The sequence below is a fragment of the Photinus pyralis genome, unplaced genomic scaffold (assembly GCF_008802855.1).
Source record: "Photinus pyralis isolate 1611_PpyrPB1 unplaced genomic scaffold, Ppyr1.3 Ppyr1.4_LG3a, whole genome shotgun sequence".
NCBI classification, from domain to species: domain Eukaryota; kingdom Metazoa; phylum Arthropoda; class Insecta; order Coleoptera; family Lampyridae; genus Photinus; species Photinus pyralis.
The window spans coordinates 2,815,206-2,876,153 of NW_022170509.1; the positions used below are offsets into that span (position 1 = coordinate 2,815,206).

The following is a 60,948-nucleotide window of genomic DNA, read 5'->3' on the forward strand; positions in this document are numbered from 1 at the left end:
ATTACACCATGTTTCCTCAAGGAATTTCGGGTAATATGTATATGCAAAATTACACGTGTAGAAAAACTTTTGATGGTTTACAAGTGAAGCAAACTTAGTTAATAGATACCGCATGCGCGTAGATCAAATTCGTAAAAATATTGATTTTCTTATAAGGTTCATTCAACACGTTTCCAAATTTGTGGATTCAATTCTGATCCTCTTTTTTGTCTTGTGGGCATCACCGACAGTCTGAAGCCATGGGAAGGTTCAACTCTCCGAGCTGTCGAAGGCAATGATATCTCGAAGGCGACCATACGTCCCAGACAGCAAGAATGAAACCCCAAAGTGCATCCCGAAGCACTTATGCAAGCAAAACACATGCGATTGATGCGTTCTAGGAAGAAAACAAGAGACTTCAACCGCCCATCTGACGTCGACGGTCAAAGCTAGCTACAAGTTTGTGCGGATAACCATCCAGGAAAAAGGCTTCACGAAGCCTGCGGTTGAAGGAACGTTCCAAAATAAGCCAAAGCAAAGAGCTCCCTCGTTCTTCGAAGCCTGCCAGCAGTGGTACTCAAAGAAAGCGGGATAAGTACGGGCCAAGAACTAAAGAGACAATATGTGTTTACGATAGGCGACAAATGCACCTTTTTACAGGTGAACCTACGGCACGGTGATGCACCCTCTGCCAAAGGTGTACTTCATCTAATGAGACGTATAAACCGACAAACAAATTGCACGAACTCAAGTTGCAGCGCAAAGTTGTGCAAATAAGGTAGCTCCTTCTTGGCTTATATTTGGAAACACTCCTCCTGACGATACAGATTGTATAGCTGTAATACTTGCTCTTTAATCAGATGGCGATGTGAGAAAAAGGAAAGGAAAGAAGAGAATCTGTATGAAAAGTGGTTAAAGAAAAGTCATCGTTTAGCCACAAAAAACTTCTCAAAGGAGACATCAGTTTACAATTCAGATTGTGCTCATCGAGGAACCGTATGTCTATAGAGGGAAAATGAAACGATTGGCTACCAGATACGGTAACTTGCTTTATTGCAAGGGAAATGGTGTGCTCAGAACGACAACTAATAAAAAACCAGCAATGGGCTGCAATAGTCTCAACATTTTATTTTTACTCTAAAAGCGTTGCTCCAGAGTATTTTTTTAGTGTTGCGGTATCTATAAAATTACATCGACACTAACCTGCTACTCTTCATTAATGGCTTCAGTAAAAGATAAGTCATTATGCAAACATAAATGACGAGAGCGTGTTTTCCTCCTAATAATATTAATGCTAGGACTGAGAAAAAATAGCGGTAGGCACGAGATCCTTACCCCATTCTCTTTCAAATGAGCCGCCTATCGTCGAAGTCTCTACAATTTAATGAAAAATAGTGGAGCGTATACAAATACATACAAATTTTGAAATGGGCATTAGTTTTACTTTTATTCGAAGTGTCTATACATATGAAACTTTTTTAAATGCTTTCGTAAATAGCATTGCGCATTGTCTACATTAGAAATTTCATTGAATACCTTCATAAATAAAGCATACAGCATGCTTACACAGTGATTTCGAAACCGGTATGCATGCGCAAAACCAAATTTTAAAACTGGTGTTAGAGTCGCTTGTATTCCACGTGCCTATATATTAAATTTCATTTACATGCTTCCGTTAATAAAGAAATTGACACTGCGCATGCGCAAAACCAAAAAATTATTCATCCAATCCTCAAACAAACAAGAACTTCGAACCCGTAGACACAATACTGCAACAGTGTTGGGTAAGGTTTTTTAATTCTGGATCTTGATACAAATCCAGATAGGTACATTTAAAAATCATGATCTAGATCCAGATGAAAGATTCACAATTAAGAAAGGATCTACATCAAGATCCAAGAACCTCCTAAAATGACCTAGATCCTTTATAGATCCTACACAGGTAAATCTGATTTACATGGGTGGATTTGTGTTTTATTGTGTTTTTATTATTCGGAAAACGCTTAGTCATCTCATTTCGTGTAACATGCCCTGCCCAGGTTTTACTTTTATCTATGCAAAATTCGCAAAACATCCCTTTTTTCTTCTAATGCTTAGTACTGACTAATCCTCTACCTGTATCCGCCGTAAAATACACAGACTGAGAAATTTCAGGAAAAGGTGGGTATCCCTAATACCTACTTTTTCCTGAAATTCTATTAATCTAGGTGCATAAGTGAATTTGCATAAATACCAAGAAACTGTTGGATTTCACGGTTACCCAAAATGTCGCCTGTCGCAGAGCTGAATTTTTTGTCGCAAAAATGACATTACAAATCTCCCAACTTGCGACATACCTGCCAATCTGATTCTAAATCTGCTTAGGGAATTACTACTTAAGTGGTTGCTTACCTACAAAACAAGCATGCTCATGAATTAGTTGTACTGTAAACAATTACCGCTAGATAATACCCTCTAAGCATATAAGCTAAACTACCCGTAATGCTAATGATTTCCTGCTTAAAGCTGTCTACGCTTAAAAGGCTGGAAAAGGCAAAAAAATGGAACTCATTTATTCTTTAAATAGAAACGATTTACTCCCTTATCCTTATTTTGAAGAAACACATTCCCAAACCATAATTGGAATTTTGAACCCTTTGAAGCGGATCCCTAGTGATATTTGGTGGTTTTTCGAGTCATTTATTGTTTCTGGATTTGTTTCAAACCCCCACCACAAGAAAAAAAATTGAATGGTGTAAGATCGGGAATGTGTTTCTGGTTAAAAAGTTTGGGGGTTATCATCCCCCAACAAAACTCCCCAGTGTATGAAAGTTCTAAAGCTAAACCATCTAAAATGGAATTTTTATGACCCGTTATCTTGATCCCGAAATTTTTAGATTTTTTCTTTACTCGTTTGAAACTTTTATAAACCCTGTATAACTATACGTACTTATATATTATATAGGTACTCTCTGAACTGTGAGTAGCGAATATTTTCGAAATCCCAATACACATAGAGGTGCCATAAAAGATTAGTCATCGACGATAAGAAACGAAAGCGGATGTGACCGTTTATATTTATCGTGGTAATGACGTGACGCATTCTTACCGAGAAATATGACGTGTTTTGTTCGAGAACATTCTAGAATACTGGTTTGGAAGCGTTCGAAAACTTTTGAGAAACAGGGGTGTATGCAAATCGAATTGTGTTTTAGTCAGTTCCAATTTCAACACCGAAGTACCTAGTAAATAGTTCGCGCGCTGTAAATTGTGTATATTTAAGTAATAAATAATATTTTCACTGTTATAACTCAATTCATTTCAAGACTGTCATAAATTTATTATTAATTAATTGTAAATAAATAAATCACGTAATTAAATTGACGTTACAGTACGCTTTGTTTTCTGTATAAATGTACTTATTTTATTTTGTCTTGATAATTTCGTAAAAATTGGTTTATTATTGACTATTAAAAAGCTTATTTAGACGCAAAATCCGTTACGGCTTAGGTTTATTTTTGGGGATAGCTCCCTTGTTTTTATCGGAGTTAAGATTTGAAGAAGCGGCATCAGCATTGGAATACGTATTTGGGTATTTTAGTTTATTAATGATATCCTTGAGATTGTTTATCTCAACTTTGAGGTTCGAATATTGACTCGCAAGTGATGTTTTATTGTTTTTCAAATTTATTAAATTGGGGTAGAAGCAGTTTAACATTTAATTGATCAGCACTATTACCGATACAATTTATATGAAAGCTACTTGCATATAGAGCAATATATAAAATCATTACAACGATTAATAGATTTTTCATACTTGTCGCACTTTAGATGTTATAGCTTGAGGAGCTGGCGCATGTGAGAAAAAAGTAGGTACCTTATTTTCATTGTATTAACAATGTACCAAAAATATGGCAATGAATTTCTCCGACGTCACTGATAATATTTCTGACTTTATACTGTCTATTCTGGGCAAATTTCTGAGCTAAATTTAAAGTTAATCTACCCAATATACTTTAACTTGGACAGGGCCGTTTTCTGTGCCGTTGAAATTAGGTTTGACTAGAAACTATCGTAAAATATAAATTGCACACTTTTGGAGGCTAAAAATCAATTTGCCTAAAATGATGTCCAGTTTTGTTTAAATTATTTGAGACCAAGGCTCTTGCTTAGCTACACGTGCAATAATTTTACTTAAATAGGAAAAAGTTGCTTTCACTGATTCACAAAAGAATGTTTTCCGCGATACGTTACGGTCGATTCGTCAAAATTGTTTCAAATTTGTGCAAAATAATAGCGTTTTTCGATAAACGAGATTCACGATACTATAACAGTTAGTATTATTCACCATATACAAATCTAAGGAAAAGTTGAAAGATAATCGAAGAATGAGAAAGAAATGGGAATCTGACCCAATAAATTATGTAACGAGTTATTTTTGGAAAAAATGGCCAGTAATCCATGAATATATGAATTTTATTGTACATACTATGTTTCAGATTACCATCAAATGGTTTAGCAGTTATTTTTTATCGTTTAGAAAGAAATTGAATTTTGAAAAAACCGATCAAGCGTATTTTTTGATTTATTAATTGAAATTATACTGGTCAGTTCATTGCACTTATTAGATAATTAATTGATTAAGTAAATTGTACCTTTTAAGTTTTTGTAGTGGTCAGTTCTCTGCGTCAACGAGATAGTCAAATCTTCGCACAAGTGGCACGCACTGTACACTGTTCTGCGCTTCAAAAACAACTAATTTTGAGTAAATATTCAATGCTACGTAAGATAACGACCGGCCGTTACCTGAATGATAGCGCATTCTTTCATTAGTCATACCTTTAAATCAGGCTTTAAATTAAGAGAGCGGTCATTTTATAGAAATTGCTTATTCGTTTAGGTTTTTGGAATAGATAAACTGCTCCTTCTTATCTGTCTCGATTACTTTTTTTTTATTAGTATATTAAAAAATATCTCCACACTCCCTCCATTATACTTAGAGTTAATTTTGATTCCCGATCAACCACTTATAATTTTTGCTCTTTATCTGTCGATACTAAACACCAATTTCACCAATTTTTTAACAATTTTGAGTGAAAGGGAAACGGTTGGTGGTAGGTGCAAAACAGCCCACGAGTTTTCGTTCGTGTTTGTCTCCCTAATGCAAACTATAGGTGGGTTACTTATACCCCCTAGACCTAGAGACCATATATCAATATCGGACTTTCGAGCAATGGTAAAGATACTTCCAGAAGCGAGTCACCGATGTCGGGTTAAGGATAAGGGATGAATCAAGAATGAAGTACCAATAAACTAGATAGTAACTATTTCTTGAAAAATACAGTTGCTCGTTGCTTAAATGTTACCTACCTACGAGTTCAGGACTTTTTCCTCTTGCGAGTAGCCATGTCCGAGTTTGTGTCACTTGGAAAATGTAGTTTGTGTCAAAAATGTCTAATGCATATAAAAAGCGGTCAGATAATGATTTTCATATAATAATAATAATAATAGTGATTTATTCTTAAAATTGTGAATTTACAATTATCGAAACGTCAAGGGATAAACAAACGACATAAAAACTGTATACATACTATTATAGACTATACTATAAAATATCAAGCGAACCTAGAATAGCAATATGTTCTTTGAATTCCTGTACGGAATAAATGAGTTGCTTTGTAATATTTTTTTGAGATTTGTTTTAAATTCATGATGGTTGAGATTTCTTAAATGTTTTGGGAGGAGATTAAACAGTACCGAGGCTGTATGAAATGGAGAGGTTTTATAGTAGGTATGGTTGTGTTTGCGAATTGCAATGTTGTGTTTCCCTCTTGTGTTGTGTTCATGCATTTTACCTACTGTAACAAATTTCTTAATGTTTTTATGCACATAATGAAGAATTTTTTGGATATAAATACAGGGCAATGGTAAGATTTTAAATTTTACGAAGGTGTATTTGCACGTTTCTAAATATGTGAGGTTGCATATCAGACGAATTATGCGTTTTTGAAGAATGAAGAGTCTGTATGCTTGCCTGCTCGATCCCCAACAAGCAATGTTGTAGCTCAAGTGTGACCACTGCGTAATAAGCTCTAATTAGCATATTGGAATCAAATTTTTGCTTTAATTGAAACAACAAATAATAGGCAGAATTCAACTTGGCGATAACGTGTTCAACGTGGTAGTTCCATGATAAATTGCAATCTATTTTGACACCCAGATAGGTTGTATGAGGAGCACAAGAAATCATCACGTTCTCAATGAGTATCTGATGATCCTGACTTGCAGTTCGAGCGAACTTAGCCATACGCATGATCACAGTTTTATCTGAGTTTATGTCCAGTCTGTTTGCACCACACCAAGAAATAAATTCCTTAATGACCAACTTTAGTTTCTCTAAAGCGTGGTCGGTGTTGTCAGCACTCACCACTACTGCAGTGTCGTCAGCGTACATAAACGTAATTCCATTGTCAATGAATTGATGTAAGTCATTTATATACAGGAGAAAAAGTATCGGACCAAGGTTGCTGCCTTGGGGGGTTCCTGTAGTGGTAGTGTATTCTGTGGATATCGCGTTATTGTATCTAACACGATAATTCCTATTAGATAGAAACGATAGGAGAAAATCGTGAGTCTCATTCCTGATTCCTACATCCATTAGTTTTTGTGACATTATATCAAAATTAATACTGTCGAATGCCTTTTTAATGTCAAAATAAGCTACGAAACAGGCTTTATTTAAGTCGATTTCGTTAGTTATATGTTGCACTAGTTCTATTGTAGCTTCGGTAGACAACGTTGGGCGAAATCCGAACTGCCTTAAAGACAATATTTTAAATTTTTCGAGAAATGTAATTATTCTATTATAAATGCATTTTTCAAGAATTTTAGAAAAACCACTTGAAGCGAAATAGGTCTGTAATTGGAAACTTCAGAAAGATTGCCTTTTTTATGGATTGGCACAACACATGAGGATTTCAAGGCGTCAGGAAAGACGCCGTTAGTGACGCAGTGATTAATGATGTTTGATAAATCCGAGGAAATTGAAGTGGAGCTGGATTTTAGTAGGGTATTGGGAATTTCGTCAAGTCCTGGAGAGCTATGGCTTTTTAGGGAATGGATAACGTCTAAAACTTCACTTGGAGTACATGGATAGAAAAAGAACGACGATTTTGCCAAAGGAGACGAAAAACACTTCTTAGGAGTGGTGCAAACTCTGGAGCGTGGCAGTATAGACTGGTAGTACACTGCGAACTCATTTACATCGATTTCACTGCATTGTGACCTATTGGATGTGGAAGACTTTGTGTTTATAAGATTCCAAAAAACTTTAGGGTTATTTTTTGACGAATCAATAATCTTAGTGTAAAATTTTTGTTTCTCTGCAATTATTTCCTTAGACAGCGATCTATATATGTTTTTAACCAGTAAATTGAGATCAACATTTTTTGTAACTTTACTTATTATTGCTTATTATTGCAAGGGTTTTGTAAAAATTATATAAAAAGCACATAGATGTGTCACATTCCGTAGATGATTTTTTAAATTATCGTAACCACAAACGACAAGTAAATTATCTATTTAAAAAGGTCGTTTTCAGTTACATTAGGAACGTAGGTAACAAGCAAATTGTTGAAGTGTTGAAAAGGATCCCTCAAAGTGCTCATCATATATAGTCCTAAGAATATATTGCTTGTAAATATTTGTACCAGAGTGTGTAAAGAAAGACAACAGGAAGCAAAACCAATTAAAGTATCCTCCTTGATTTAACGATGACATAATTACAGTGACAAAGAATCATTCGAAATAGCATGGTGGGAATTCAAACGAATGATTAATATTAAAGTATTTGAATACTAAATACTTTTACGTCCGGCACAAGCGAATACTAGATACAGATACATTGAAAAGTATTCAAATACTTAAAAAAATAAGTATTCAAATACTTTAGAATGTATTCGAATACTTTCAAAAGTATTCGAATACTATAAAAAGTATTCGAATACTTTGAAAAGTATTTCATTAACTTACTTAGAAAAGTATTCGAATACCTACAGTAAAAAGTATTCAAATACTTGTCACTCAAATACATTAAAAATTTAAAATAGTACCTATACTAGATAAAAGGCTTAATACTACTTAAAAAATCAAGTTATACTTTGAATGGGGTTAGCTTTTTTTATATTTCTATTGTTATATAATGTCACACAGTAGAAAATCAATGATTGAATTTCTACTGTGTGACAGTATATAACAATAGAAATATAAAAAAAACTAACCCCATTCAAAGTATAACTTGATTTTTTAAGTCGTGACAATACAAATTTAAGGGGAGTAAAAGCGTATTATTATTATTATATTATTATATAGGAGGTACCTACCAGGCCCTTTCTTATACCAGTTATATCCTTAAGAATACGTGTACCAGTTTTTAAAGCGATCGTACGTCGTGCACATGATACGTACGCCTTTCTGAAATTAATCCTAGCGATTTTGGAACAGATCCATTTTTGACCATCCGTTTGTCCGTGTGCATAATAACTTGTTTAGAAACGTGCGATCGCTTTGAAAATTGGTACACATGGTCTTAAGGATATAAGAAAGGTCCCTATTGTTTTTAAGTTACGTAGACTATCGAGTCAAAAGGGATCGTTCGGTATTCAGTTGTATCGGATTTTTATATTTGATTTTGTGAGAATGGAAACTTTCCCTAAACATTTCTAAATTGTTCTCAAATATTTGAATAACTTCAAAGTTCTGCCTTTTTTTGAGGCCGGAAAAAAAATTGTCTGAGATCGATCGAGAAAAAACATTTTCTTATAGAATTTAGCCCGTAGAATCCATAATTTCAAACAGTTTGAAGATTGGGCTACTAGATCAAAAGTTACAGCCCTTTGAATTTTTTTTCGAAATTTGTTTTTGGTCCATAACTTTATATTGAGAGGTCTAATCGAAAAAGTACGATTGTTTTGGATTCTACGCACCAACATTAATAAGAAAAAGTGTTTTCCCGAGAAATTTTGGTGCAGTTGATTTTTGGTAAAAAAGGAAGGACTGCCTTTTTTTGAACCCCGAAAAAAAAATTGTCGCAGATCGACCCGGAAAAAAAATTTTCTTATAGAATGTGGCCTGTAGAATCCCTAATTTGAAACAGTTACAAGATTGGGCTACTAGTTTAAAAGTTACAGCCCTTTTAATTTTCTTTCGAAATTGGTCTACAACTTTTGATCGAAAAAGTACGAATTGTTTTGGATTCTACGCACCAAAATTAATAAGAAGAAGTGTTTTCCCGAGAAATTTTGGTGCAGTCCATTTTTGGTAAAAAAGGAAGGTTGTACACTGCCTTTTTTTGAGGCCCTCAAAAAAAATTGTCTCAGATCGACCCGGAAAAAAATTTTCTTATAGAATGTGGCCTGTAGAATCCATACTTTCAAACAGTTCCAAGATTGGGCTACTAGTTCAAAAGTTACAGCCCTTTGAATTTTCTTTCGAAATTGGTTTCTAGTCTATAACTTCTTATTGAGAGGGCTAATCGAAAAAGTACGAATCGTTTTGGATTCTACGTACCAATTAAAATTAGTAAGAAAAAGTGTTTTCTCCAGAAATTTTGCAGGAGTCGATTTTTGATAAAAAGGGAAGGGAATACTATGCGAAGTATTCGAGTACTTCTCAAAGTATTCAAATACCTTACGAAGTATCCAAATACTTTGCGAAGTATTCGAATACTAAATATTTGTGAAAGTATTTGAGTTACTACAAATACTGCTTCCATAAAAGTATTTAATTACAAAGTATTTGAATACTTTAAAGGATTTGAATACTAAAAAGTATTTACAAAATCGAATACTGCCCAGCTCTGAAAGGAAGGAACTAGAAGTTGCAAAATGTTTACATCTAATTACGTAGGTATTGCGGAAATTATATAATGCGTTTATGGACTTAAGTTAATGTAGTGTGCGGTGTGTTGGTCTCCAGCTAAAGTCTGCACCTACATGAAAATGATTGAATATGTAGGTACACAAACGTTTATTTAAGTGCCTTTACTTTAAACAATTTAGCGTTTATCCGATTCAAGGAATCAACCAGGATACACATTTCAAATATGCACCATATCGCATTTTTATACAATTTGTTTAAATTTTAAAGCCATTAACGTTACGTACGGCATTTTATTAAATTTAAAATGATGTAAATAAGTAATAGAGAGTTTCTATGATATGAAAATATGAATTTAGTTAAATTCATTCCTTCCCCGCGTAAACAATCAAATCTTGGGAACATTAAACAATTGTAAATGAACAAAAAATGATGAAACGGTAATGAAGTATACAGCTGAAGTGTATGTGTTTTGTAAATTTGTTATCTTGTACTGCCTAAATGTAACATTATAAAGCAAAACTACGGTTGACACCAAATTTCATAAAATGAATGGGTATGACATCTGTCGTAAATCTAGGAGACTGCATTGGATCATGTTCGTACAGGAGTCGCCGTCCCATGATAAAAAACTGCACCTAACGGTAAACATATAATTTCCTGTACTGATTCGATTCCGCAAACTAACGTTAGATGTCATAACCATATATTTTTTAAAATTTCAGAGCCCGCCATAAAAAAAACAGATTGCTTATAATTTTGCTACATTTAGGCAGTAGAATTAAAAAAATTACAAAACACATGAACTTTAGCGTTTATGGTTGGTTGCTGTGTACTTTATTAACTTTTCATGTACCCAACGTTGCTGTGTTTACGCGCGGAAAAACTGAATGCTTAATACATATTTTCGTATTATAAAACCTCTCTTTTACTTATTTGAATCATTTGAAATTTAATGAAATGCCGTACGTAGAGTGAATGACTTGAAAATTTGAATATGTGCTTTAAAAACCTATAAAAATGTGATATGGTGCACGTTTGGAATGTGTAATTTGCGATTCATTTGCGATAAGTATTTAAACATGGCTGGAAGTTCGCAAAGTAAAATATTAATTCAGAATAAAAAATGTCATTCTGGTTCACCTTATAAATGTATCTGGCCAAAGTCATATGCAAATGGAATTGAATTGAAAGCACTTCATTCCTTAAGCTTAATTCATGTGTAATTAAGCAATTGACTCCTTACTTGAAGCTCAATCTGCAGTCGTTAAAACATTCAGAAGAAGTTGCGGAGCACATACTCTTCCTTCACGCCTTCAGTTGGTGCGACACAACCTCAGCATTTTTTAAGCAGTAAAACCAGCATAGATTCTTCCATTTAGTGGCCTCCCTCCCACTAACTATTAAAAACTGTAAAGACTGTTGATAGCTAGTAGGATAGTGCATTAAATAATAGTTTATAGAGAATCTTTTTAATTTGGTTAAACTTTAAAAATATGACACTTTGCAGCGAAACAATAGCTAAACTTAAATTTGACATATATACATAGATTTTCATTAAACTATATACAATATATTTATATATTATATTCCAAAATAAAGATCTTAGAAGAATGACACAAGATGTTCTGATTCGTTGTTGACTAATGGGTGTATGGAATAAATAAATAAATTAGTGTCGCAAATTAACATACTGAAACAAGTTGATTACAAATTTATCCGCTATTATTGCTGTAAGACTCAGTTCTGGTTAAATTTACATTTTGGAAATGTTAACTTACAGAATAGACTGAGAGATTTGACCATTCAAACATATTTATTCAGTTTTTCAAATTAACAAAAATGCTATCATAATCAACAAGTAACAATAGTGTACCCCATGCATTATCAAATTAAGAATTGAACCAACAAATTAAAAAACATATTTTTAGTAACAAATAAAAACGCATTTGAGATAATAGTTAACAAATCCAGTTACGATAATTTTTATTACATTTCAATTACTTAAAAATTACTATTTACAAATAAATAAAATTATTCATTATAATCCCACCATTCTTTTTCATACCCTTCATGTACATGTTCTAAAAGAACTTTCCTTCGGCTTTCGCAGTATCTGTAAAAATAACAAATTAGTGAATACCCACCTACACAATTGTTTCGTAATAAATCATGACAGAACCATTCAATTATGACTTTATAGGTTGTTTGAAAGTTCCTTGGGTAAGAAGGAATCGAGTACCCTGACAAACGGATTGAATTTCAGGGTATCATGTGTAACTGTATAGTACTGTATCAGACAGTCACATGTTCGGACTACGAGGTCCCCATGTAGGATGAGCGTGAAAATGTTTGTTAACGGAAACAGGTCTGTTTATCAGAAATTGGTTGGTTGAGCCGAACCTAATTCTGTTAAACAGATCTTATTTTAAGGAAGAGACCTGTTTCCGTGGACAAACATTTTCATTTTTTTTTATTTGCCTTTATTTTTGGGTGGGCGGGGTTTCAGCCAAGGCTGCTCTACCAACCCAATCCACTATACATTTACAAATATCCATGCCTGAACCCGGATTCGAACCAAGAACCCTTAGCACCACAGTTTAGCTTTAACTGAACTGCGCCACACGAGCCGGCAAGAAGAAAGAAAAAAGAAAAGAATAAAGATAGTTTTATGTCCTTCCATTTCCACCCCAACCTCAACAAAATCTACCTACCTATATTTATCTTGAACTTTTTGTTTAATATCGGCTAAATTTTCAGAGGTGATATCTCGTTCTAAATATTCTGAAAGGAATTCTGTTGCACCCTCGAGGTCCTTTTGGTTATCTTCAAAAATCACAGATTGATTGTTTTTTTGCAAGTAGTATGCAAACACATAAGTATACATTAAAGTTTGTCTACACTGACACAAAATATCAACAGCCTTTTTAAGAAATTGTACTTCTATCCAACTCATATTATGTTGTTGCATTTCTTCCATCTTGCCCTTTACTGAAGCATACAACTTATGCTCAAATTTTAGTGAAGCCATGTGATTCATGTATCGATTGCAATAAAACAAATAACGTTGCAAAGCAGATCTAGATTTTTCTTGAGCATCACGTGCTGCTTTCGCCTCTTCTTCATCGTAACGATTACAATTATACCACGAACTTCCATGAGGCTCCCACGGTCCCAAACATACCCAACAGAAATCCGCCTTACAATTTTGATTTTTACACACCATATGATTACAACCGCCATCTTTTTCGATCGTAACGTTACACCTCGGACATTCTTTGGTATTCGCGGCAATCCAGTTGCTGGTTTCCGAATCGTCGTCGCACTTCTTAATCCACTTCTTCAATAAGTGGCATTTGACAGGATCGTGCCAATTTTCGCCACACGAAAAGCAAAATGTATGGTTACATTTGCATGTAACATGATGAGGTTCTACGTATTGTACTTTAATGGCGTTGTTACAATCAGGAGAAGGACACCATCTTAGCAGACGATTGCACTGAAACAAAAGTAATTATGATTAATCAAGATATTGTAGTTGCAAATTCACGCCTAATAATAAAGCTTGCCTATCCAATCGCAAAGAATTAAATCACTCGTTTATGTTACCGGCGCAACTGTGAGGAAATAATAAAATCTGTCAAAGATATCATATTTATTGAAAGAAAAATGCTTTCTTTGTCTTTAGAATTAAAAAATTAATTTTTGGAATTTATGTTTTGTTAAACATAGGGAAATTTACACATGTACCGCTTCATAGCGAAACAGAATGAAAATATGTCTGACAACAAGCCATATCAAGAAACGTAGCGCGGTTGTCACGATCTCTTCGGGCCTAAATGTTTCGTTCCGTTGTGCGAAAATCCGAGCCCGTAACAGAAATGCGGGCTTCCCATTGGTTATCAGTAAAATAAACACGGCGTGATGTCAAAATCAACACGGCGTTTTCCACCACGCTGTGCAAAACAATCATCCCCGCCGTTGAACAGGGCTTTATAAGGCGACGCGCATGCGTTAGATTTCATTCTGCTGCGAGCTATCCTATAGTAAGCAGTACGGTCAAGCTGAGCTGTTCCATAGTGAGGTATTACAACAACAAAGCCGAGCTGTCCTATAATGTTTGTAACTTAGCAAAGGATTTCGACCGCAGCAACGAGGACGAGACACTGCCCGGTCAAGCACGATCACCAACAGAAGGAGACAGTACAATACATGCTGGTACCACTACAAATTTGGGAACAAAATAAGAAACTGTCAACTACCCTGCAAGAAGGAGTTGAAAAATTCCCAAGCCAATCGTAATGAGGCGGTACACACCTCGCCGATTGTACATCAACAAATTCCTGATCAATACAGGAGCCTAGACCTACGTTTTTCCACGCAGCCGGATAGGTAAGACCCAGCAAGCCTCAGACTACCAGAGTACACAGGTGTATGCAGCAAATGGAACTGTCATTAACACATGCGGCACAATAAACATGAACCTTGATTTAAATCTGGGCAGACACTTCCCATGGAGATGCAACATTGCAAACACTACAAAACCCATCGGATTTTTTAGCTCATTTTGGATTGTTGGTCGACATTAAAAACCAAAGAATCGTCAACACGCAGACGACCTAGCAAAACACGGTAGAAAAACAATTGGTAGAATTGAAAGCAATCCTGAAAGAATTTACACAGCTAAGAACGCCAGCAGGAATCATAGGAAACGCATGAACTGTACCTGATCGATACCCAGTTCCGCATATCCAGGACTTTTCACAAGAACTTGCAGGAAACACTGTCATGAGTCAACACTATTGAGGAAACTCGGAGAACTCATCGGTTTCGCTTACCACTCACAAGCCAACAGGATGATAGAACGCCTTCACAGGCAACTTAAAGCAGCTCTCAAGGCGATCCCAGGTAATCTGAGGATATTAAGCTCAGCTTATATTCCATGGATTTTGTTCATTATTACAATGTTTTCCTGTTTCAGAGTCCAAACTCTAGAATCAAAATTATGAAGAACACTGCTTTGTATTTGGGCGCTGGTTGTTCCACGTGTGAAGCTTAAAAGATGAATCAAAAAGGTCAGCCAAAGAATGTCGCCGCTGTGCGGAAACGGCGCAAATTGATTAGAGAGCGGCAACTATTAATAAATCAAATCGAACCAACCATATTCGAGGGGAGTATCAGTTGTGGAAGTAAGTAACCCCACAACCAAATTTAATTGCGCTCCTTCACCCCTTATTTTATTTGCAATCAAAGAAATGTTAGTGTGTCTTCGCACAAACAGATAACTTTGTATTTAAGTGTAAGTAGTACCATTGTTTCAATTACGACAATGAAGAAACTTGGGGGGAGGTACGTATAAAAGCATTCGACTGCTCAAAACACATTTATTTGAAATTGTAAACACCAAAATTTTATAACTGCTGAAATAAAGTCACCCCTTAATATGTGCAATTTGGGGAATTTATACTAAAACCTGGATAGCTGTCCATATAGTATATTCTCCCAAGAATGCAGTAATATTGCAAGTGTAAATGACGTACTTTGATCATATCGACATATTTTCAGATAACAAGTGAAGAATAAATAAATAGAACCTAACATAAACAAAAACATGATTCTATACTATATAAACCATAGCGACTTCCAAGTAATGTGCCTCCGATACGATTACAGACAAGAAATTAATTTACTTATCTATACAATTAACGCATTGTCGCGAATACAAGTTCCAAGTGCACTCAACATGGCAAGTGGGCATATTTTATCTCGTTTGTTTATCTAAACCAATTTTAGGAGATAGCGGTGTATTGCACTATAATGAAAAAGATGCCTCCGCTATTACAAAAAGCGAAGGATGCTTTGGGAGAATTAAGATACAGGGATGCTGCCTTGTACGCTCGAATGCACATTGAACATGGTGAGCAACTAGTCGGAGAAGATGAAATGTTTGTGTTTGAAGAGCCCTTCAAACAAAGAATCGATTCCTTGCGAATGTGGCGAAAAAATTTATCTGGTACTACTTCGATGGACGAAGAAAAAGTATACACTGAGGAATACAGGGGCTTCATAGATCGGGAAATCAAAAGAATAGCATCAGTTGTATTGGTAATAACTTTTTTATCCCAATCGTTTTCTCTTTTTTTTCTTATGTAAGTGCTGCTATCGATGCTCAGAGAGGCTCTCTCTTTAATTGGACAAACCAAACTCCTTTCAGCAATCTACGCTTACCTCACTCAACTATAGCATCTAACCGACTACTTAGAGACTAGATGTTGGTATTTATTAGTTTCTTTTAGCCCTAGTCAAAGTACAGGCTATTTTATATCTTTTGAAGTTCCAGTTGTGTAATATTTTACTAACATTTTAGCATCTGCTTGAAGTTCATCTAATACCACAAGCAATAGATAAAGAAGCCGCAGTCCAATTTCTTCGTATGCGCGCAGATTATTATCGATACGTATCCGAAGTGACGGATGACGTTTGTAAGTACCTATATATTATACTAAAAGTCAATACGCATAATAATTTTTTATTTGTTAGCCTTCCACTACAAGACGAAAGACGCATACGAATGTGCACGGCAATACGCGGAAAACGTACCACCTGATCATCCCGCAAGACTGGTAATCGCCTTAAATTACGCCATATTTTGCCATACAGTTCTGCACCAAAACAACGTTGCAATCTATATAGCCCAAAAGGTATACTTAATTTTTGGTTATTGCGATATATTTTTTTATTCGTACGCAGGCTTTGCAAGACGCTTTCAACTTGGAACCGACTATATTTACTCATAGCGGCAGGTTAGCTTTGAACTATCTAATCAACTTACTGAAAATGCTGACATCGCTGAAACCAAAAACTGTGACCTACTATACATGCAACATTTAATTTTAAACATGGGTTGATTCTTTATAGTTACTCAATCAATTTAAGTTATCAGTATTATATTACACTGTTTAATTTGTTCAATATTTAAGGTGTCAATCACTGAGAAACAAAAAGTAAACGTATATATACCTGTACCAAATCAACTTACCTCAGTCCATTCAGTACTACGGGAAGAAGCAAGTCAAATTGAGTACGAGGTCATACTGTGGATTTGAAATCAATGGTTCCGCCGAGGTTCTAAAAAAACTATAACCAAGAGATGGTTAGAATTTAACCGTCTCTGACATCTTGCGGTGAAATGCAAAGGAAAAGAAATTGTAATTTGAAGGCAGCCCTTGTGACAGACTGGGTATAAAACAAGAGGATTGAGGTTCGATTGAAGAAAAACTGAATAAAGAGAAATGTCCCGACGTGTGAATGACGCCATCATGTGCAACGGCTACTCTAACCCAAGAAAGAGATCTATGAGTGAATGAAGAAGAAGAATGGTCACCATTTTGTATATTTAATGTAATAAGTATGGCGACCAGCATAGTTTCTTTTGTAGTTTGTGCGCAACAAATTCACCCTGATGCTTTCTTAGCCTAGAAGCAACCATTCCACTGATATTTCAGTAAAATTCTCTTAACCGAAACCTTTAGGTGAAAACCTGTGTTACAAGGTATAATTTTGGTATGTTCCACCAACCACAACGGCTAATTTACTTACCAAGCCTGGTATCGCTTGGATACAGAGGATGTCTCTATCGCATCCGAAATCTTCCACATTTTGTTGCGACGCTATTTTGATCACGTGATTCTAAAATATAAATCAGCAACATTTGCATTTTTGTATAGTTCGGTAACGATTTAATTGGTTCAGTTCAAATCATAAACATCCTGTAGGTGACGTAGACATCTGGTCCATTATCGCGCTATTGCAATAAACAACAAATTATGGACAAAACAAAGAAACTGGGCAACCGAGGATGAAGTCTGATGGAGATATGAAATGTGTTTATTATCTTTTCCGTCGTGGGAATAGGTATCCACACTACTGATAACTTTGCCTGTCTTTGCACGTATTTACGCGTAGATTTTCCTCTAGTGTTTTTATGAATGGTAAATATTGAACTGTTTTATTTATTGTTTCATTGTTCAATGTATCAACGTACAATATACAGTATGTCCCGAGATGAGTTCTACTATATACCTATAATTGACCTTTATTTTCATTCCTCGAATAAGTCAGCCCGCTTGTTCAAAAACTTCAAATATGCCATTTAGTTTTCTTCTAAAATGCAGGGTTACCCAAATAAATCGAAAAACCTGCCAACAACATTTTGACAGATAAAATCAAGTAAGCACGGTCCCATAGCACTTCTGCTTTAAACTCAACATATATTCCGCCTTGATACCAGAGAGAACCAATCAGACACTAGCATAATCTCCAACTTTCTCTTCAGTGCTAAAATATTGTAATTTGATTTGGTCACTATCCTTCCAATATACATATTTGATATTAATAGAATGCATTCAGAGAAGATGTTTAAAATTCCTGAGACGTAAAGTGGATGGAGAAGGAACTTCCTTCTTTAAGGAAGTGCTGTCAAAATCTGTTAATGGCTTGATTCGATATATGATCACGATCATCCGTGGAATAATGAACTCTATGTGCTTTTATAGGATGCGTTCTGTGAAATCTTGAGATTTCTTCGTTACTGGGCCAAAGCTTATTTTCAAATTACAAGTTAAGTCAATGTTCAAAAGTGTAAGATTTTCGCAAAATCAGCAAGAACATTATCAACACTTTAGTCGATAGCTCCATTCTTCTGTTTGATGTGGTAGCAAAGAAAAAAAGTACCTCCTAAACTATCCCTTTGGGTCCTACATACATGTTTATAAATTAGTAGTATAGTAAAGTCTCGATCATACGAGGTAATTGGGTTCAAATGGTGGCTACCTTTAATCCAACTTGGTACTTACTCGCGTACACGCAATTAAACTCTACAATATCAAAAATACTGGTATTGTCAAAATTATACCAAACACTCTAATAGTAGGTGCTAGCTACAATAAGTAAGAAACGACTGTCACTCGACTTACCTCAACAAAACTATTTGTAATTAAATGCTGATATTTTAATTTCACTTTGGCGTCCTTAACTAATCGCATCACACTGGCATCGTCCACTAAGATATCGCAGCCATGAGCGGCGCAAGCAATAGTCTGCCCGACACCTTCCTCCATAATTTTGGTCGTTAAATACTCCCCCCAACAATGACTGCAAAACCGATGACCACACTCCAATCCTGTCATGTGCTGAAATCACCAAATTTGTTAAAATTAATTTTTTTTTTACAATCATTGTGCAGAAACAGCAGCAGTATTCAACACTAGCAAAAAATGTAACCGGAAGATTTGTAAAATGTATATTTCGTATTCCCAAATACATATTCCAATCTGTGTATTACATTATTCTTAACGTTTACATTCTTGCCAAAATATTCGCTTTAAATATTTATTATATCAAATAATCAAATTCCTCAGTTTTACTCTTGATATGTCAGGTGACCAGTTTATGAATAATAATTTAAATTTTGTAGTTGTCTGGAATAGAACAACCCAATGCAATGATTATTTATCAATCTTACTTGATCCATCTGCCTTTATTCTACCTGTAGAGAAGTTCAAATGCAAAAAAACCATTTCTGGTTAAGTTTCAGTCAATAACATTGCTAAAATGGGGAAAGAGGAATTATAAAAAGAAACGATTAATTTGGGCTCGACAACATCACTGTTGAAGACTGGAAAAAAATTTTTGGAGCGAATATAAAACACCATTAATTTAGTATATAGCAATAAAAAATTAAAAAAAATGTTAGTGGTTGAATACTTTTGAGCGGTAGTGTATACTTTTCTGGCCATTTAAACAGTGGCTTGTCGACCCTGTGAACAAAATCAAACAAGGAAACAAAAATATTTGATATACCACAAAAATTACAGTCCTCACAATAAACGAATTATTACATAAAAGTCGATTTTATTTTTAAAAAAATATTTTTTTTATGAGGAGGGACTACGCTATTCTGTGCATTTAAAGGGTGGCTTGTGACCCCTGCAAACAAAATCAAACAACGAAACAAAAATATTTGAAGTACCACAAAAATTACAACTCTCACAATATACGGATTGTTATGTAACGTTACATTTTAATAAACAAAATTGTAATTTTTGAAATGGGGAGGAACGTTATTAAATGGTGGCTTGTTGGCCCTGTAAAGCAAATCAAACAAGGTAACAAAAATATTTAAAGTACCAAAAAATTACAGCACTCACATTAAAGGTGTTGTTATGTAAAAGGCTATTTTTTTTTTTAAATTGTAAATTTTGAAATGGGGAAGGACTGTACTTTTCTGACAATTTAAATGGTCGCTTGCGGGCCTGTAAACAAAATCAAAGAAACAAAAATATTTGAAGTACCACAAAAATTATAGTTCTCACAATAAACGAATTGTTACGTAAAAGTTGATTTTATTTTAAAAAATTGTAAGTTTTGAAATGGGGAGGGACTTTACTCTTTGGGGCATTTAAATGGCGGCTTGTGGGCCCTGTAAACACAATCAAACAAAGAAACAAAAATATTTACATTACCACAAAAATTACAGCCATCACAATAAACAGATTGTTACATAAAAGTAGATTTTATTTAAAAAAATTATAATTTTGGAAATGGGGAGGGACTTTACTTTTCTGGGCATTTAAATGGTGGCTTGTCGGCCCTGTAAACAAAATCAAACAAAGAAACAAAAATATTTGAAGTACCACAAAAATTACAGTTCTCACAATAAACGAATTGTTATGTAAAAGTCAATTTTATTTTAAAAAAATTGTAAGTTTTGAAATGGGGAGGGACTTTACTTTTTTTACATTTAAATGGTGGCTTGTGGGCCCCGTATACAAAATTAAACAAGGAAACAAAAATATTTGAAGCACCACAAAAATTAAAGTTCTCATAATAAACGAATTGTTACGTAAAAGTTGATTTTATTTTAAAAAATTGTAAGTTTTGAAATGGGGAGGGACTTTACTCTTTGGGGCATTTAAATGGTGGCTTGTGGGCCCTGTAAACAAAATTAAACAAAGAAAGAAAAATATTTGAAGCACCACAAAAATTACAGCTGTCACAATATACAGATTGTTATGTAACATTACATTTACCTAAAAAAATTGTAATTTTGGATACAGAGAGGGACTACACTTTTCTGTACATTTAAAGAGTGGCTTGTGGGCCCTGTAAACAAAATTAAACAAAGAAACAAAAATATTTGAAGTAACACAAAAGTTACAGTTCTCACAATAAACGAATTGTTACATAAAAGTCGATTTTATTTTTAAAAATTGTAAGTTTTGAAATGGGGAGGGACTCTACTTTTTGGGGCATTTAAATGGTGGGGTGTGTGCCCTGTAAACAAAATTAAACAAAGAAACAAAAATATTTGAAGTACCACAAAAATTAAAGTTCTCACAATAAACGAATTGTTACGTAAAAGTTGATTTTATTTTAAAAAATTTGTAAGTTTTGAAATGGGGAGGGACTTTACCTTTTGGGACATTTAAATGGTAGCTTGTGGGCCCTGTATACAAAATTACATAAGGAAAAAAAAATATTTCAAGTACCACAAAAATTACAGTTCTCAGAATAAACGAATTGTTACGTAAAAGTTGATTTTATTTTAAAAAATTGTAAGTTTTGAAATTGGTAGGGACTTTACTCTTTGGGGCATTTAAATGGTGGCTTGTGGGCCCTGTAAACAAAATTAAACAAAGAAGTACCACAAAAATTGCAGCAGGCACAATAAAGGGGTTGTTAAGTAGACATTTTCTTAAAAAAAATGTAATTTTTAAAATGGGGAGGGACTACACATTTCTGTGCATTTAAAGGGTGGCTTATGGGCCCTGTAAACAAAATCAAACAACGAAACAAGAATATTAGAAATGGCACAAAAATTACAGCTCTCACAATAAACGGATTGTTATGTAACATTACATATTCTTAAAAAATTGTAATTTATGATAAGGGGAGAGACTACACTGTTATGTGCATGTAAAGGGTGGTTTGTGGCCCCTGTAAACAAAAACAAAGATAATTGAAGTAGCACAAAAATTACAGCACTGACAATAAAGGGGTTGTTATGTAATTAAAAGGACATTTTCTTAAAAAAATTGTTATTTTTGAACTGGAGAGGGACTATAGGTACTTTTCTGTGCATTTAAACGGTGGTTTGTGGACCCTGTAAACAAAATTAAACAAAGAAACAAAAATATTTGAAGTACCACAAAAATTACAGCCCTCACAGTTCATTAAATATGTAGCTCAAAAATAATCAAACATCTTCAAAAGTATTTGGGCACAAAAAACAATAAACAATTAATTATAGGTTAATAATTTTATAGATAGATAAGATTTGCAGTTATTTTGGAAAACTTTGTGGTCTTCACTCCTGCTACTTCTTTCATCCTGGTTATGGGCCTGCTTTAGATTAAATCCACTGGTTTTTGACAGGCAATGGAAAACCAGGTTAGAGAGACAGTAATCATAGATAAAAATCAAATGGTCAATATCTTGGGATTGAAAGGTACTAAGACACTAACATTGATAACATCACCTGCTCCTAAACGTAGTTTTAGAGATTATTTTAAAGATCTAGACTAAATTCTGTCTTTTTATCAATTTCTACTCCTCTCTTTTTCTTAGTTTTTGTTTAACCAGCTTTCTTTAGAAAAAATTTCCCTTCTTATTCAGTTCAGACCATCTTAAATACAAACGGTCCATAGGATTATATGCAAATGCTGAATGTCTGGTTGAAAAGTATGTTTGATACCTTTACATACCACAATAAATTAATCTTACGAACCAATGAAGTTCATTTTCTAGAAGCCTATTGGCAATGCTACGTTAGCATAAACTGTCATACACAGATCGCAATATATAAATTACAATTTTTGATTTTCCATTTTTTTACCAATACTTTTTTTACCACTACCACACTACGAAAAGTTCCCCTTAACCCAACCTAAATGAGCTCACCGAACAAGGCAGTACAGTAAAACAAATTTCACACTCCTCAGTTCCAGAGATAGGCTTTTTTGGTACCTGGAAAACCAAATGTTATTAATCTAACGTACGAAATCTCACTTTCGTTATACTTTAATAATACTAATATTTAATTTCCTAAAGGGATTTACTACATGAGCTTCGGAAAATAGCTGATCCTGATCGCCATCATAAAATCGTTCCATTAACTTCTCCTTGTCCCATTTAAAGTGGTTTAACAGTATTCTAGTAGTTGTAGTCGGAATCTAAAGACAAAATTATTAAAATAATATGCCAAACACTGTGTACTTCATTGTGCAATGGGTGACACCGAAACGCACCTCAACGACCGAATTAACTTCTTTAATACAGTCAACCATATGCTGGACAATCTGCTCCGTCGACAGAACTTCGAAAGGGTACTCATCGGAGTCGGTTTGTTTCTCTCTATGTCCCGAAACCTCAACTTCCATAGCGAAATCTACATCATCTCCGCTAGACTCATTTCCCGAATCAACATCATCGTATGTCTCCTCTTCAGCATCCATATCTAACAAAAAAAGAACAATTTAATACAAATTTTTAATGTTAATTTCGATTATTGTGTACTTTTTTAGGTTGTAATTATAGAAATGCATATGAATCTAACATAATATACAGAGTGTCACAAAAGTGACGTCAGAGGTATTTGTCTAGGTATGGACAAAAGAAATTTGTTAAAATCCAATTCTTGCAAGAAAACATTTGTTGACATTATTTTTTAGTATCAAAAATATATATGTCTTTGGCATGTTCACGTTACTTTCACCCCATTGTACCCGAATCCAGACAGAATCCTACAATATGGTGGTTTGTGCACGTGATTCCTGCGCTGAATTATATTCATGGATTATTGTTTCTTTGTTTTAATCAATTTATTAGGAAGGAAATGACCTCTTCCGGTTGAGGCATAGATCAAGCAAGCTTACTTAGTCTACAAGCAGACCAGTGGTAGTTTCTTCTGTCTCATCACTCAAACCCATTCCTGATTCTAAATGTCTCTATGTTGGGGGTGGTTCTCTCCAGAGAACTGTCATTCTTATGCTCTACAATATCGTTACTTTATACTACTGCACAACTCCTAGATTTGTCTCTGTATGTGGTAGATGACCAATCTTCCGGATTCCCCTAAACCTTTGACCAAGGTTCTTAAAATAAAACAAGATCTATATCTGCGCTATGTCAACTTCCTAGAGATATATTTTTTGGATATTTTAACCAAAAGGCTCCGTCCGTCTCTGACTGCCTCCAATGACTGCTTTATAAACCCGAACTCAAGCAATTATATTGGATGTTTGACTGGCATTGGCATACCATAAGAACATTCACCCAGGTAGCTCTCCTATCCGCCCCTGGGAAACGCGCCTCGTACAGGGAGTTCATCCCTCAAGAATCAAATCATAGGTACTCAGTTTCCTTTCAAAAGTGTTCTAATAATGCCATAGTCTAAAACCGTCAATTTCTGCTAGGCACAATGCAAATTTAGCAAAATATTTATGAGGTTTTTTCTTCAAGATTTCGCCCTACCGAGATTCCCACGTTGAGCGCGAGCGCGACAAGTGGGCGCCCTGTAATCTGTAATACGAAACAAAGCTGAACGTGCAAAATATCATTGAATAAAAACACTATATTCAATGAAAATATGCATTGCAAGCTAGACGCTTACCCAATTCAAATTTTTTTTACAAAAGTGTAATATTGCATTACGTTTCTAACACGTGTTGCTAATAATGAATCTATCTATTATAATTTTTTTGCACGTCGATCAGCTTTACATATACAGCGGGGTTTTTTAGCATAGGTATACCTGCAAACAGCTAATGTTTTTATTACATGAAATCTTTCTATAATAATGCAAATATTTATTACGCACAGACTCCAGAAAATTTGTTTAATATATTTTAGTCTTTAGTTAAAGTAATAAACAAAGCATTCCGTAAATCTGAAAAGGTCTGGTTATTGCGGAAATGGCAAAATTCAATACACAAACGAAAATGTATAGGTATACAGGGTGCACTGTGAAAACATCTGTACAAAACGTGTGCTGTAGAAAGCAATGGTGGCGATTGACATGCGCGATAATGAGATATTTTTAGCTTTGCCGACGTCATCTTATATTTTTACATTGGCGTAGGTTTTCAATTAGTAAAATCTGTATACCGGATGATCGAAAAAAAGGACACGATATGTTAATTAAACCTAGGTTCCGATGGTATCAATTTAGGTTAACTGAATTAAGCAAACAAGTCGTTTTTCAAGCATTTCATTTGAAAGCATGCACTCGAGAATATCGGGCGACGGAACTATTTTTGTAGGCCTTACGGAGTGTTTACATAAGGTCGAGAATCGCGCTGAGCGTATAAAAAATTCGACTTTACGGTATCTCTTTGTTGCTCGCTTTAATGGGGTCTGAGCCGTTTATTACGTAATTTTGAGCAGAGAATCTGTTCGATTGGGTGATACTCGTACTAATGGGTTATCAGTTTTAAGTATTAATGGATAGGTATTGCAATATATCCTTGAAATGCTTGTCACTAGAAAGACCTTGGAACCGAATATAGCCTCTGCTTAGGTACCGATACGTCACCGATTTGATGTCGTCAGAGTGAGGTAATGCCAAAACCGGTTGTAAGATTGGCGGATTTGCTGGATAGGCGGCCATTTTCTAAGGTTAAAGTAAAAATGTAAATCGGGACTTTATTAGTGTTGCCTGGGAACGAGGCTATCAAACCATTTTCTATCCTGGTTTCGGAGTGTAGTAGCCTCTAGTGAATAAACTACGAAACGAATACTAACGTACTATTTACTAAAATTTAATCAGAACAATGTAGTTATTAAATTTATTGAAAGTTTAATTAGAAGTAAAGTGAAGTTTAATTTATATTTCATGTATTGGTGATCCGGCACGTCGAGAACAACATAAGTGTTTTCTTCGACATCGTTATGGCCGCTAAAATTTAACTAGACAGAATATAACCCGCCTTAACCTCATTCCACAACTTGTAAACAATTTGTGCTGAATTAAAAATCAAAATGTAAGCAATGCATACCACTTCAGTATTATATTATTTGTTGTTCTTAATCACCAAAACTGCCAGGATGAATAACCCTTCTCAAATGGAGTGAAGAGTACAACAAAAATAATTTTTTGCTGTATTTCAGAGGACGGACACAAACATGAAGTCTACTGTTAAACTTGAACGGCACGATGAAGCCGAGATTCAAGAGTTAGCGGCAAAGATGATCGAGGCTAACAGGATGAAAATGTCTGTCCCAGCAAGACCTCCGGCGCCTACATCAACAGTGTCGGGTATGAATATTTTAAGTTTTATATCCCGTAATAAAGGCAAGAATGATATTGTAGTCACTCCTGTTGGGAATGATACATCGAAAAGTCTCGGCGACGAGGAATCCATTCGGGGACGCTTCGGATGGGTGGAACTAGGAAAGAATCCCATTCCATACATAATCAGGTCAGGAGAGAAATATTGTGCCGTAAGAATGGTAGAAGTAAAAGTTCTTAATAAATATTTAAATTTTTTGCACCAAGACATTTATAACTGTACGTGTATTCGTAGTTACTACATTACGGAGGCGGAATGTCGGCTACTAAACGAAATAAACTTCAAACATTGTGACTATCAGTTCGGTCGTGAACAGTATACGTCGCGCGATCTAATCGTTAGGCTAGCGGACGCGATCGAATTTTATAAATTCTTAGATTCGTGTTATTCGAAGCTTTTAAATGGAAGTGCAAATCCGCTCGACAGGTGTGGATTTATCCGCATAAATAAAGAGTCGGTGGTTCCCTACACGGTTTACTCAGGACACAAATACGTTCCTTTATTTTATTTTGAAGGCGAAACAGACACTTTGAAATTAAAAGCCGATACCTTAGAAGGCTGGGACTTGTCTTATTTAAAATTCTGTTGTAAAGTGCAAGGAATACGAAACGAACTCTTTTGTCACGACTCCTGTGCGGTCATCAGTTTAGCGGATATCAAAAATTACTTTCCACCCGGGACGTTATTCGAAGACTACTGGCCTAGCAAATTATCCGATTCCCAATTATTGATCAATGGGAAAACGCCGAGTCAAGGGGGCCAATGGATTCGGCAACCGGCCGGTCCACCCATTGCTCACGCTCTACCTCCGCCATCTCCGAAACCGGCAACGCAAGCGAAGGCCGCCACCAACAATATCCACAATGTACAATCGCTGTATACGACATACGGCTTAACCGGCGGACAACCAGCCTACACTGCCTTACAACCTCGAACGGCCCAGTCTGCAGTGAGGCCCTCGTATCCATCTACGGCCGCCACATCGAGACAACCGCGACCGCCGTACTACAATAGCATGAACCAACCGCCACCACCACTAATCAGATCGTCCCAACAGTGAGTACATTTTCCATTGCTATTATCTCTCTCACGTCATGTACACATACTATTTCGATTTAGTAGATTTCAGCAATCGAAGGGCTGGACCGGATGCTGAGTTTAAAAAAAAAAAGACGTCTAGAGAAGTAAATAATTTAAAAAAAATCTTCAAAACCATCAGGGAGATAGCTCCATTAATATGAAACACAAACACCAAGAAACTACATCAGCGAACAACTTCTTTCACCTTTTAAAATTACTAAACTTGTTCTTGCATGATATATCATCTGGGTTGCCATTTTTGTGACATTTTTGTTTAAACTAAAAGCAACCATATAACTGCATATAGACATGTCAGTAAGTACGAAGTTCTGTTGTCAGGGTTGTGACTTTTGTTTGTTCCATTGGTTACATTTACAAAGTTCAGAAGAAGAAGAATTCTGCTGCTCTTACATTATAATCACCTGTTCTTAGGGCGTCAGTGAAACATCAATTCTGTTTGACGTGTTGTATTCAATGAAGCACAATGTACTCTATATATGATAATGCAAACGGTATAGATCAGTACCATAAATCACATTGGGAGAACCTCTCATTTCCTAGAAGTACACTACTAGTACTAGGACTCGGTTGGCATTTGTTTTGTCAACATTATTAGGTTTTCCTGCAGTTTTCCCGAGGGGGTAACATCTTCCCGCAATACTGTCACAAATTGTCTGCAATCGCTTGTAATCCCTCCGATTGCTGTGGCAATCTCCCTCACAGTCCCACAATCGCGTTTGCAATCTCACAATCGCCTAAAACAATCCCGCAATCAAATTCGCAATCGTGACAATCTGACAATCACATTGGCAACCCTCATCTGTTTTTAGGTACAATCACATGCCACGTGGAGTTAGGCAAAAAAGTTATTAGATCTAACTTTATTTTTTTAAATGGAAAGCCCTGTACTACGTAATAAACCCCTAAAGCGGATCTAAAAAAGCGGCACAGCACCTCAGAGTAACCCTACGCATCATTGGATTTGACTCATTTTCAATTGCCTTGTTACATGTGGTATGTATGTGTATGTGTGAAAAGTTTGAACCGAATAGGTTCAAGCGTTCGGCACAGACAAAGAGGCGTGACCCCACTGAGTCATTGGATTTGACCCATTTGCAATAGGCTTATTACCTGTGGCATGAACCATATCGGTCCAAGCGTTTGGCAGTTATGGTGTTCACGGACAGACAGACGGACACCATCAACTTCCCTATAAAGCTTACATCGCTTTCCTCTGCCGCTTAATAATCTACAAATATAGCATATTAACTTTTAAAAAATATAATACACTAAGGATGATTCAGAAAGGGCTCAAAAAAGATTAATAAAAAAGATCAAACGATTTGATAAATACAATAAAATTTCAAAAAAAATTTTGAATTTTTCGGTTTTTTAAATCTCTTGAATCTATTGAAATCAATATGGAATTTTTGTAGTGTTATATTTTTGAAAGGAGATTCTTAATATGTTAGTTTTTGTTTAATATATTTCAATTTAAACATGGACGTAGGAAATTCAAAAATTGTAAATCTCAGAATGAACCTATATTTATTAAAGGAAATATAGAAAGATTTTTCTTACAAGTTTCTTTATAAGACTGTTGAAGAATCTGCTGTTTTAAAATAAGTGTACGGGATCAGGTAAAAAAGTTATAGGACCAAACGTCATTTTTTTTAGTGGAATGCTCTGTAGATTTCATTCGAAAAAGAGCATATTAAATTCACTTTCTAGAAATATCACACTAAAGAAATTTAAAAAGTGCAATATTAGATTTTTCAAAAAATTAAAAAATTTCAAAATGTTTAATTTTTTGTTGTTTTTTAATATTTGAACCTTTCTTAAATGTTTTAATTTCGTTTTAATAATTTTGAAGTTTTTGTTTTCCCTATCTATTGCGATTGCATTATATATTAAAAAAGAAAATGTTAATGTGCTATCTTTTTAGATTAAGACATACAGGGTGTTCTATTTAAGAAATGAGGTTAAGTCCAGTAACTTTTTTGCGGACATCGTATATGTAACCTATTTTGAAAACGGCAGATTACCCAGCAAGTCATTTTGTAATAAACAATTTTTCGTGTCTCTTTTCATTCTAATATTGACAATTTTTGATTTTCCCTTGTATCTCTTTAAGCGAACGAATGTTTTCAAATTTTGATTGTGCCATTTTTTAACATTGACCCAAAAAGAGCACATGCCACTTAGTTTGTCTTTCGGTATCTGTGATTTGAGTGGGCCACCCCCCTATTAGATTTATCGGATTGTATAGAACTTGTTCCATTGAAATACCTTCTTTTTAGCACAATTCCACAAAATTAAAAAAAATTTACTATTGTGACCACTTTGCCCATCCGTCCCTAGTTTTTCTACTTTTTTCGCTATTTGGTTCGCTATGCTGTCAAGGTTTGCACCAAGAAAGGAAATTTTTTCTGTGCCGCTTACGAAAATAGTTATGGTAAAAAACCCATTTTTTTTAGATTGTATTGTTTTGCTGTCTGTCTGTATGCCCGTCTGTCAGTGTATCTGTCTGTCTGTTTTTCCGTCCGTGTGCACGATAGCTTTTGTATTTACGCAATCCATTTTTTTATTTGTTAAATACTTAAATGAAACTTTGTATGTAGGTTGTAGATATAGATGGCGACCTCGACTAAAGTAAAACTAGTGCCGAGTCAAAAAATATGTTGGGCTCATGCGCAATCGGATTTTTTTTATTCGTTAAGTTATCTAAATGAAATTTTGTATGTAGGCATCTCGAATAAAGATGAAACTAATGCCAAATCAAATAATTTGTTTTGCGCATGCCCAGAAATATCCTGAAATTTTAGGGTAGGGTTCTTTTTATAAACTGCAATTGAAGCAGCAAGTCAAAAATGGATTGCGAAATTTTAAGCTTGCATCTTACAGTATGGGAAATGAATGCAATTGTAATGCGCCGAGTAATGCGCTTTTTATAAATCGTTTACGACGAGGTTTACGATTACCTTTTTAACTTCTTATTTGTGTATTTAAAAGTACCTGTTACCAACTAATTGCCAACATAAATGAATATATTTCTTGCTTAGGTAAATCTTTGTCAGTCACCTGCAATCATTTACAATTGTCTGCAATCATTCATAATCACATGCAGTCACAATGCAATCCTCTAAAATCTGACAATCGTAGGGAAATCATGGGGATTGTCGCAAAATTTGAGAAGATGTTATCCCCTCGAGTTTTCCTAATTCGTAAGGTAAATACCGGAATAGTATAAACCAACTTAAGATCTTCTGCAGAGGCACCTCTAAATAGCATTATGCTGGTCACTCTGTAATTGGGCGCAAGCCTGTTGAGGGCCAAGAACAAGAGAGGCGAAATAAATAAATAAATTATAAAATAGAAAGCGTATGATTTGGTTGTACAGATTCTGTGTAATAGGTACAAAAACAGTTTGCCCTGTGATTGTGTTTGATGCTCAGCTGTACATACAAGTTTATAAAATTCCAGGTGATTCATTTATCTTGAGACGATTTAATATCTTGATGGAATCATCTTTTACATTTCATACAAAGTTTATACAATTCCAAGGGGGTTAATCGTGGGGGGACGTGGGAAATTTTACTATTGGTCTGTTTCTTATTCATCAATTGCTTTGATCTATGTATTCTATGCTATTCAGAGCCTGTTCCTCTCGATAAAGGATAGGACCCTGTTTATCTTAAGTTGCTTCACCCTCCCCGGTTCCAGATAGCTGTCTCCAAGGCGTCACAGTGACAGACCACGTATTTAGTAATTTTGTCTGCCTCGCCACAGAACCCGCACGCCGGCTCCTCCACAAGCCCAATGTTATGCAGGTGATGGTTAACCATCCAGTTCCTCATAAGGACACCGGTGATCTTCCTAATCTGGCTATTCACTTTTAGAAACTTAGAAGACCTCGATTTGTCAAGAGAGCCTGGACTGCCTCCGGTTACTTGTTGTCACTGAGCCGGGAATTGGTTGGCCACTCAGTCTTTAATCCTGGCCCTGAAAACGGAGGGAGCAAATCCTAGGGTAGGCTCGGACCTGATGAAAACCCCGGACGACCATTAAACAGGGTTCGCAAATGGTCTCTTTTTTAGACATTAGTCTCTTTTTTCAATGCTGGTCTCTAAAAGTCTCTATTTTTCGTATTTGGTCTCTAAAGTCTCTAAATTTTGCATGTTAAAAAAGTATAATTCATAATTGACAAACCGCAGAAATTTTACTGTACATTTTTAGGGCATTTTTTAAGAATTTAAAAAAATGTGCTATTGTTTGCGTTTTGTCCGTCCGGACCCACTTCTGCCGTTTCGAAATACTTCTAGGATAATGGTATATACCTTGAAGGTGTGTCAGACGGCCATCAAATTTCGCTGTCTAAAAGGGTGCCCCCCCCCCCCAGGAATTATTTCCCGAGATGCTGTTTTTGAAAGTAAAACGTGCATAACTTTTATGTACATACGACAACCAATTGGTGGGGGGAGTTTAACATTAATTATTTTATCTTTCATTGTATTATAATTAAAGTCTCAACGAAAGGAACCGCTTTCTACCAACTACTGCCCTTCTTTCTGTCCTCTTATCAAAGTACGGGGGGAGGGGAAGAGGGGGGGGTGCACCTAGTTTCCTTCATGATACTCTAATGAAAGGTTTCAACGAAAGGAATTAATTTCTACCAATCACAGCCCTCCTCCTCCTCGACCTATTCCCTTATACCTCAAGAACGGATTGTCTGAAGAGAAATATATCCATTGGTGATGTCAAAAAAAAGCTATTTGGGTAAAAAAATGCGCTTTATCCGCACAAGAGTTGTGCACAATTTATACTTGTTTAGATATATTGCCGTTTATGTAATCTATTACAAAATAAATATTTTTTGCTTAATTTTGTATGGAAATTGGTTCTCGAATGTCTCTAAATGGTCTCTATTTTTAATTAAATATGTAAATAGAGACCAAGTCTCTATTTTTTGGCTAATATCAGTTGCGAACTCTGCATTAGATAAAACTCAATTCACCTATCGACATAAACGCCTTGTCCATCGCTGATGTACTAGGTTCTCTCCTACCTTAGCGATGCCGATGGTTCTGACCCCTGGTTGCAGCCAAGGTGAAATATTTCTTGATTCAAGATTACTTCTGACTAGAGCGAGAAAAAATGTGAAACAATTTGCAATTTCTAAATATAAAACCAAGGACAAAATGGAATCCTGTGGAACGCGAGAAGTAACCATTATGAAGCTGGAAGAAAAATGTTTATACAGAATTGTGGACCTGCAAATATAATCAATTGCTCTACCACAAAAGTTACAACCCTGACAATCAATGACTGGCATGTAAGAGTTTCACAATTTTAAAAGCAGAAGGGTTTGCATTTTTACATTTCCCATTATTTATATCGATATCTAAAATTCACAAAAAACTGGAGAATGATTTTGTATTATTTAGTGTCTTAGACCTCTATTTTTTTCAAAATTAACAAGCAAACGCATTTGGTTCAGCGCCTTAAAAACAATCTATTAATCTATCGCTAACATGTTGCAAGTTTAATTTTTTACTAACATATTTACATGTTTTATATGCTCAAAAATGTAATGCTTACGTATTGACAAGTAACAGGTCTATTATATCTACGTGGCAGCTAACTGACATACGGAAACTCCAGCGTATTACTTTATAACAAATTCCGTATTCGAAATTGTCGCCTCTAACTCAGAAAGACCTAATTTGAATATGGAATTTGCCACCAAAACAACGAAGGGTGTGACACTTCAATAAAATTACATCGATAATTTCATGTAACGATAATAACTCATTTATTGTTGTTCCATTTCGTGTTGAGTACGTGAGTGCCAAAATTGTACTTTATCAAAAATCTCAAAGAGTCCCGGTTGGCCGAATATAAAACTCAAAGTGGGTAATCAGGTAACGCACCTTAGGGAAGAACTGATTAGATTTTGGCCTTTGACAATTAACTTTCTGCTGCAGGTGGGGGCACAAAACACGCATGCTCCGTCACCATTAGGTACAGTTTTTTCATTTATTAAAAATTGTTGTCAATTCTTGTTTTATTGCACCAAAATTTCAGATCAAAAAAAGTTAGCCAAGACATACAGGGTGGCAATTTGAAAACTTACCCCCCATGTCTTAGTAAATAAACGAGATATTTAAAAAAATCAAAATCCATTTCTGTAATTCGGAGGGGGATTCACAATGACATCCCCCCCTCCAACCCCCTGCGCCCCAGCTACCCCAACTTTTAAATCTTAAATAGTGACCCCCCATGTGTGATACGTTGTTGGAAAGCTCTGGAAAAATACCATACCAAATAGCATTACATTTAGGTTAGTAATTATCATGCAAATCAAAAAATAAACTAATATGATACATTTTCTAAAGTTGGCTTTTATTTCAATAAATGTTCAAAATGGTTTTGCAATATTTCGACATTCTTGAATTATTCTCGGTCTTAGTTCGTCTATGTTCGCCGGTTGCGTTTTAAATATGACAGATTTCAAATGTAATTTCATTATTTAAAAACCGAAGATAACTCTCTCCCGTTAGCGAGCCCTCACAAAAAATTGGGATATATCACAATACCACACCACACATTTACTGACATATGACATAATAATAAACGTTTAATAAATCAGATAAAATAATTTTAGTTTATATTCCTACCTTGAAAATACTATAACACTTGCACTTCCCCATGCTTCTCTCAGTGCAGTGTAATAGGAAGTGGATCTAGATCTAGAAGGAAAAGCCTTATGGGGATGAATGCGGCGATATTTCAACAACGGCTAAAGCAACTTTTTGAAAGATGTACAGGGCGTTCCATTAAAGATGACAAAATTTGCATTTTTTACTAACTTTGCGATATTCATTTATTTTTTTACTTTTCATTTTCTGATTAACCCCACAACTTTTGTATTTAAAGTTTAAGATAAGATAAGATGGAATCACCCTGTACACATGTAACCCATTTTTGACTTTTTTATATTGATTGAACACGCGCTCTCCTAATTGTTTAAGAAAGGAACAAAACGGTACAATATTAGAGAACAACTGTTAATTTATGAAACATAAGTGAGTATCTTGAAAAAATATATCATGTACTTCAACACAAAATTGTTTCATGTACCTACTTCAAATAGGGGTATGAATTTTTAGAAGTCTCACACCCTTCAGCAAACGCCTTTGGCCGTAGCCGTTGTCATAGTATAACATTTTCTGCCGGCGTTCTTTGAGCTGAGAGCAAGCGCTCTAACGAAATGTTATTAGTAGTACTAACAAGAGAATAAATCTATATCTAAGCTAATTTTGTAGTTCTCTGCTTAAATGCTTTTAATTTATGGTATGCATGAGAGACTGTAGCTAGTAAGTACAATTTGGAGAAAGAGAAATCGCCACTGATTTATAAAATAGATATGAATTTGTAGCGATCTACAACGTTCGATTGAGCGTAACCGTTGTTTTCCGCTTGATCACTTATAATCTTTCAAAAATACAAATGTTCTCAACGATTAGGTAGGTAAATGATATTTAATTTAGGTTCCGTTATCGGCACAGTAAGGAGTGCTCCCTAACTCGATTGGTATCTATGTAGTTCTAAATAAACATAAATCTATTTCTTGGTTCTTTGCTTTATTCGCTTTCCATTTGTTGAAGCGCATGTGACTGTACAATTTTCGAGAAAGAGTTGTGTAAGGCAACCGTTATTATAGATTTTTGTATTTGAGTGTTCGGTCTACTCAAAGAACATTACTGCTCTTTCCTTTATCGTTCACTTAAGTTAGTATCACTGCAGCTACTTTTGTTGCGCAGTATTTTTACAGCAGCTCCTAAAGTTGCGTACTGGATTCACACAGCAGTCGAAATAGTTTATTGTTGTAGCTAATTATTGTTAAAACTTTAGGGGAAGGGAAACTACTGCCATTTACGAAACTAAGAAGATATTGAATTTTTAAAAAAGTCATTCCGGGGGCTGTTTAAAAAAATGTTCCTTCCCTCAATTATTTACATTGACCGGTTATTGTGAATAATCGCCGCATTAATCACTTGTTACCCTACGATACATACAGGGTTGCCAGATTGCGTATGGCCGTCTGCCGAACATAGGCTGCATGAGAAACATAAATCTACATTGCGAACAACCCCCCCCCCTCCTCAAATTTAAGATTTTTTTTATTTCAAATTGGTATAAGTTAACAAATAAAACAAACTATACATTCTTGCAATAGAAGTAATATAAGGGTAAATACAGTGTACTTAATTTAATAAATGAAACATAAACATCAACATCGCTGTTTACACACAAATAGTCAAAACAAGAAAGTTAAACATATTTTTCTGATTTTCTGGCAAGTGTTAGTAGTTTTTTGTTTTTTAATACAAAATCATAGAAATCCTATTTGTAATTTTGTCACATTTAAAAATTAAGGTGTTATTAGGTGCTTAAAAAGGAATCGTTTGACCTATTTGAAAAGTATTAAATTGAAATGTATTGTTCTGCCGGAGTTATAGTCGCGCCTGCCCGGGGGCCGGAGAGCACGATGTAAAACCTGAGACTCCGGCTGAATGCCTGACATCTGGCAACCCTGGATATATACTATTTGTTAGTTTATTTAATTATGTATTATTCTTAATTCTGCTGATACTACATCTGATCCTGTTGCTTTCCGTACTTTAAGGTTTTTTATAGCTCTGTCGAACTCTGACCTACGTATGTTAAACCCCTAGCTCTTCCTCTGTGATGTTTGGTTGCTTTGATTCTGCTACTCTTAATTGTCCTATACCCTATGTCGGTCCTACCTCTATGCCCGTATGTAAAATTAAGAATCATTAACCCTCTGGTATCCGCTTGCGGTCTCATGGACCGACGCGATATTAACCCGTATTATTTTAAGCAATAGAAAGTTCCTATGTGCCCCCTTTCCGTGTACCTTCCAACTTTTTGGTGCCCGATATCAGTGCGACGAAATAATACAATCCGTGCAGTAGTATAGCATTTAATCCAGTTTTCGGTCTGCGAGTCCGAAATGGTGTGCATAGTTTCTGTGTTACACAAAATAGAAAGATAAACAGGTGTTACTGGTACCGGTACATAAGAAGGCGAGAACGGATAATGCGCAGATGACTAATTTAGGGTATGTAGGAAGAGCCAATTGGCTCCGTGGGGCACTAGTACGGGCAATTAATTGAATATAGCGGCGTTTACATTGGTATAGTAAATGGGTTAGTTACTGGCACCAGTAACTTGCAAGATAGCTACTAATCCAATTTAATATAAATAAATTTACATATAAAGTTTCATTTAAATATCTTTATAAATAAAAAAGTTAGCATTGCACATGCGTTAATCCAAATTTTTGACACTGCGCATGCGCAAAGCCAAAAAATATTGGTATGCCTGGAATCCTTGGACCAAGGCCTTTCAAATGAGCCCTATATCGCCCAAATCGGTTAAGTGGTATAGAAGGAGTACGTGTGACGGACGACAGTGCAGCCAATAGCGATTTTTCACTTTGAGTAAAATATGCTAACAAATCCAACTGTTAACGCAAACTTTCTTAGTAAATATCCTCAACGTATCATAAACTGAATTTCCCAGAAAATGTATTTTAGTTAATCCTTTCCTGTCCATCAAGCTTTACCCAGATTAACCTTTCCTAAGAATTTTCTTGCATTCAACAAAGACCCTGTCTTCCTTCCCAGAATTTTTTAATTTCATTGTGAATATTACCGACTAACCCCTAACCAATTTTGTACAGTACATGTTAAGATGGCTGACGCAGTCTACGCGAAATGAAACTGTTATATATTTTTTTTTATTTTAATTAAGAGAAAATGAAACTAGGAATAGTGAACTGCTCGAGGAATTGCTAGTTCGAGGGTGAATTTACATCTCACCCGAAACACAAACCTTAATTTGCAAGTAGATCTTTCAGATTTTAGAGCAAGTGCGGAGAACACTGCTTACTCTTAAACCTGTATGGGCATTACAGCTTACCAAAAAGACTGATTTATTCAAACTTGATTAATTTCTTTTTTGAATGCGATGTGTTATTGGTAGGTAGCTTTCGTACCAGTGCTCGTGTTAATTTTTGGAGCCAGAGTCAACTTCGGTGTTTTTGTTGTTTAATTTGTGTTCCTCCTTTATCTTTCTGGAGTGAAGAACTCCGTCCTTCTCATGGTTTGTAGCTTAGTGACAACGGCGAAGAGGTGCATCCTTGTTCAAGAGACGAAACGGACCCTTCTGGTAGGATTTAATATGGAGCTCTATGTAACTTAAACCTGCTTGACGATCCAGTTGGTGAATTCGTCTTAGAAATAGTTCCAGTTTGATAGCAAGTAATGCTTGTAGGATGTATGAGCTGTTGTGTGTTGAAGATTAAAAATGTAACATTCCAATGCGGTTTAGATAACAAACGGAAAATGTTGTCCAATGTATTTAACGTAACTTTTGAATACGTTGTATACGATATGGCTAAACCTCTTTCTAGATAAAATACAAAATTCTATAACTGGTTTATAATCGATTCCAGTCTCTCAAGCTCTATACAATAAAATAATGAATTTGTTGTCGTAGTCTCAGTATCTATTTCTCATGTAGCAAATATAACACTTACTTGTAGTAGTTAGTTGAACTCTAATTTCTTACCTATCTTTTATTAGTGGGGTAACTCAGTATTTTGGAATGTCATTGGGAAGTTAAATGTGTGCCTTAGCTTTGTAATCTTACCACGCTTAAAAGCATTCAGTGGAAAACGTGTAGAGCCTTCTTCAAATGCGTATATTTCACCTTGGTGAACAATCACTCATGAGGATGCGCTCGAGAGTTAGTAAAAAGCGTAATCCTCTTGTGAGCAATTGTTCGTCAGAGTAGGCGATCTATCTTGAATCTCTATTTTTTATTCATTTAGAAATTTAGCTTCAAGAAAGCCCGAGAAAGCTGCTATAACTTATTTTTATTGCAGAAAGCCTCCAAAGGCTAGAGGTATGCCAAGTGCCCTAAGAACTTCACGGCCGCTTCGTAAACGGTATGTTTCAGAACAGCAATATGCATTTCACTTTCTGGATAAAATTGTAATGTTCTTTCTCTATCAATTCTTCTTATTTCCTCTTCGATGAAATTAATTTTATGTTTGTCGCATCTCGAAGATGTTGTTGAAGTCAGCATCTTATTTTTTGTAGATGAATTCCCAAAGAGGAAAATTTTCAAAAATCGGTGTGTTCACAACGAACAAACACTAAACATTTTTATCAAAAACTGATATGTTCGACCAACATTTTTGTGTGTTTTGGTTGCCTGGCTATGTTTCATTCATTTGAAAATCGTCTTCAGAAAGATCTGTCACCGTTCATGGTGTGCTGAATGTTTTACCCATTCATTATTTACTTTCAATACTTCTATACTCCAAGGTCGGCTTTTCCCTGCAATCCAGTATAGGCTTTTTGCCATTTTTGTTATCTAGAAGAGTTTCTGCTTGTTGGTTTGAATCGTAAAATTTCCACTGCTATGTAGAACTGGGCATCATCCGGAACAATGTTGGCAAGGTAAGCATTTAGGGTAAAATATAAATTTATTTAAAAAAATATGTTTTAGTGGCTGCTCTTTTACTTGACCCTTACATACTAATTCAAACAATAACGTTTAACTAAAATTGTTATTGCTTGAAATTTGGTTTGTTAATATTCATTTTGCGATTATAATTAAGCCGTGCATATTTTTCAGGGTCAAAGTTTATCTTGTGTATTTTTTTTATCGCACGCACAATCTAATCTATATACCTAGTACCTAAGATAATAGATGTAATTTTTGTTGCTATGGAACAATATACATATTTATCTCACTAAGGGAGCGTAACTATAATTTTACTATTATTTAACCCATTTTTAAATTTTGGAAAGTTTCTATTTATGCCCAATTCTTCCAGGCTAAAAGTTTTGAGTTTGTTTGATGATATGGATTTTTATAACTGTTTTACCGTTGTTCAATATAGTTCACTATTGTAAAGTATTACACATGGTAACAAATAGGTTTATGAGCCTGATATGTGCTGTACGGTTAAATGAAATGTTTGAATGCAATTAAATTTTTATGTACTATAAGTGTGGTAATAGTTGCAAGTTATGTAACCACTTACTGAATTCGGAGTATCCATTAAAAGCCAGTTTATTGGAAAATAAATATTCAAATAATTGAAATTGAATATAGCAATGTTTTGCATTAAGGTTTTCTATTCATTATACGTGGTGTAATAGGTAAGTACGTCATTTGCTGGTACATGAAACCAACATTTGTTCTTCTTAATACGCCAAGGATTGGAAACAGCTCTTAATAAATAAATAAACCCTATCCATAAGAGAATTAGTAATTGTTGGATAGGCCACAAAAATGACCAGAAATCCACAAAGTATGCAATTGGTCGACCACTTTAAAATAAACTTGAGTACAAGATTTGGTTGGCATTTGGCAAAACAGCGAATTGTTCTTCGTATCAACTAATCCTTATTTAAATGAAATTTCGAGTGAAATTTATTACTAATTTCTGTGTTCTTTTTGATAAGTTGACTTTTAGCCAAGGGACACATGACTTAGTGTTAGTAAGTGGTTTACTTTTCGTTTTTACCCGAGGTGGAGTTTCTGCATTCACTTTCAATTGCATTATGTATTTATGTTGAAAATTCAAGTAGTAGCCAAGGAAAATCTTCATCTATAGCGACCGTATGGAAAGTACTAACATTTATTCAGAAAACTCAGATTTATGTTCTGTGAATGAACATCAACATTGGATTTTCAAATTTCTCTTTGGCGGTACCTATAGCTTGCGCGAAATCGAAACTTTTTTGTACCCCCACTTACTGCTACTCTATTTTCGAAAAATTTTCACAAAACCTGAAAGCATATCCAGAAGTTTAGTTAGTTACAATTTCAGACCAAAAGCTAAAGAACACAAATTTACAGTTGTGACTCTCCCTTTGGTTTCTTTGGAAAAAATGCTCCACTTCGTTCATTCTACATTCAATGTAGGATACAAGTATTGTATCGCAAATCAATTTTTGCAGTTACATTTATGCAATGTAAGATGGTACAGGGTACTCAATTATACATAGGTTCATGCGGTTGCAACAGTCGATAATTCTGCTGCGTTAAATTCCAATAAAAGCGTCAAATGTTTTTGTATATGTACATTATCTTTGTATGTATTATATTAACAATTTTGTCTGGCATTTAAAACATGTAAATTACATCATTTCCCCCTTACGGTGTTTAGCAATAATTTTCATTATATTTTATATTCAGCATGACAAAAGATTCAAGTTTTTTCCTTTCATCTTGCATATCCAACGAAATTACTATGATAAATTGAAAAGCATTATTGCTTAATTTGACTCGTGTTTACATAGATATCCTACTTACGGAAAGGATGACTGGTGAGTTTGTATTACTATTGGAGTTAAAAACATTAGTAAGTTGTTTTATAGGTGTAGAAGGCATGTGAAAATAATTTTGTAATTAATGATAATTGTACATATCGTCAAATACTGGAGCTTCAAAGTATAATGCGCAAACGCAAAATAGTTCGCGCTTTATATTTTGAGTTGGTCTGGGGTTTTTTAGTAAGTTATGTGTAAAACCTACGGTTGCCTGCATGTCAAAAACGGTTGTGATTGGTCGTCGCATCTTGGAACGAATACGTAGCTGCGTGCTATTGGCATTACATTCAGTTTTCTCCTTTCGGTGGTGGACAACAGGATTAGAGGTTTTTTCAGGTCCATGTCATAACTCAGTTGCATATTTTCATCACTGCATCAAAGAGATCTAGTGGCAGTTAATGTTTTTGGGGGTTCTGAATACCATGACAAAGTCGCAGGAATGGAATGTTTATGGCTACCCTGCCACAATGCCGATGTTTAAAATTGACTTGTTATGCAATTGAGTTATTTTGTGGGCCTTTGATTGCTAATGGCTGGCCAATATTCAAATATGTAATTGCAGAAGCGCTAACCTTGGTCATTAGAAGTCGGAAAAGGTCTTTTGTCTAGTGAAGTCATGTAAGAAATTTTTATTTGGTTTTCTCCATTGCATTGAATTAGAGGAGTGAGTAAGATACCAACTTGACCAAGTTTGTACTTCCAGCAATTGCTTCGGTTGTTCTCTATTATTGTTGATATAATAAAGAGCATGTATTTTACACATATTTGACTAAATTTCATTTTCTGAAAGATCTAGTCGTCTAAATAAATTTCATATGACTCCATTTAGGACGATCAGTTACAAAACGACATTTTATTCATTCGAAATATTTATTTTATAGGACTACTGCCTACAGCAATGCCCAAACCTCTGCAACGCCGTATATGTTAATGAGCGAACCTGGACTAGCACAACAAGGGTACCGGCAACCTGCGGCAGAATTACATAAGTATCCACCTCCACCTCTTATACCTGTTCGACACATAAATGGAGAGGTAAGATACCAGTCACCTGCAAATCACTATCGGACAGCAGACGTCGTCGATCTCAGCCCCACAAATAGGTACTGCTATATATGATAACTGATCTGGTTTATATCAAAATGTATGTGTAGCACTGGTCCAGGAAGTCACGCACCTATCATCAATCAACAACCTGCACACCAACAACCTCCACGTACTCAGGCACAAGACGAACAAAATATGAGTAATGGCAGGTTAACTATGAACAGTTTGCAACGGAAGCTCACTCAAATCCCCGAAACGCCGACAAGTGGCAGCCATATACCATATAAGATGCAGAAAGCGTTGATCGAAAGTAGAATGGTTCCCTGTATTAATATGAAACCCTATGTATATAGCGATCTGTTGGTAACCATACCTGATTTAACGGAGCAGTTATTCAACAACGTACCATCGCAGTCGTGCCAGCAAGTGATGCAGGTGTTGGGGATTGAACTGTTTAAGGGAAACGAGTAAGTATATTCTTACTTCCCTTGGAATCCTTAGAATTCCTTTCATAAGTTATAACATTGTAAATACACCTTACACAATATTAAAAACAAGCAATTTCCCATATAAGACTTTGTCTGTTGGAAATATTATTATTATTAAGTAATGCTCATTTGGCGGCCAGGAGTTTAGTTCTGAGGGGCCTACCAGAAAAGTACAAAATTAGCGCTGCAATCGCTCGGTAACAATGGAAGGAAAATAATTATTTACCAAACGTAAGCTAATGAAACTGTTTGATACTGTTGCCGTAAGGTCTATGTGCATAATTTTTTGTTTAGGTTTTACAGCTTCTGAAAAATTATTTACAGTTTTAATAATAAAGCGCACATTTGTAAAAAGAAACGCCCATCAGAAAACATGCTAAACAGGCAAATAATATTGCATTACTGTCGTATTGTTTCAATAAAAGAAAATATGAGCTTTATAACACTTTTAAGATAATAAAAATAGTAAGTGTATTCATGGAATTGACAGGATTTGAGAATTATTGATATATCGGGTCATATAAGTGCCAGTACATTACGTGACATCCCTCAAAGTTGGCTCAACTTTTTAAGGAAGCATTCGAAAGACGGCTGAATTTTTAGCACTTGCCGGTTGAAATCTTCACGTATTTTTACTATTGCTACACCAGTAACCTTTCTTATATTCGTAAGGGTATGTTTTTCACACGTCAATAAGAGAAAGTTCTGATGAAGCTCTTAACAAGAATAAGAATAAACAATTTTCAATTACAAATATACCTAATTAACATTAATGTACAACTGTGTAATTAATGATCCAATAAACCTGTAGATGCTAGTTTACTTGTCTACTTCCTTGTAATGATTTTTGCGTAAATATTCTTTTGGTGTATGTGTACATGTTTTGAATGTTTATATTAACAATGACTTTAAACACAAAGAAATACCTTACAGTATTAAACAAATAAGTAATTATTATTCCATGTAGTAGACTCGTGGTCAACTTTCACTTCCCTGCAGTTATTAAATTTGATGGAAAGAGATCAATTAGGGACAATGAGTTTATTTAAAGTAAGGCTGTAGGGAATTGAATGAGAGCATAGAATATTAGTAGTTTGGCAACATTTACAAGTACAGGGACCTTCTAAAACTCGGAAGTTGTTTGAAATTGAACGCATTTACTTGTTGAGTCGAACGCCAGATGGCCAAACTCATTCAATGGTACCTACTATTAATATAATATAATAATTTGTTTATTTTAAAGTTTCCGTCATATGCGCTGCGCATACATGTATATTTTAGTTATGTTGATTAATGTTTAGTTGCATCCATGAGAATTTATGTGGTGTTTGAATAAAATCGTCTGGCCAGATCTTAGGAATCTGTATTGTGTGTGTCCCCCTGGTGTCACACCAGAGTATATAGAGGGACACCTATGCCAGATTGACACATGGCGTACCAAGCAGTGAGGTTTTAGCACATGTATTCGAGATGCGCTTTTGGTGTCAGACAGAAACAGCTCTATTCAGTAGGCATTGGTTCCTTTTAACACAATCAAGTTCGTTTAACCAACCTGTTTCTGGTAAAATACGGGAACCAAAACGTGCGCTAGAACCTCACTGTCTGGTGCGTCAGGTGACTGTCTACTCGCCACCACTAGACGGCCGTCCACATGGTTTGTTCTGTAGGCCAAAATTTCCAGAACGAAAACATTGGACCCAAAAACGTAGCTACAGTAGCTTCCCCATACACATCATTAATCCTTCGAGCTGTTTCTGCAGCCACGGTGGAACTCATATTCGCTCATAACGCAATTAAAATGAAATTTAGAAATGTTGGTTATTCGAGGTATTTTGGCTATGGTACATTAAGAAATAATAAGCTATCATATAATGTAATAATATACAGGATGTTCCATATAAAAAAGTCACATTTTTTAATTATATGAAAAATGCGATCTCTACTGAATCTAAATGTGTAATTAAAAAAATAAAAAGAGATATTATTATTACGCTTGTTATGTAAATTTTTATTTTGTTGCAGGTCTCAAATGCGTGTGCTATACGAAAATGGCAAATGTCAAAGTATAAATGATAGTATACCGTTAGTGCCAGTACGACTTGTATTGGAATTTATGCCTCAACTGAAATATATGTTGGGCGGCATAATCAGTTCGGAGGTCGCGGCAAAACGGCAACGTGCGAGCTAGGATTGGGCAAGTATGTGGGACTACAGTCTACTTAACTAATAAATTCGCGAACGCGCGAATTCATTTTACGAACCTCACGCATTCTTGTAGTCTCACGGACCGTGCTACTAGTGTCTAAATTATGTGTTACTGATTAATGGTTGAATTAAAAGTTTATCGTTCCTATGTGCCGTGCAACAGACGTTGTTTTTGTGCACACAAACATCGTTACCTTCTGGTTCAAGGGAGGCATTGATTAATAAATAAATGAAATTGTACTCATTCAAAACTGCTGTTGAGCAGTTTAGTTGTAAAGAAATTTTTTTTATAAACAAATGTAGACTTGAATTGTATATATTATTTATAGGACGTTGTGTCAGATTATTTAAAGAACGAGTTCCGAAACAGAAGCAGATATTTTCATTCCAATATTTATTGAGATGATGCTTAAATCAGTATTAATGTATGAGGACTGTTTAATACACAGCGATGCCAAACAGCCACTATAAGACAAATATGCACTCATACGCTCTTCATTTTTTTATAGCGGAAATTACCGTACTTTTATTCAGAGAGACCAAAATTGCTAGGTTTTGACGTTATTTTTACGTACTCATAAACATTTCGCATATTGACCGAGTTTATGATCCGTATTATTATGTTATTTATTTAACTTACTTGCATTGTGTCAATTTGCAATACATGACCTATAGAAAGCGGTCTATTTGTCTGTGGTAGTAGCTATCCCCAGGGACGTGAACCTACATGATAGTTTCTCATTTACCGTAAGCCACAAAGTCTGCCAAACATTGTAAATATTGTTACTTAGTTTGTGTTTTTTTTTACTGTACCTAATATAATGCATGGTTGATCGATAAGTGACTTGAACGGTCTGAACATTTATTCTGTCTTTCTGCAGCTTCTTAGGATTAGGTAGGTTTTTACATTTTTTAAAACAGGACCCGTATGTGCCCTATTATGATTTATTGATTATCAAAGCTTAAAGAAACCTAACGTCTGTCTCGGTGGAAGAAAGCCAATCAAGATATAATGTAATTACTTTTAGTATTGTGTTCGCATCACATTGTTTGTTTTGACCCGTTCGGTCCGTCCCTGGCTACCGTGTGTAAGGAAATTATACTTGCGGGCCATGTAAAACACTTAGCTTTTAAGTTGTATATACTTTTAGTTTAAATGATACTTAATCGTATAGACTCGAATACTGTAAAGTAGTCATTCGTACACCTACTTACCAGTTGTGAAGTTGTTCTTACTGTTTATACAGTATTTTTTACTGTATCTATTAGCTTTATTTATTATTTAAAGCAACTTGTGTGATAAATTCGAGAGCTAGTGCAATTTCATAAAGCTTGAAAATGTCTGTAATGTTTCCGAACGTAAACATTTTTGTACTGTATCTAAAAATATTTATTTAAAAATTACGCAAGTAAATATATCAGTGTGAATAAATTGTCCAGGGTAGGGGATATAACATAGATTTTAAAAATGATCATATTCCATTACTTGTAGAGTTTAAATCATATTTATATTATTTACGTATACTTTTTCCTCGCTAGATCTGAGCGTTATCTTTAAATAGTAAATTCGACATATGTTAGTTTCTCCTGCCTGTGATGTAAAAATTGATTTACGATTCAGTATTTCGGTAAATCATCTAGTGAAATTCATTCTGCTCTCCAATTATTTTTATAACAAATATTCTAATCGTTTTCCTTTAATAAGTTTAAATTATGTTTTTTTCTGTTATGAATCGTTTTATCATTCATTGTAAATATAGGATCCTGATTCTAAATTTACGGTTTCGTTTGTCATCAAGCCATGCAATCTGGTATAATTATGTTTTATAATTTGAATCTTAATATGGAACATGACACGTTCTCATCCGTTTTGACGAAATTTTTATTCCGCTTCTATGAAAATGAAAATGTAATTATCATTATTGCATCGCTCTACAGTTTACTTTCAATCATAATCTGTATGTCTATTGAATTTAGGAAAATAAAGAAAAAATAAACTACTTTTGTAACTATTTACCTTCTCTCGCAAATCCCAATATTTGTAATACTTGTAAAAACTTTATTGTGAATATCTCGAAAATGTTGGAGGAAGAGCTTGATTCTTCTTGCATCATTATAGCATAGATTTTGAATGTATAAGAGGCGGCATTTAAATGTTTATGTGGAAAGAGCCCCCATTAATCTGCCAATAAAGTCAACATCAATAAATCATAAAACTTATAACCCAACCACAGGTTTAAAAAAAAATGCTTTGAACTGGGTGGAATATTAGTAGATTAATATCTTATTTTTTCTATTGCCGCTTCTTTCAATTAATCCTGTTTAGTATATTTTCTGATACATATTTATTTCTCAGTAATAATGACACATGCAGTGTACAATTTGATGTTTTCATTGGATAATAAGTATCTAGTTTATATGACCTATCCTTACCTAGTGTATTTTACTACTCTTCTTTCTATTTTAAATCTGGTGGTTTCCATTTGTTTGTGTTTTGTTTTATTACCTTGAGTTTATTCCTAGCTGCTTTCTGTGAGTTGCCCTGCGCAGGGCAGGCCACCGTACACTCGAGGAGGCAAGCCCAATGTACAGTCAAAAGCCTTTCTATATACCCATGGCCATGCAGTGGCCTTTTTGCTGGAATTTTCGGATTAATGGAGAAGCTATGGGTACCTGTTTAAGAGCCTTCTGAATAAGCTTTTTCACTGTGTTTTTAAACTTTCTAGTTATGACGATCGCGAGATCGTCCGCGTATCCCTGTGTATACGCTCCGTCTTCGTTTAGAGAGGTACACAACTCTTCCCTTTTTCCAGCTTTCGGGGACATACCGCTCCAACAGTTTCGTCACGTATAGCAGTCCCAGTCAGCAGGGGCATCTATGGCAAACACCAATATTGCGCCCCTCTCCGACCGTCCATTGATAGGTGGTCGGGACTAACTCATAAGTAATAATGTCCTACTCTCAGAATGCCAGGTTTAGTTGGAAAAAAATGTGCCTGTGGCCCGAAAGCCACGGTTCATCAGACATGCTCCAAATTGTGATCATGTGGGCTATTGAAAAGGAGCCCAACGTAAGATCGTTAATCTCCTGCCTCTGCGCTGTGACGAAGGTGGGGGCTGCTCCCTGATTTAAAACATTCAAATCAGTTGTTTTCAAGTACCTACCGTAGGAGGTGGTCGCCCCTCGAGTTCGTGTTCGTCTGCCCAGTGGCCTGGATTTGGCTATTCGGCATCGATCAGCAATTCGCTACATTGATGTCCAAAATAACAAATAGGTACTTAGTACTGCTACTGAGGTGAGGTACCTGCGTCCTGCCTTTCACGAAATGACGAAAATAAGAATTTTAAATTTTGAAAACAGGAATTTTTTTTGCCCATAACTTTTGATGGAGACGTCTAATCGAAAAAGTACGAATCGTTTTCGATTCTACGCACCCAAATTAATAAGAAAAGGTTTTTTCCAGAGAAATTTTGGTGCAGTCGATTTTTGGTAAAAAAGGAAGGTAATAACTGCCTTTTTTTGCCCAGAAAAAAAAATTGTCTCAGATCGACCGGAAAATATTTTCTTATAGAATGTGGCCTGTAGAATCCATAATTTCAAACAGTTCCAAGATCGGACTACTAGATCAAAAGTTACAGCCCTTTGAATTTTTTGTCGAAATTGATTTTTTGCCCATAACTTTTGATTGAGACGTCTAATCGAAAAAGAACGAATCGTTTTGGATTCGAAAAAGTACGAATCTACGCACCCAAATTAATAAGAAAAAGTTTTTTCCCGAGAAATTTTGGTGCAGTCGATTTTTGGTAAAAAAGGAAGGTAATAAACTGCTTTTTTTTGCCCAGAAAAAAAAATTGTCTCAGATCGACCGGAAAAAAATATTTTCTTATAGAATGTGGCCTGTAGAATCCATAATTCCAAACAGTTCCAAGATCGGACTACTAGATCAAAAGTTACAGCCCTTTGAATTTTTTGTCGAAATTGATTTTTTGCCCATAACTTTTGATTGAGACGTCTAATTCGAAAAAGTACGAATCGTTTTGGATTCTACGCACCCAATTAATAAGAAAAAGTTTTTTTCCCGAGAATATTGGTGGAGTCGATTTTTGGTAAAAAGGAAGGTTTATACACTGCCTTTTTTTGAGGCCCTCAAAAAAAATTGTCTCATATCGACCCGGAAAAAAAATTTTCTTATAGAATGTGGCCTGTAGAATCCATAATTCCAAACAGTTCCAAGATCGGACTACTAGATCAAAAGTTACAGCCCTTTGAATTTTTTGTCGAAATTGATTTTTTGCCCATAACTTTTGATTGAGACGTCTAATCGAAAAAGTACGAATCGTTTTGGATTCTACGCACCCAAATTAATAAGAAAAAGTTTTTTCCCGAGAAATTTTGGTGCAGTCGATTTTTCGTAAAAAAGGAAGGTAATAACTGCCTTTTTTTTGCCCAGAAAAAAAATTGTCTCAGATCGACCGGAAAAAAATATTTTCTTATAGAATGTGGCCTGTAGAATCCATAATTTCAAACAGTTCCAAGATCGCACTACTAGATCAAAAGTTACACCCCTTTGAATTTTTTGTCGAAATTGGTTTTTTGCCCATAAATATACCTATTGACTAATTAAAGCAAAAGCAATAAAAGGACCTGTCAGCAGTAAGAAGTAAAATACCGTTCTAATCTAATCTTTTTCGCCTGTGCAACCCAATTTCTATTTCCCCCCCCCCCCCCCCCCCCCCCCCCCCCATCCCCTCCCTTCTAGTACGCATTGGGTGACTGTATGTGCCACGAACTTGTTTAAATCCCCCCCCCCCCCCCAGAATAAATTTCTACGTACGCCACTGCGTCACACAACATAGTGTGCCTTTTTATCACAGCCAACCACAAAAGGGATCCCACCATTTCGACAGTACTCTATCAACTCAGGCAGCTGCTTGGTAGGTGGAGCCTCTTCTGAGTCTTACGGGAGGCTGAGCAGCCCACCAAGCCGTCCCCTCTTTAGATGAATCTGCCACGTTACCGTACCCCTTTTGAGGATACTCGGTTTCTTTGTTTTGAAATCGTCCATTCAATTCCAATGAGTAGTGTAGTGCGCAAATGCGGTCTCACCTGGGCAGAGCCGTTTGCCCAGGGCTTGACTGGTAGCCCCTTCCCGAAGGAAAGGAGCCATACCACTCGCCGGCCGTCCTCTATCCGAGGGGCTCCTTTATCTTGAGAGGTTGGTCCACGGCGACGATCTTCGTCACTACCAACCTGGGTTTCTGCCCCGACGATCCACTTATAATCATCACTACGCACACCGAAATACGAGTCAAGATCATTCAGGTGTCCGTGTGGGCGTTCCGATGGGTGCCTCCACTGCATGGGCTTGCCGTCCCCTTAATTCCTTTTCAATGGCAGGAACAGGAACCAGGGTTCATGACATTCCCTTTTCCTGCATATCCTTCTTGGCAGTTTGTCTACTGCCCTAGCCAGAGTCGTTAACATGCGCCGCAGTCTGGTCATCCGCCACAGGCGACTTGATTTTGAAAAAAAAGTCACTATATAGTGCCTAGTCCAACAAGGAAAGAAAATTAATGTCTATTTGTGCAAATAATTAGATAAATGTATGATGTGTTGCCTACCGGAAGTCGCAAGGCCTGTGAAGGTTGGCAGCGTAGTTGGCACTTCGTGTTTCAAAAGAGCGGTAAAGCTCGTTGAGTCTTCCTTTGTAATTGTAAATGCAAGTGCTTCGCAATTTCTTTGTAAATAATAAATCGTTAACGCTTGTTACAAAAAAGTTAATTATCAGCCTAGAACAGCGTAGAATCAGTGCGATGCCACCGAAAAAAAGAAAAGCAGCCAGCGACGAGGTATAATAAATGAAGGCGTTTCTAACCTAAATTTCAAAAACATTCTAGGAAGGAGGCAGTGAAAAGGCGAAGTCGCAGAAAACCAAAAAGGAAAAGCCAGCCGCAAAAAAAAAGGAAAAAACATGTCCCACAGACTACGAGGCAATCGATTATTCGTGCACTACAAAGAATAAGCATGGCGAAACGTTTAATGTTCGCATCTCTAATTGGAATGTGGATGGTTTACGTGCCTGGGTGCAAAAGGACGGTCTTTCTTTCCTCGAGTATGAAAAGCCTGACATCTTGTGTCTGCAAGAAACGAAATGTAGTGAAGATAAGTTGCCAGATGATATAAAGGAATTGCAAGATTACAAAATGTTTTGGCATAACAGCAACAAGGAGGGTTATGCGGGGGTTGCTTTATTCTCCCTTGTTGAGCCCCTATCCATAAAATATGGAATTGGAAATGATGAGCATGATACTGAAGGACGTTGTATAACTGCGGAATATGAAAAGTACTATGTTGTTAGCGTATACGTTCCGAATGCTGGTAATATACTATGATAAAACTACGGACATTCTAACAATATTTATTTGCAGGAAGACGTCTGGTTACTTTGCCAAAACGTCTTGAATGGAATAAAATATTTAAGAAATTTATTAAAGAGCTAGACAAGCAAAAACCAGTGATCATCTGCGGAGATATGAATGTAGCTCATAGTGAAATCGACTTGGCTAATCCCAAAACAAATACAAAAAATGCGGGCTTTACCAAGGAAGAACGCGAAGGAATGACTGATTTTTTGTCCGATGGGTATGTTGACACGTTCCGTAAACTGTATCCCGATCAAACTGGCGCGTACACTTTTTGGACGTACATGAGAAATGCACGTTCTAACAATGTTGGATGGTAAGAAAAAATAAAAATTATAGTAGTTGCACTTGCTAATGGTTCGGTTTTCAGGCGACTAGATTATTTTATTGTATCAGACAGGCTTGTTGATAATGTCTGTGATAACAAGATTAGAAGTGGAGTGTTTGGGTCTGACCATTGTCCCATAACTTTGTTTATGAATATTTAACTGCTGTTTGTCTATTATGTATCTCTCATGTTAACTCAGTATGTGTAATCTATTTTTGTCAGTATTAAACATGAAATGCTAAAATCGGTTTCTGTTATAAGTGGATAGATACACCTAAGGTGCTATTTACTGTGTGAAAGGTGAAGTGTTTTGTTTGTGATGTTTCTAATTCCAAAAGTTAAATGTGTCTTGAAAAGATGGAATTATTCAAATAGTGTCTACCTATTTGGATTGAATTATTTGTTTATAGGCTTATACCTTGATAAAATAAGATTCTCTGTGACTTTCCTGCAATGAGCAGAGGATGGTTCAATGAAATACAAAAAACTTGTCTCCACAACACTGCATCTATCGCACTAGTAATAATATAATTTCCTATTACTTATTTATATGAATTTAAATTTAACGAAATGCCGTAGGGTGTAGTATCACTTTGTTAGATGATTTACATATTTGTTTATCCCCTGTATAATTATATCATTCTAAGGTAATAATAGAAAGACATGGCGAATAGAATCGTTTATTACACAGCTGGTTCAAACGGCTGTAAAGGATATGGAAACAATAGACAGGGCTGCAGAAAATGTGAGCCTAGGACAAAAAGCAACTGTGCTCCAAGCCGAGGTATCAATCTTGATGGCAGCTACAAAAAAGATGGCAAATACTATATTTTGCTTCTAAAACCGAGAAACGAATATTTCTGAAAGGCAGAGCTGGCACCAGAAGTGAGAAATATTACTCTAATTTGGTTACATTGGACAAATTACAAAAAGTATAATGAAAACTATATAGTGTTGCTTCTCAAATTAGTAGAAAATCGACTTGTTTTAGACTGATAGAACATTAATGAACATTTCCGAAAGATTGTAGCCTAAAGGGTTGGTAAAAGTGGGAAAAATTACTCTAATACTTTGATTATATTAGGTCATTAGGACGTACAGTCCGTACAGAGGATAAACTAGCAAAAAATGTAGCAAAGGTCAATTTAAAAGTCATAAGAAATTGACATGTCTCGTCTTGACGCCTCTAAAGTGTTTAAAAACTTTAAGGCGAGTAAAGCGCTAAACGTTTTAGACAAATGAATATATTTAGAGAAGATTCTCGATTTATGTACTTTCTTATTAACATGCAATGTTTAGCCATTCCCTTTTCTAAACGGGCTGCTTTATCAAAATTCATTGTTTCTTTTTAGCAATTTTAGGACGCCACTGGTAGCGATTTATGAACGCCTTGCAGGATACGCCACTGCACTATATTAACTGCGCCATCTACCCTACCGGTAGCTACTAGCTAGCTACAAGCAGAAGGCATGACGAGGTAGGTGGTTATGTTCACGTTAACGGCTTTTAGAAAATATCGAAATTGTATTGTAAGTTCTTTATTTTTAAACATTAGGTACTTACGTAGTAATTAATAACAAATACGGGATGAATAAGTCTATTTAGTTTTTGTTAACGTCACCCTGAATTTTCGTTTTTTGTCAGTTGGCGCGTAAACTTAAGCTGTTGGTTTTTCAGGTGCAGTGTTTGCAAGTGTCGCTTCTCAGATCTCATTTAAGTATTAATAAAAAGATGCCGTTTTTTCGCTATCCTGATGTGCGAAGAGATAACCGGGTCATAGATGTATATCATGGGATACCGGTTCGTGTTTGCTTTCTTGTGTAATATTTTTATTAAAGTCAAGGTTTGTAGGTAGCCGACCCATACCGTTGGCTTGAAAATCCCGACTCCGAAGAAACTAGAGAATTTATAGAGAAACAGAATGCGATGACCACTCCATATATTGACAGTTGCGAGTTTAAGCAGTCGATCATAGAATGTTTGACAAGTGTGTGGAATTATCCGAAAGTGTCGTCGCCTCAACTACATGGTACAAAGTACTATCAGTTGAAGAACAGCGGTAAGCACACATCTTTTTAGTGTTACGATATAAAAATTGATAATTTTAGGTTTGCAAAACCAGAGCGTTATGTACAAGTTTGAGCAGCTAAATGGTCGAGGCCAAATATTCCTAGATCCCAACACATTCTCCGAAGACGGGACGGTGGCAATGGTTGCCTATATGTTTTCGTTAGATGGAAAAACCTTGGCATATGGTGTTAGTACTAGCGGTTCGGAATAATGTTTATTGACCGACAGATATAAATACATCCAATTACAGGTCAATTACTATTAAAGCTAAACGTAAGGCGCATTATAGGTATATAAGAAAAAGAAAAAAAAGATTATAGTAAGTAGAATTTATAGAAAAATGATTAAAAAGAAAATTTTAAGTATATAAATTAAGAAATTACAAATCAAGTACTTTATTCGTGCCTAAGAGTTAATAAGATACTATCTAGATGTGAGAAGTGGATGTCGCACATATTTGATATTCTATTGAAATTTGCACACATAAAATGAATAGGAGAAGCAGCCAATATGTTTGTGTTCGGTTTAGAGCAATAAAATTTGGTAGACGACCGTGAAGCATAAAATGGTACATATAAATTTATTAATTTTAGTATCTCGCCAACTGCATGCTATGTATTAACTGCAGCTGACTACTTCTTATCACTTGATATGCACTCTTGTTTTGCATGGGAGTAAAATCATCTCATACAGTACGCGGGATGCTTTGAGTAATACCAGGTGAACTCTGCATTTTTAAAGCACATTTAAAAACTTGCAGGATCACACGATCATTGTTGATAGTTCCGGTATATACACATGAATCTGCTGGACCTGCACCAAAACCATACTGAATAAAAAAATGTATGGAATGGCTTGCTTAAAGGTCATATAAAGACTTCCTTAATCTGAGGCACTTCAACCCCACTTGGCAATGAAATTTTAATAGGTTAAGCTAATATATATCTTGTTGGAGCAATCCCATAAGGGGAACCAACCTTTTGTTAGCAACATTACATTGCTTTCAATATTATAGAGTGGTGCAGCTAGCTTGTAGACTTGGAAGCCTTGCAGTCTAATTACAGATTGATTGGGTCAACTGGGTGAAAAGCGGCCACTTCTCAAATTTTATAGGCCGTGTAACCCCAATAACTAATGACTCACATCAATAGGTTTATTTCTAAATTCTGTACAGTGTGTATTCAATAATAATACAAGAATTGTCATATTTGCAAATGCAGTCAACATTGTGTGGAATTACTGAATTGTGGTTAATTAAAATAAACAAACAAAAAAGAAGTTTACAATAAAAATAAATTTGGTGATGATTTTGAATTCACAGACCATGTGAAAAATGCGCTTCAGCCACTCGCGTGAGTGACTGCCTCGCCTTATTATTTGATAAAATTGCACAAAAGAATAATTCCCTGATGATTCACGAATGTCAAATGCTTTTAGGCATATCTAGACCAAACAGGAAAGACTGACGGTTCCGAAACCGAAACAAGTACAAACCAAAAGCTTTATTGTCATAAATTAGGAACTCCGCAATCGGAAGATGTCGTTATTGTAGAATTCGATGATCCGGAGATACGATGGTTTGAATATTTTGAACGTATCGCGGTTTGTTCTCATTTTTGTCTGTTGCAGTCAAACAACCATTAGCGACTGCAGAGAGTATCTGGTGCTAACCCCCGTCAAAGGTTGTAAAAATAACTTGTTAAGTTTTTGCCATTTAAAGGATGTAACTACTATTACGGGAAAATTACCCGTTACACCTATTGTAACAGAGTTTAAAAGCGATTTTGAGGTGAGTGTAATTGTTTTTTCTCGTTTTCATTTATTCCTTGGGATTTTAGTTTGTCGCAAATAACGGAAGTAAATTTATTTTTTTGACTAACCACAATGCGCCCAATTACCAACTAATTGAGATTGACTTCAATAATTATGCGGAAGAAAACTGGAAAGTGGTGATACCAGAACATTCTAGGGACGTTTTAGATTGGGCAAAGCCTATTAACGGTTATTTTATAGTAACTTGTTATATACGGGACGTCAAGGTACTTTAAATAGTTTGATATTCAAAAGGCTAAACATTTGTTTAAGGATACTCTTTCATTGTACTCAATGGATAATTACCAAAAAGTACTCGAGTTTCCACTTCCTCATGGAAGTGTGAGTGGATTTTCCGGCAAACGTGATGACAGCAGGATGTTTTTCGGATTCACGTCATTCCTCATACCATATGACATCTATACAGTTGATTTTACTGAAGAGCCACTAAATTTAGTTGTAAGTATAATTGCATTTTTAATTCATGTAGATCGGTATAATGTTTAATTATAGAAATGGCATCAAACTGTATTGCCCAACTTTAACCCAGATAATTATATCTGTAAACAGGTATTTTACTCTGCTATAGATGGAACACAAATCCCCATGTCTATCGTGCACAAAAAGGTAGGTGGCGTCGTACCTTGCGATTTCTAATCAAAAGCTTTGATAGAATTTAGTGATGGAGGGAGAGAACCCGTGCCTTTTGTATGGTTATGGAGGGTTTAACGTTACCATTGGCCCAAGCTTTTCTGTGTCCAGACTGGTTTTCATGGATAAATTCAATGGGATTTTCGCTGTTGCCAACATTCGTGGAGGCGGGTAAGGATTCTGAATCTTAATGGCATACAGATTTAAATCAGTTCATTTGTATTGTATACTGAGTTCTTTAAAAGGTAATTGATTTGCTTTGTGTTGCTGTTGTGGTCTGTTCTGTAATGGCTTAATAGCATTACCGAGAGCATTACCTACAACTTTAGGGTCCTGAATATTTTGTCTCAATACCTGATTTAGAGAGAAGAGAAAAATGAACCAATGTTTTTGTATTTACAGGACATGTGTAGACCACACAGCTTTTTAGTTCATTAATTCCCAGAGTATGGTCATCAGAATTGAGTTCTAATGTGTTTGTGTGTGTGGTAATTATCCTTTGCAGTGGCAATTTACTGAACTCGTGATGTCCACAATTCCCCTATGATAAATTTAGGCTAGCACCACAGCGTTTCTCGATTTAAATTGTAATTTTGCGGCGTCTTAACCAAATAAACAATGTAGCGAATGAAAACTTTATAACAGTTAATTGCTAACAAGAAATAAACATGACATTGAATGTACAAGGTACTGACTGTTCAGCAGTTAGAAACTGACTCTTTTTCTTGGCATTTTAGGGTAGATGGAAGTAAAACAAAAACACTAATAAATCACAATAATATATTATAACCTTGAACGCGAATCAGTTCGCAGTTGCGTTTTTAAATCTGCACACAAATAAATACATGAAAACATATATTCTTTTATCTCTTATGGTGCTGAGATAGCGAGGGGCAAACAACTTCCAAAAAAGTGTACACCATATTTAAAATATTTGATATTTAACGGTATTTGTAAGTAATTAACGTGTATTTGTAGGACTTAAAATATTTGAAAAGTAATCAAGCATTTAATAAGTAATCAGAACATTTTCAATAGAATCAAAATATTTAATAAATAATCATAGATAATTCAAATACTCGAAAGTAGTAATTTAAGTAATTGAGATGTACTTGAATATATTTGAAGTACCTAATTAAGAAGTATTTGGAGACTCTATATATTTGATAAACGTCACTTTTTGAATTATTCCTTTTCGCTATCCACTTCTCGTTTCACTGGAAAGGATGCCAACTTTCAATTCAAGTCGAGGACTATTATACCATATTGTACCTACTATAATTGGTTAGGCATATCCATTGTAAACGAGTTCAAAGTATCACTTTGAACTGTCACACTCAGTGGGCCCTTTGGAAACTACTAATAGCATTAGTATCTTCCTACTAAAAAAATCCTAAGTAAGTCGAGTACTGTATGGTGGTTTCTACGCACCAAAATTAATAAGAAAAAGTGTTTTCCTGAGAAATTTTGGTGCAGTCGATTTTTGGTAAAAAAGGAAGGTTATACACTGCCTTTTTTTGAGCCCCGAAAAAAAATTGTCTCAGATCGACCCGGAAAAAAAAATTCTTATAGAACGTGGCCTGTAGAATCCATAATTTCAAACAGTTCCAAGATTGGGCTACTAGTTCAAAAGTTACAGCCCTTTGAATTTTCTTTCGAAATTGGTTCTAGTCTATAACTTTTGATTGAGAAGTCTGATCGAAAAAGTACGAATTGTTTTGGATTCTACGCACCAAAATTAATAAGAAAAAGTGTTTTCCCGAGAAATTTTGGTGCAGTCGATTTTTGGTAAAAAAAGGAAGGTTTATACACTGCCTTTTTTTGAGCCCCGAAAAAAAAATTGTCTCAGATCGACCCGGACTGACGAACTGCAGTCACTGATCGGCCGGGCGGGGATGTATTTTTTTAAACGGTAGACGCGTCCGCCTGCATGCGAAAATTGACCCTTCCCCACTTTTTTCAATTTTTTTGGAAAAGCAAAGTTGTACAAAAATGCTGCGGATTTTTCCGAAGGGAAAACGCGTTTGCTATTTATGAATGGGCGGTACAGGCTGACTGGCGTCGAGGTGTGACCTTGGGAGCATAATTTTTTTACATCCAATTGTTTAATCTTTCTGTAGCAATCCTTTTGTTTTTTTGCGACGCTGTCACACTTTCGCTCGTTGTTCTGCATGGGAGGGATAGTGGAAGTAAAAGAAACAAATTTCAGCTGAGATTAAGCGAAAGGATTTTACCAGAGCCTACTACTGATTTTACCCATACCTTATGTATTAAGAGTAACATGATTCAGAAAAAAATTGCCGTGGCTGGCACAGATACCATCCGTACACCTGCGCGTTCTATCCAAAGATTTTTAAGCTCTTCCTTTTTTGTCTAAAAATTTGTGTACCAAATTTGGTTCTAATCGGTTCAGCCGTAAATGAGAGTACAAACGGACCGACACTCTTAAATACTGTATTGTAAACGACTAAGGAGTTCACAATAAGTAACTTAAAACAACTGCTAATAAGGGAGATATTTCCCTGCGAAACTGATGCGCACGCGGTTTTTGACCTTGTTCACTAAGTATTTCAGTACGCAAGCCAACATGACGGGTCAACAACTTGACCTTACCATTATCAAACATGTAATCAAAATACTCAACAAGTAATGAAAGTAGGTATTTGAAATTGTAATTGAAAGATTGAAAAAGGAATTAAAATATTGAAAAGATAATTAAAATATTCACAATGTAATCAAAATACTGGAAATGTATTTGAAGGTAATGAAAAGACTCAAAACATACTCAAAACGTAATTAAAGTATTGAAAAGGTAATCAAGTAATTAAAAATTCCAGATGTACACCATATTTAAGGAGTTATTTGCCCCTCGTGAGATAGGGGCCGAAGAAGTAGTATTGGGTACAATTTCAGAATTTATTTGGAAAAATGTGCGCTTCTACTCCTTCTACAACTAATTTTCCTGTTCTATCACTCCCTCTTTTAATAAAGTTATGCAAAAAAATCTGATACAACTGAATACTGAACGATCCTCAAGATATTCACTCTTACATAATTTTAACAACGCATCTTAAGGAGTTGATTCTCTCCCACCAGATCAGCATGCGCAAAACAAATTTTTTAATTCGGAATTATATATATGGTATAGCTCTACAGTGGGCTTGTTGGGTTATTTTCCTCCACCTCCTCCTTTCGATGGCTGCTTCTTCCTAATGGTGGGTACCGATTTCTTTTAAGTCTATCCACTTTCTTTTCGACCTCCCTCTTGTCGTCTTTCTTTTCACTCCCTGCTGCATGACTTGTCTTGTTGCCAATTTTCTCTCCTAGGGTCCTTATATGGCCCAGCCAGTGTATCCTTTTATGAAGTTATAAAGTATGATCTTGGCATTTTGCGATACACTATTTGAGATCAAAATTCGCAATAGGGATCCCGCACCCTTGTACTATTCTTTTATTTATTTCGTTTTCGTCGTGCCCCCATGTTGGATAACATCGCTCCTAAATAGCTAAAGTCCTCCGCTCCTTCTATTTCATTCAGATTTTCGTCCTCCGATCTGAATATCAAATTTCTACGCTCTTCTGTTCTCTTTCCCTCTTACACTTCCAATATCCTTTGTCTTCTCCATGTTGATTCTTAAACCACGCCATATCTTTCTGTAGTTCGTTCCTGGTTAGGTCATGGTGAATGAAATATTGGGTTTCTCTCAGCTGCTTTTTTGTTTTCAGTATCTTTTTCCATCCAGTTCTCTAGTTGCACAACTGCCGCGGGTTTTATTTTCTGCAGAGTGCAGTGCACACCCTTAACCTCTGCCCATACCTTTAGGATCTCTGAAATAAATTATTTCATCCTTCTCTTTCAGATCATATCTTAATTATTATATTGATTTTCTTCTTCTCCTGGTAGTCTTTTTGGTCTATCCCTATGGCCTTCACCCCCAACTCCCTAATCATTCCCGTTCTTTGTTATTATCTTGTGCTTTTTTTGGAGAGAGAGAAAGAGTTATTAAATCAGACTGTTTTTGTAGATATTTATTTTAGTGTTGATGTGATGATTGTCCATTTCAGTGAATATGGAGAAAAATGGCATAACGCGGGCCGCTTTAAGAATAAGCAACTCGTGTTTGATGATTTTCAACGAGCGGCATGGTACCTGATAGACAAGGACTACACTTGCTCCGAGAAATTAACTATTCAGGGGGCATCAAATGGTGGTTTGCTGGTAGCTGCCTGCATCAATCAGCAACCTTATTTGTACGGATGTGCTTTATGTTTAGTGGGGTAAGGGTAATGAGCAATTTTATTATCCTTTGTGAAGTGTTAGTATTATTGGGTGTTAATCTTATCGTTTAGGGTGTTAGACATGTTGCGCTACCATAAATTTACCATTGGATACGCATGGAAGTCAGACTATGGATGTTCCGATGACGCTGGCCAATTTGATTATTTGTTTAAATACTCCCCACTACACAATATTAAGCGACCGACAGAGAAAGGAATAGTGGAATATCCTGCCACCTTGCTGCTAACTGGTGACCATGACGATAGAGTAGTCCCCTTGCATTCATATAAGTTTATTGCGGAACTACAATATAAGGTTGGCCAATCATATGATCAGACGAAACCGTTACTCATACGTATTGATACGAACTCTGGGCATGGTGCTGGAAAACCAACATCTAAGCTGGTAAGTACTTTTTATTAAATGCGCAATTGGTAATTTATTTATATATTTTTTTAAGATCGAGGAGCAGGCAGAGATGTTGTGTTTCATGCAAAAATCTTTAAATTTACAGTATTTCGATTAAAATTTTGTAAAATTTGTGTTTATACGTTGATTGTTTAAATGTGTTAATATTTCTACCAAATTGTAATACAATGCGCCTATGTTAATGTGAAAATCAAAGTTAAATTTCTTAATAAATTTTCTACACCATTTGTTCATAAGCATAACGTAATTAAATTTTATTCCCATATTTACTATTCAGCTGTGCAAAGTGCTACTGTTGAAGTGCGTTATGATTTTTGGTCGAGAAGATGGATTTTTTGACATCCTTCTCTGTATGAACTTGCTGTGTTTTAAGATGTTATATAGTACGCACTTTGATATATTGTTTTGCGAATTTTTGGTTGCTGTAAATGCTAATTACTTACTTGCCTCATGGGATTAGTCCGAACATTTTTTTAAAAATTGCCTTTATGCCAAATTTTTATTTTGTTACCCT

At 35.5% G+C, this 60,948-nt stretch overlaps 5 protein-coding genes across 7 annotated transcripts; 4 read left to right on the plus strand and 1 right to left on the minus strand.

Annotated features, from left to right (window-relative positions):
• Positions 1-11,337: 11,337 nt before the first annotated feature.
• Positions 11,338-23,483, minus strand: LOC116165656 (potential E3 ubiquitin-protein ligase ariadne-1-like). Its single transcript, XM_031480276.1, has 7 exons — positions 23,410-23,483; positions 23,142-23,350; positions 22,914-23,066; positions 22,795-22,860; positions 18,810-19,025; positions 12,549-13,333; positions 11,338-11,950 (listed from the first exon to the last, which is right to left on the minus strand). Exons 2-7 carry the CDS (start codon positions 23,346-23,348, stop codon positions 11,869-11,871), a joined length of 1,509 nt encoding a protein of 502 aa, XP_031336136.1. The 5' UTR covers positions 23,349-23,350; positions 23,410-23,483; the 3' UTR covers positions 11,338-11,868.
• Positions 16,242-16,727, plus strand: LOC116165657 (14-3-3 protein homolog 1-like). Its single transcript, XM_031480277.1, has 3 exons — positions 16,242-16,316; positions 16,375-16,535; positions 16,585-16,727. Exons 1-3 carry the CDS (start codon positions 16,268-16,270, stop codon positions 16,723-16,725), a joined length of 351 nt encoding a protein of 116 aa, XP_031336137.1. The 5' UTR covers positions 16,242-16,267; the 3' UTR covers positions 16,726-16,727.
• Positions 23,484-25,534: 2,051 nt separating the features above from the next.
• LOC116165372 lies at positions 25,535-46,393 on the plus strand. Of its 3 annotated transcripts, none has more exons than XM_031479754.1 (7): positions 25,535-25,874; positions 26,002-26,149; positions 26,204-27,239; positions 38,239-38,301; positions 41,584-41,805; positions 41,857-42,216; positions 44,260-46,393. In XM_031479754.1, the coding sequence occupies exons 2-7, from the start codon at positions 26,017-26,019 to the stop codon at positions 44,423-44,425; spliced, it is 1,980 nt and encodes a 659-aa protein (XP_031335614.1). In that variant the 5' UTR covers positions 25,535-25,874; positions 26,002-26,016; the 3' UTR covers positions 44,426-46,393. The 3 variants fall into 3 exon arrangements, with proteins under 3 accessions (XP_031335614.1, XP_031335615.1, XP_031335616.1); XM_031479755.1 differs by lacking the exon at positions 38,239-38,301 and adding an exon at positions 40,673-40,699; XM_031479756.1 differs by lacking the exon at positions 38,239-38,301 and having other exon boundaries at positions 25,536-25,874; positions 44,260-46,392.
• A 3,719-nt stretch (positions 46,394-50,112) lies between these two features.
• Positions 50,113-51,437, plus strand: LOC116165619 (DNA-(apurinic or apyrimidinic site) lyase). Its single transcript, XM_031480206.1, has 4 exons — positions 50,113-50,292; positions 50,341-50,821; positions 50,872-51,181; positions 51,236-51,437. Exons 1-4 carry the CDS (start codon positions 50,161-50,163, stop codon positions 51,351-51,353), a joined length of 1,041 nt encoding a protein of 346 aa, XP_031336066.1. The 5' UTR covers positions 50,113-50,160; the 3' UTR covers positions 51,354-51,437.
• Positions 51,438-52,629: 1,192 nt separating this feature from the next.
• LOC116165727 (prolyl endopeptidase) lies at positions 52,630-60,673 on the plus strand. The gene is made up of 14 exons (XM_031480391.1): positions 52,630-52,722; positions 52,871-52,993; positions 53,045-53,252; positions 53,302-53,463; positions 53,514-53,536; positions 54,701-54,840; positions 54,893-55,052; positions 55,102-55,302; positions 55,349-55,534; positions 55,589-55,702; positions 55,749-55,897; positions 59,792-60,004; positions 60,077-60,410; positions 60,466-60,673. The coding sequence occupies exons 1-14, from the start codon at positions 52,681-52,683 to the stop codon at positions 60,529-60,531; spliced, it is 2,121 nt and encodes a 706-aa protein (XP_031336251.1). The 5' UTR covers positions 52,630-52,680; the 3' UTR covers positions 60,532-60,673.
• Positions 60,674-60,948: the final 275 nt, after the last annotated feature.

Bases quoted from the DNA above. Each gene is read 5' to 3' on its own strand.
- LOC116165727 (XM_031480391.1), top strand. From the start codon at position 52,681: ATGTTCACGTTAACGGCTTTTAGAAAATATCGAAATTGTATT. The intron at 55,053-55,101 runs GTGAGTGTAATT...TTGGGATTTTAG, and splicing joins AGTTTAAAAGCGATTTTGAG to TTTGTCGCAAATAACGGAAG. The intron at 60,411-60,465 runs GTAAGTACTTTT...TATTTTTTTAAG, and splicing joins GAAAACCAACATCTAAGCTG to ATCGAGGAGCAGGCAGAGAT.
- LOC116165619 (XM_031480206.1), top strand. From the start codon at position 50,161: ATGCAAGTGCTTCGCAATTTCTTTGTAAATAATAAATCGTTAACGCTT. The intron at 50,293-50,340 runs GTATAATAAATG...AAAACATTCTAG, and splicing joins GAAAAGCAGCCAGCGACGAG to GAAGGAGGCAGTGAAAAGGC. The intron at 50,822-50,871 runs GTAATATACTAT...ATTTATTTGCAG, and splicing joins CGTATACGTTCCGAATGCTG to GAAGACGTCTGGTTACTTTG.
- LOC116165656 (XM_031480276.1), bottom strand. From the start codon at position 23,348: ATGGATGCTGAAGAGGAGACATACGATGATGTTGATTCGGGAAATGAG. The intron at 23,067-23,141 runs GTGCGTTTCGGT...TTTTGTCTTTAG, and splicing joins AAGTTAATTCGGTCGTTGAG to ATTCCGACTACAACTACTAG. The intron at 11,951-12,548 runs GTAGGTAGATTT...TTATTTTTACAG, and splicing joins AAAGTTCAAGATAAATATAG to ATACTGCGAAAGCCGAAGGA.
- LOC116165372 (XM_031479754.1), top strand. From the start codon at position 26,017: ATGAAGTCTACTGTTAAACTTGAACGGCACGATGAAGCCGAGATTCAA. The intron at 27,240-38,238 runs GTGAGTACATTT...TTTTTATTGCAG, and splicing joins CTAATCAGATCGTCCCAACA to AAAGCCTCCAAAGGCTAGAG. The intron at 38,302-41,583 runs GTATGTTTCAGA...TTTATTTTATAG, and splicing joins TCACGGCCGCTTCGTAAACG to GACTACTGCCTACAGCAATG.
- LOC116165657 (XM_031480277.1), top strand. From the start codon at position 16,268: ATGCGCGCAGATTATTATCGATACGTATCCGAAGTGACGGATGACGTT. The intron at 16,317-16,374 runs GTAAGTACCTAT...TTTATTTGTTAG, and splicing joins CGAAGTGACGGATGACGTTT to CCTTCCACTACAAGACGAAA. The intron at 16,536-16,584 runs GTATACTTAATT...ATTCGTACGCAG, and splicing joins CAATCTATATAGCCCAAAAG to GCTTTGCAAGACGCTTTCAA.